The 72,089-nt window shown below is 35.8% G+C and overlaps 2 pseudogenes; one reads left to right on the plus strand and one right to left on the minus strand.

The window, feature by feature from the left end:
• Positions 1 to 15,050: 15,050 nt before the first annotated feature.
• On the minus strand, positions 15,051 to 15,149 carry LOC132297829 (small nucleolar RNA R71; annotated as a pseudogene).
• Positions 15,150 to 28,690: 13,541 nt separating this feature from the next.
• On the plus strand, positions 28,691 to 28,789 carry LOC132297955 (small nucleolar RNA R71; annotated as a pseudogene).
• The last annotated feature ends 43,300 nt before the right edge of the window (positions 28,790 to 72,089 follow it).

Below are 72,089 nucleotides of genomic sequence, written 5' to 3' on the forward strand. Positions count from 1 at the left end.
CTCACAAATGATAAAATAAATATTATTTTCTCTAAACTCTCTTTGCTCACTTGAATGCTCTTGGATGATTTTCGAATGAATGAACTATGAGATACAAGGTTTATTTATAGCCAACAAATCTCCCTAATGATGTAAGCAATGATGTAAGCAAAGCCTGATGTAAGCGATGACATATGCAAAGCCTGAGGTAATCGATGACATATGCAACTGCTGTTGTAAGCGATGACATATGCAACTGATGATGTAAGCGATGACATATTTTGAGCCAATTCCAAATTTGAAACTCCAAATTTGTCAACACTCCCTTTCTCCTAGCATTATCCTCAATGTGGACAATTATTTACGTGTTTGTGCATCTCTGAAAATGTATGAATGTATGTATACAAGTTTTCAATGACTATGATTGAGCCAATTTATATATGACTAGCAATTACCTTGTATACAGGACCAAACCTGCCTTCCCCAAGCTTGTGATTAGAGTGGAAATCTTTGGTTGCAGAAACTAGGGTTTCAAAATGGAATTACTTCTGTTCTTTTGCTGCGATCTTTTCCAAGTCTTCTTCATCTCGTTCTTCTGATTAATCAAGTGACAGAGCAAAGAAACAAGAGTGAATATTGTTTACACCCTTATTTTCCACTTTCCAGTAGGAGATTACCCTGGTCGATTTCAATGGAAAGGTACTACCATATTCCAGTGGAAAGTCTTGGGACACATGGTAGCCAAGGAAGCAAGCGGTTACAAGTGGTTACATGCAAAGTCATGGACACATGGCAGCCTAGGAAGTGAGTGGTTACAAGTGATTATATGCAAAGTCATGGGACACATGGCAGCCTAGAAAGTGAGCGGTTACATGCAAAGTCATGTGACACATGACAGCCTAGGAAGCTGGTCGATTCCAATGGAAAGTTATTACGACATTCCAGTGGAAAGTCTTGGGGCACATGGCAGCCAAGGAAGCAAGCGGTTACATACAAAGTCATAGGACACATGGCAGTCTAGCAAGTAAGTGGTTATAAGTGGTTACATGCAAAGTCATGGGACACATCCAAAGAAGTGGGCAGTTACAAGCAGTTGCATGCAAAGTCATGGGACACATGGCAGCCTAAGAAGCTGGTTGGTCCAATGGAAAGGTATTACGATGTTCCAGTGAAAAGTCTTAGGACACATGGCAAGTAAAGAAGCAAGCGGTTACAAGTAGTTATATGCAAAGTCATGGGACACATGGAAGCTTAGGAAGCGAGCGGTTGCATGCAAGCTACTATTACTAAACTCTATAAATAAGGCATGATATTGTAACTTAGAAATGGCTCAACGCCAAAAACGCATTTCAATACAACTTTACTTCTCATTGCAATACACTTTTAATATGATTAGTTTCAGTCTTGCACTACTTTTCACTAGATAATCTTACTTTTCAGTCAATTACTTTCTCAAGTAGCTCAGTTCTTCCTAGCCAGTTAACAATCCCGAAGTCCTTTATCAAAGGCAAAAAGAACCCAGAGGTGGTCATTCCAGACCTCTTCGCAATCGTCTAGTCCCGCAGTCTTCCTTCTAGAATATTGTTTGGATCTCTCTTTGGAACTACTGCAGTTCCTGGCACGCCCATCCAGTTCCGATCCCGCTTTTTTCAGGCCAAACAAATATAATAGTAATTGACCGAATAAATATGCACAAACACATCTATAAATATGCACAAACACGTCTATATAGATATATACCTTTCTTGGAGTTGAATTTGAAGGGTTTGATGAAATTTTGGACGAAATTACTATATTTGGGCATGGCTGCCCATGAAGAGCGTGGTAATGAATTAAATATGAGAGACTCTACCTGTCCCAAGTATTCATCCATGACCACGATTCTATTATCTTTAGCTTTACTTGTGGCAATGAATTAAGACTACCCCACAAGATAAAGTTTCCAATGTCTGCTTTCATAACAAGACTTTTCTTTAAGACCTAATAAAATTATTATCACCACTTGTTTCTCACATCGGACAAGACTTTTCTTCTGCTATACTGTTGCTTTGATGTTTCAAACCAACCTACATATGTACTGCATGTACACTTCTGGGTACTTACGCCCAAGTTAGAATAGAGAGTGTGCGCGCGCGCGCGCGTGCGTTTGTGGAGTCAAGTATTTGTAGTGCTGGCCAATGAGAGAAATGATTAGGAAACTTCTTCATTGGCCTAGCATTTCTAATGTAAGTCTTGGGTCTCCTCTGAGTCTGCTTCTGTAAGTCTTCCATATCATTTTCCAAGTCAACTGGGAGTGTTTATGCTAAACTGGGCGTGAATAAACCAAAAACAAGAAGGGACACAATTAACTTGTTTTAAACAATAATTGGATTCCTTCTTGTGGTTAATTTTTATTTTGGTAACTTCAAATGGCTATTGCTTCCGTTTTTTCTTTCCCATCTAGGGCTTATTTACTCAACTGAAGATGATATCAAAAGCCTACCCACTTGCCCCCAGTTCTTCCAATGTGGAAATCACAGCCCCATCGGCTTCCCTTTCACAAATTCCACGCATCGCCATTGCGGTATTGTGATAAATTGTGATCATCCAGTTCCAACGGTCCACATTTGGCAAGATTCTTGAAATTTATGATCCCTTGCTCAATGATAGTATATTTCACCGAAGATGCAATGAAACGTTCTAGAATTTCTCTCTTCCCGACTTTCCTTTCGTTTCCTTCACCATCTCAAAAAATCTCACCTTCTTCAAGTGCAACAATACTCATCAAACAGACTATACTAGTAACAAATGTGAAGGCTACTCAATTTACTACAAATATTCAGAAAAGGATGATCATGAACCTGCACCTCATAGTCTTCTCCGTGAATGTTCAGCTATTCGGCTGCCAATACCATTGTGGCCTAATTCTCCAAAGCCCGGAGACCCATTTTCAATATATCCCATGATTGTCATGAGTGTCGAAGTAGAGGAGCCCAATGCCTAAATATCCATCAAGAGTTTCAATGTCATGAGAAGGTGAAAGGTACGAGTGTTTCTATATATATATATATACTTCTGTTTCTGCATTAAGTAATCGGCACAAACTAGTTCAAGATCTTCAAACAATAGGACTCTCTTTTACACCCTTAATAATGTTAAAGAGTCTCGAGGCGTCTTTAACATGGTGTGTTTTGCATCCCTGATTAAAAATCTAGAAAATCATTCATGTACACCGAATAAGATCCTGATGGGTCTATATGAGACGTTTTTCCACCCTTGGTTCTTCAAACAAAATACTTAGATGTCAAGGTGGGTGGAAGTGTGTGGTGTTATACGTCAATTTGAATGGGTATGACTCTTACAGTCAATGCTTTGTTACAATCATTAGTTCTCTACCATATGCTATTCCTCTAAATAATCGACCAATTTGTCAGAGACTGTCTTCGGATAATCAAATAACGTTATTTAAATTGTGTCATCATACAAAAAGTTGACCAGTTGACCCTGGAATAATAAAAATGAAATGTCAAGTACTCTGTTCATGCCAAAGTAAAATAACTACTATTGTCCTCGTAAGCTAATTCGGCTGGGAATAGGAGACTGTCAGTGTCAGACAACTTTGCTTTTAGCTAATGCAAAATTTACACACACATACACATATATACATAGATATATAGAGAGAGAGTATTTTAAGCAATTTTCTAAGTTTTACAAAACTGAGTTTTGGTGCCCTAAAGTTTCATTTGTTGTTGGGAAAAGTTATCCTAATTTGCTGTGTTCCATTGTAGTCGTTGGTCCAGTCCAACTCACTGATTGAAATTATAGGCCCAAATACTTCATATGCATACCTCTCTTTGTCAGGCATTGGTAGTTTCAAGACTCCTAGAAAATCTAACAATCCACCTGGTCACATATGTACCGAATTATTATTGAAAAATTCTATAAGAGTCGTCTTTTTAAGAGATTTGAACTACTAATTTACAAGATGTGGGTTGAGTTGAGTGTGAAAATTCATTTTCTGTACATAAAAATCAAACAATTTTTAATTGACAAATAAGTCAATAATTCAAAATCATATGCATTAGAGTTAACGTGAGAGATTGAGCAACTTATGCAACAAAAATAATGTTGACAGTTAAAAGACTGTATTTTTCTTACCTTTAGCATATTGTATACAGAAAATTAATATTGTTTGTAAGTGTCAGTGTTGTACTAATGTTGTTCCATTGTTCAAGCCTTTCACCCTCTCTCCTCCTCTCTAATCACTAACCCTTAACAACCAAAAAAAATAAATATTTGGCAATGAAATTTGCATATAATATTGAACAAGTCCGACCTACCTTTAGACATATTGGTCCCCTGCTGTATTCTGCCACCATTAAACCCTAAGGACCTAAACATTGTTAAAAGGAACAAAAATAAAAATAACGACTCCATTTCAAAAGAATCCATTACAAACTTCACAAGATTCACAACTTGTCAAAACACCATGGCCCTTTCTCCCTTTACCCCACACATCCATTCCCACCTTGTAGTTTTCTAAGCCACACACACACACACACACACAGTCACACATACATAAGCACTTCATTTCAAGATATTTGAAGTGTTCTGTTTTCTCTTCCCCCACACCCCACCCCACCCCACCCACAAAATAAATAAATAAAGATGAAAAAGAAAGAGGAATGCCATACTTTGAAATAATAAGGCAGCTTTATGTTCGCCAAGTGTCAGCCGAGTCAAACAGGGTTTTTTTTTTTTTTTTCAAAAATAAAAAATAAAAATCAACCAGGCTTACAAAATTTAGTGCAGTAAGAGCATTTGCTTCTTGTGAGTTGAAATTGAAGACACTAGACTACAATGTCATGTGTCATCAAGAGCTCTTTGGAGTGTTAGACTTCAATTCCTCGTTAATATATTTTCTAACAATTCTTATCTTAATATATATATATATATATATTTGAAATTTTACTTCTATTTTATGTGCATTTGGTCATCTATATTACTATATGGAAATAAAGTTGTCATCGTACTGTTATACCTTTTCAGCTTCTTTTTTATTTTTTTACTCTCTAATTGTTTGCTCTTTTTCTTTATTCCAATACGTAAAAATATACCTACTTTTCAGTGTAATTGAATTAAGAATAAGACAAGGATGTAAAAGTATTGTATTTTCGATTTAATAGTGTTAAGAGTCTTGGGGGCGTCTTTAACGTAGTGTGTTTTGCATCCTTGATTAAAAAATGTACAAAATCATGAATCTATTTAGGAGTGTTGCCGCAGATTGTGGCTTATCCAGTTTTTTTTTTTTTTTTTAGTTAAAATTGTGGCCTATCCAGTTCTTTCGGCTAGTCCCATCTTTCTTGCTTGGCTGTGCGTTGATGAACCAGGAGTGACTTCACATGATTCACCCAAACAAATGGGTGTCTTTTGTGCAGTAAATGGACCAAAAATGCAACTATCTTTTTACTTTTTTTTTTCGTTTTTTTTTTCGAAAATTAAAGCCACTGACATATATAAAATAAATAAATATACAAAATGGGCCTTTGGCCAAACCAGCCCAAAATGGGAGAGCAGGACCAAGAAGGACAACCCATGCGATAGCCCAACAAGGTAACAAAACTAACTGCCCCAATTAACGGACTAAATGCCGTCGATTAGGGAAAGTTGTTGAAACATTCCAGTGACAAGAACGATGCTCTCCATTATAAGAGGGCAATAGGTAGCTCAATCCAGCGGACGCGGCGGGGGGCGACAACAAGAAGGAGAGAGGTTCCAGTCATTTAGAATACGATGAGAGGCTACACAATCCTTAAGGAGTTTGAGGATGGAGGTGATGGTATAGCTAATCTTGGCTAGGATTGCTTTCTGAGATGCCTTCTTCCTTTGAAAGATTCTGGTATTGCGTTCTTCCCAAGTGTGATAAACCACAGCTGATAGACCAATTTTGCGAAGCTGATTTGTTGGAGTGTTTGTCTTCCACAGTGAATTGGCTAGCTGAATCAACCCATCCCAGTTTTGAAATTAAGAGAAGAAGTGGATCTTGTCGTGGATGAACCTCTAAATTGGGGAGACGAAACAGCATCTAAAGAACAAGTGATCATGGGATTCTGCTTCGAGGCTACAAAGCACACATATATTGTGGTGTTGTGCCATAGATTTGCTATCAAGAGTAGGGAGTCTTGATTGAACAGTAAGCTATAGGTTAAACTTCATCCTTGGAATAGTTGGGGAGTGCTAGACTAAGTCTAACCATGGGACAACTGGTAATTGACCAACAAGATGGGCTGAGGTGTGATTGAAGTTATAGACACCTAAGGGGGAGACAGTCCAAACTTTTTTATCTCTCCTTGCTGCACATGGATGATTGAGGGTGTTTAATTCTGGAATTGCATGTAGTGGTGATGCTAATAGGAAAGGACCATGTAGAATTGGTAACGAAGGCACTCACTGTGATATTCTCAGTAAGACCAGCTTCAGAGAGAATTGAAATTGGGAATCTTAAGGATAATGGACCACCTGGAGCCCAATTCTGTGTTTAATGATGGATCTTGTATGATGTCTCAACGGCAGAATCTTCCTCCAACTCCATGAACAAGGCTGTGGAAAGGTAAGAGTCCAAAAGTTCCTTGATTTAACCAGGTGTGTAAGGCACCATTTAACCCATAGCTTGTTGGAATCATGAGATTGAAGGTCCTAAATGTATCTAAGAATACCAGCCTTGTTGCATACTTCCAAGTTTGGAATACCAAAACCCCCTCATTCTTTGGTTTACAAAGTTTACCCCAGGCAACTTTGGCACAAGAGGACTTCATTTCAGGTCCAGACCAAAGGAAGGCACTGAATATACTATTGAGCTGGTTAATGACTACTTTGGGGAGAATGAAGATACCTGACCAATAGAGCTGTGTAGAGACAAGGACTGCCTTGATTAACTGCAGTCTGCCAACATAGGAAAGGGACCTAGAGGTCCAATGTGTGATCCTGTGAGTTATCTTCTCAATAAGTAGGCTGCAATGGGTGGATTTAAGGTTGGTTGAGATTAAAGGGACCCCAAGATACCTAACTGGTGGGTTCCAACCCTAATGCCAAGTAATGAGGTAATGTAGCCTTCTGCAATTAGATCAGTGACTGAGAAGAAAATGGAGCTTTTGCTCAGGTTAATAGCAAGGCTAGACATTGTGCTAAAATAATCAAGAACTGATTTCAGAACTGAAACAGAAGTAATATCAGCATAGCAAAGTAGAATAAGATTATCAGCATATGAGAAAAATGTTGTTTTTAGATCTTTACACCTCCAATGGTACTTAAAAGCATTGACTCTACTCACATAGTAGTTGATAATGGAGGAGAGTACATCTATGACAATAACAAAGTGGAATGGAGAGATTGGATCCTCTTGCCTCAGACCTCTTTTCCCTTTGAAATATCCTTGGAATTCCCTATTTAGTGCAATTATGAAGGAGGGTAAGGAGATACAAGTATGAATAAGTGAGAAAAATTTCTATGGGAAGCTGAGCAAGGTTAAGCAGTTGATTATGAAGCCCCATTTTACAGAATCAAAGGCTTTCCTCAAGTCTATTTTAATTGCACATCTTGGTGGGGAGCTGTCCTTGTGGTAGCCTTTGAGTAGCTCATGAGCAAGGAGGATTGGATTATTGATTTTTCTACCAGTGTATGAATGTAGACTGGGAAGGGTCTATGATGAATAGAAGGGTGGATTGTAGCTTGTAGGCAATAAGCTTGGCAATGACCTTGTAGATTGTATTGCAACATGAGATTGGTCTATAGTCATGCAGGGAAGTACGATTTTGGCGTTTTGGGACTAAGGAGATGTAGGTGTTGTAACGACCCGAACCCGAGGGCCCGAATCGCTAACCGGGTCCTTATCCGAATCCGAGGTCAACTAAGGGTACTACCACCCTTTCCTATGTCGATACATAATAATAATAATAATAATAATAATAATAATGATAATAATAATAGCAATAATAATGATGGGATCATAGCTATAAATATGTCAAAACAGTCCACTAACCCGTCAAAACCCGTAGAGGAGCGTCATCCGCCACTTCCCTTCCGTATCCTGAAAAAAATGTTAATTAATGGAGTGAGCTAAACGCTCAGTAGGAGGTGCCTAAGACACACCTCTTATGACCCCGTGAATCCACATAGAGAATAGAAAGCATGAGAACGGGATCATATCTCGGGAGTCGAATAAAACCACTGTATCATCAGCAAACATACATATATCAACCAACTACCAAATGCACCACGTATGCCAATGATGTGCCATGCCATGCAATGTCACTCCCCATTTCCGAAACAACACCGTTTCAACTTTCAAACCATTAGTGTAATCCGACCCAAGGCACCTCCAAGGCATCACGAAAAGGGGATTGGCTAACTATCCATGACCACGAGGCACCTCCAAGGCGTCGCATCCGGCCTAGTTAACTAAATCCCTAATCCTTTATAGACTACACTAACACCACGGACCACTAGGTGCCTCCTAGGCATCCGGTTTTCACAAACACTTTCCAAAACAATTTTCCCAAAATTATTTCATTTCATTTCAAAACAAATTTTCCCTTTCTTACCCAATGCAATGCATGAATGCTTCATGCTTTGATCACCATACCATGTCAAGTTCACAATTCCATACAATTCATCTATATCTCATTTGCATGCTTTTGGGAAAATTAAATTAATAAACTCTCAATTAACAATTTTGATAACATAGTATTTGACATTCAAGCATTCAAGTGCATATAATCAAAATCAATAAATAATACAAGCAATTTATATCACTTTCAACACATTATACACCTTATCATGCTCATTATACATAAAATGTCTATAACCATAAACAATACTCATAATTTAGTCAACAACTTAACAACTTTTATAAGAAAACTCACAAAAGTCAAAGAAAATTGTGAATTAGAAACCCCTACCTCCAAAAATTGCAAAATCCCCTAATTTGCCAAATCCAAACCCTAGAATTTGAAATTCTTAGGGTGCACTAAAACCACCTTTGCTCCGATCAAATCGAAGATCTCAACGCGCTCTCCGTTTCGCCGCAAACGGCTCCCAAAAATATCAAAAATTGAAGGAGAAATCTAAGTTTATATTGGAGAAAGAAAAAAATGAAAAAGAAAATGATACAGAGAGGAAAAAAGAAATTACGCAAGAAAAGGAAGAAGCAAAATGACCAAAAGCATATGTGGGTCCCATGGAAAAAAATAAATATAAAAAAATCATCTTTGTCATTTTATATATATATGTGTGTGTGTGTGTGTGCATACACTAAATCCACCACAACACATGTTTAAACACAGTCATATAAAATACATTAAATAATAATGCACGATATGCAATGGACCTGAAAAAAAATAATCCTTGTACTCAACAACTCCGGTAGCGGGTCCCACCAGGGACCTCCCAGCCCGAAAAATAGAAAAATGCCGAAATGGCAACTAGTGTATTTTCTAGTCCTGAATACAAGGAAATGCCCCAACCAACTCTCAAACACACGCGGCATAAACCACGATGTCCAGCACGTAAAACAAGAAAAAAAAGGAAAGAAAATCTCACAAAATAAAAAAATGAAAATATTACAATCTACCCTCCTTACAAAGATTTCATCCTCGAAATCTACCCTCCTTGAGGGAGGAGGCCCACAGCCATACATCTTCCCGAGAAACACCTCACCAAACCATAGGATTATGAGCTCACCAACCTTATTGCCTTGACACCGGAAGTCAAAAGACAATCACACACCACTACCACTAAAACACAATGTTCACCACCTTATGAGGGTACGCATCACTCATAACATAAAAACACAAAACACGGACATCGATCTACTCTACACTGCAACGTAAGACTTCAAAGCCCGAAAGAAGAATGGTCATAAGACCACTAAACATAACAACATCCAACCTCAACTCATCCTTTAGATGACACACAAAACCTCAGATAAGGAACACCGTCCATCTCACAATCAAGATCAACTCTAATATACATATCTCTGTCAGACCAAACACTCACCATCTAAAACCCAGCTACACCACCTCATATCAGTATAAGCAACCACCAACCGCACCATCCGGCAATCATTACACTTAACAACCTCAAGATGACTAAACAACAAATCTCCCAACGACTACATAATCATGAGTCACCAGAACAATAAAACGTACTATCATGAACCCAGGACACAAATCCTCAAAACAAGATCCTTAATAATCAATGGTCGTACCATAAACCTCTATCGAACACTTGATCCTACCTAATACACCTCGTTACCCGAGACAACCACCTGAATTCGCACTGTCACACTGACACAACCCGCAACTTTGTGCTCTCACTATTCCTAACAAGTCGAAACAATCATTGACCTTTGACCTGATATCATGCTAAAGAAGGATTGATTCAAGAGAAATGGTTGGCCAAGCCAGTCTCATCCTCGATCCAATCTCAGCATAGACGTCGTTCTTGTCCTCAAGTCTAAACCTCAAATATGATTCCACACTGTCCACAAAACAACCATAAGATTCATTCTCTATCAATCCATCATTTTACATAACCTTAACGACTATACAGTCACATATCTGCTCTAAAATCCCAACCATGCCTTGAACACACAACCCATAACAAATGAAAAGCAACACAGCACCAAATACCACAATCATCGACCAGCATAAGAGCTCTCCAATCTCCTCATAATACCCATACTAGGTAGACAACTCCATAACATATTCAATTCAGTTCTGACCTCGTCAAAACACACAATTCGACTATCTCATGCCTGAGATCTCAAAACCAAAGTCAATCTTTCCCATTTTTCCTAAATAGAATCCCACATTCACCTTCTCTAATCGCGTAATTCTAAGGCGACATCGACATTTATCCTCAAGACATTGCTCGTATTAAATGCCTATAAAAACATTCAAGTGTGTAACTCACATCACATCATCTAATCATCCTCAAACTTACAGTTCACAACACATCCCCTACCCATCACCGATAGTACCAGACATTGGAAACACACAATCCCTATTAGACAACTCTTGCCTCACACACCACTAATCAAGACCATTCTCAGAACAAGTACAACTAAAAACCAATGACTCTCCCTCTGTGGGAGTGAGTCGACCCTTCAACCAAACCTTTACCGGTGAACCCTAACAACACAATAACTCACATACAGGTCTATCCATCCGCAAACGCACACTACTCCTAGATGAAGAACAAGGCTCACGGCAACTAACATCCTTGCCAAGACTAGAACAAATGAAAAGGGTAATGAACCCCACTCTCACGAGAGACTGAAAACTCGTACTCGAATGCACCCGCACCCTATCACACGCTCCTCACCAGTTGTCCAACCATGGACACCCAATCTCACCTGAGATGGAATGAACTCCCTACACACAAGGAGAAGAACCAACTAGAAACACATACGTGACTACGATCTCGATTCCAAGCAACCTTGCCACTAACAGATCGTCACACACCATCAACACTAGGACCTCACAAACGCTACTCCGCAACACCTACGCTGATAAAAACTAACTAGATCCCTACCACCTATTCATCGAGTACTAAGATATAACTTACAACACAACCATCAGACAAGAGCATCAATGCTCACAACATACTAACACTAGAAACGATCACAACCCTTCGAACACCACGGCCCGTTCTACCTAGAACCAGTCACTCCCAACCGACAACCTCTACGTTATAAAATGACACTTTACCATCCAGTTCATCTCTACCTACCCAGGCGACACTACTCAATCACCGTGTGCACGAGACTCGTGACCTCAGTCACAACAACCCACTGACTCTTCAAAAGAAAAAGATGCCTACATGTCAACACCTCTTTCTATGGTTCTAAAGACTAAACTGACCACAATTGCCTCAATTAGCACATAACCCCATCATGATGAGCGCTGAAAAGTGCATATTTACACCACTTAAGCTTACGCATTCTAGCACCTTTATCTATCATACTTTACCTTTTTTGATTGATTTCGTATTATTTTCATTTTCAGGCACTTATCCCGAAAATAAGCTAACTCAGCCAAATAAGAGCTTAATTGAAGCAATTCTGGGATTAAACAAAGAAAAGAGCAAAGTGGAGAAAGAAGGAAGTAAATGAAGCCAAAGGTGACAAGCAGCAAAGTTCGATCGATCCAAGTTCAAGGTTCGATCGATCAAACAATGATCGATCTCAGCACTTCAAGATAGATCCAAGCCTAAACCCAAAAGCATAAAGTCCCAAAAGTTCGATCGATCTCATCCTTCGACCGATCGAACACTTTTGTCCTTATTCAAATGATTGATCCTATCCACAGCTGTACCACCCACTAACCACTTTTGTCCTTTTCCCATAAATATCTCCCAAAATATCTCGGATTTCTCTTTTTCCAAAAAGCTCAGCCAGTTGGATCGATCCAACCTAAGTTCGATAGATCTCAGCCAGTTTGATCGATCCAAGACCAAGGTTCGATCAATCGAATTCCTCCAGTGCGAAAAAGTTAAATTTCCATCTCATTGAAAGTTGTCCTTTATCCAATCATTATAGAATATTGTGTGCACGACCCCAGCTCATTTTGGGTGTCATTTTGACCTACCTATATAAGGATAAGGATTGCATTTTATAAAATGAGCCAATATTATTTTCATATCATCTCTTGGAGAGGAAGTATAGGAGAGGAGGCTAGAGACACCATTGGAGTTCTTCATCAACAAGGAGCAAATTTTCACCATGGAGTTAGCCCTTGAGGGTTAGAGCAACATCACCATGAGTGGCTAGACATCCTCTTGGGGCTAGAGTTAGCCCGAAGCATGCTTTCTATATCTTAATCTTGTGTATTTTTGAGGGATTAATGTTGTAGTTGATGTTTTGACACTTTGATATATATAGATCTTGTTTATTCAATGATTTATGTGGTTTAATGCTTCCAATTGATCATTTCATTCTATCCATATGTCTATGTATGCTAGAATAGATGTTTATGTGCTTGCCTCTAGATTTAGTATTATTGATGCATGTCTATGTGTATTGATGCTATAGATTTAGAGATTGTCAAAACATAGTGCTTAAAGGAATGCTCTTGTGATTTTCTTGATGATTCATACTTATTCCTTGATGGATTATGCCTCTCCCCTAGTTTATTTTCATGCTAATAGTGTAGATGTAGTGTAGTTGTAGTGTAGTGTTAAATGGGAGGACAATCTATGCTTATTGTTTGATGATCCAAGCTTTTGAATGAAAGTAACATATGTCTCTATCCTTGTATTGTATTTAGATTATGAGCTTAATGAAAGGATTAATGACTTGTTTTGATCTATTGTGTCTTTTACATGTTATTTAGACAATATATGCTTCATTGCTTAGATATATTGTGCCTTTCACACGATGTTTAGACAATACATGCTTAACTAGTCATCCTTGCTTATTGAATCAACCAAACACATACAGACCAATATTGCAATACACCATTTGCCCTCATTAATCACTTGTCAGTGATTTAGAAATGCATTGCTTGGTGGTGATCTCTAAACCCCAAGATCTCTCTCTCTCTTACTTACTCTTAATTACATTCTTTTGTTATCACTTAGTTTAATTTAGTTGCTCTCTAATCAACCAACCAACCAATTATTTGATCACTTGACCTACTAGCCCTAATAACGATTCCACGACATTGCTCGATCCTCACAAATCCCTTGGGACGATCCCTACTCGCCCTAGCTATATTTATAGTGAAAGGTAGTAGTGGCTTCTATAAATGTAAAACTCTTGGCCCTCGCCTTAAAATCCACACACTCTTCAAGCTTGATGTGGTAGGGCGGCACGAAACCGCATCAGTTTTTGGCGCCATTACCGGGGATTTGATTGATTAGATTTGGCAACATCGGAATTGTGGAATCAATTAGGATTAGTACTCTTTTGATTGTGTCTTTACTTTATTTTTATTTTTCATTTTGGTTACTTATTGTGTTATTCTTATTTGACAAGGTGTATTGTTGGAGAGGAAACAAGCAAAAGAGTCATCAAGCATTCAAGCAAGCAAAAAAAGTAAAAAGCTAAAAATTCTAAAAATTTGCTAAGCTAAGCTATAAATTTGGAGTTGAAGTGCTAAAGAACCTTTGTGAGACTTTCTTTACTCAATACCTTAGTTAAATCGTCGGCCCGCGTAGAGGCTTATTTTTAATTGTTTTGCATCATTGTTGTTAAAGCATAGGAGTATGAATTAAGTGTTTGTGGAAGAAGTCTAATTGCATTGTTGTGAAGGCATAGTGTTTGTCATTCTTTGTATTTCTTTGTGTTTTGCATTGTGCATGCATGGACGTCGTTCATTGAGACCAACTCTTGTCCCTCTTGATTTGCATCTTGAATCTATCATTAGAAATCCTAGGGGAAGAGGAACTTCAAATACAGCCAATCTATCAATGGATGACCATAATGACAATCATGTTGAGGACCTTGGTCACATAGACCAACAAGGTATCCTTCATCCCAATGTGCACAATGAGAACATACAAGTACCATTAGGCATGCCTAGGCCATTCATTCACCAACTATCACAACAACAAGGCCAAGTTCCATATGGAATGCCAAGGCCAATGTATGCTCCACAACCTCCCATCAAAAATCAAGGAATTCAAAACCAAGGTGTTCATGTTGCACCTCAAGTAGCTAATCCACCTCTTGCTTTAAGAGACCATTATATGCCTGATGAGTATAATGCACCTACATGCATCCAATTGCCTCCATTTAGAGCACATCATTATGAAATTAAGCCACAAACCATTCAAATGCTTCCTAAGTATCATGGACTTCCAAGTGAAGAACCTTACAAGAATTTGGATGAGTTTCTTAAAGTATGTTCCATCGTAAAATATACGGACATGCCGGAAGAGATTTTAAGACTCAAACTTTTTCCATTCACCTTAAAAGACAAGGCAAAGTATTGGTTTAACAATCTTAGGCCTTTTTCAATCACTTCTTGGGCAGAAATGCAACAAGAGTTCTTGAAGAAGTACTATCCGGTTTCTAAGACCAATGCCATGAGAACCTCAATTCGAGAATTTACACATGGGGATGGAGAAACGTTTTATGAGGCATGGGAACGCTTCAATGAATTGCTTAGGAAGTGTCCACATCATGACATGCCCAAATGGCAATTAGTTCAATATTTCTTTGAAAGCTTATCGGACAACTATAAGGGCATGGTTGATGCTTCCATGGGTGGCTCATACATTGATAGGCATGAGGATGACGTGTGGTGTCTCTATGAGAGCATGAGTAAAAATTATTTACATAGAACACTATCATCCAAGAATGGTAGAAATTCACAAGGTAGGAAGAGTGTTAGCTTACATCAAGTCGACTATTCAAATGAAATAGCCGCCAAAATGAAGTCTTTATCTCAAAGGTTTGATCAATTTTTTATTAACCAGAACTCGGCGAACCAAGTATCTTCCTTCCCTAACCATTCTCATCGTGCATTAAAATGAAACATGTATAACTTGTTCTAGTATTCTTCATTCTACTTCTCATTGTCCTCACGGATAAGTACAAAATGAACCTAATGAACAAGTCAATGCAGCTTTTGTGAACCAAGGGAACAATCCTTACGGTACTCATTATAATCCAAGTTGGAGAAATCATCTGAATTTCTCTTGGAAAAACCAAGGAGAGGGCTTAAACCCTTCCCAAGGCGGTTTTCAAGGGAAGTACATTCCACCTCTACTTCAAAACCAAGGATCCCAAGGTTATAGACCTTATCAATCACAAGGGAATCAATTTGCTAATTCTCATTTTCCCAACCAATCTTATTCCCAAGGTAATACTAGAAGTCTCGCCTTTGAAGAAAAAGTTTTGAGTGCTTTGGGCACTTTAGAGGCTAACACTCAATTGTTTCATTCTCACTCTCATCCTAAAATAAAAAAAATATAAAATATAAAATCTAGTGAAAAAAATAAGCGCACCTAGATGAATAAAGCTTTAATAAAATGTCCACTTTTTGTCTTGAGGATCGGTACTAGATTTGTGTGCTAGTTTGAGGGTAAGGATGTGATTAATTCTTTAGTTGGCTAAGATAACAACACATTTGATGCCGGTCCACTCAAAAGGATTCTAGAGTTGTTTGATTTGCATGATCATTTTCTTGATGTGTGGAGGATCATACTTGTTTGCTTGATGTTGTAATTTTGGGAGATTGCTTGGAAATGTTTGAAAAATTGCATACTTGAGGTAGTTTTCTCCCAATGCTTGTTTGCAATATTGGTGCCTCTTTAGAAATAATGAGCTTAATGTTTGTGGGTATCATTTCTAAAAACCCTCACGAGACTTCACTCATCCACTAGGGGTAACCTAGGGGTTTAAAAGGCTTGTTACATATGCTAAGTGCAATCGTGTTTCCTACGAAAGTGGCGTTATCCATTTATTGTTTTCTAGGTTCATACTTGTATACTTGTTCATTTCATTCCTTTACTTTCTAGTTCATTGCTAGGGACTAGCAATATTTAAGTTTGGGGGTGTGATGAGCACTGAAAAGTGCATATTTAAACACCTTAAGCTTAGGCATTCTAGCACCTTTATCTATCTTACTTTACCGTTTTAGATTGATTTCGTATTATTTCTATTTTCAGACACTTATCCCGAAAATAAGCTAACTCGGCCAAATAAGAGCTTAATTGAAGCAATTCTGTGATTAAACAAAGAAAAGAGCAAAGTGGAGAAAGAAGGAAGTAAATGAAGCCAAAGGTGACAAGCAGCAAAGTTCGATCAATCCAAGTTCAAGGTTCGATCGATCGAACAATGATCGATCTCAGCACTTTAAGATAGATCCAAGCCTAGACCCAAAAGCATAAAGTCCCAAAAGTTCAATCGATTCAACACCATTCTTTGATCAATTAAACACTTTTGTCCTTATTCAAATGATTGATCATATCCATAACTGTACCACCCACTAACCACTTTTGTCCTTTTCCCATAAATATCTCGGATTTGTCTTTTTCCAAAAAGCTCAGCCAGTTGGATCGATCCAGCCTAAGTTCGATAGATCTCAGCCAATTCGATCGATCCAAGACCAAGGTTCGATCGATCGAACTTCCTCCGGTACGAAAAAGTTAAATTTCCATCTCATTGAAAGTTATCCTTTATCTAATCATTAGGGAATATTGTGTGCACGACCCTAGCTCATTTTGGGTGTCATTTTGACCTACCTATATAAGGATAAGGATTGTTTTTTACAAAGGGAGCCAATATTATTTTCATATCATCTCTTGGAGAGGAAGTATAAGAGAGGATGCTAGAGACACCATTGGAGTTCTTCATCAACAAGGAGTAGATTTCCACCATGGAGTTAGCCCTTGAGGGTTAGAGCAACATCATCATGAGTGGCTAGACATCCTCTTGGGGCTAGAGTTAGCCCCAAACATGCTTTCTATATCTTAATCTTATGTATTATTGAGGGATTAGTGTTGTAGTTAATGTTTTGACACTTTGATATATATATATCTTGTTTATTCAATTATTTACTGAGATTAAGGTTTGAGAAAGAAAAGTTCAGGTTTTTTTTTTTTTTTTTTTTTTTTTTTTTTTCTTTTTCCGGTCTGGAGATCTTACCTGCTATCCTCAAATGCAACTTTTTAATAGATTAGGGGCACTTTTTAAATCAGGGGGTTTTGTGCAAATGTTTGAAAATTCAGGATTTTTTTTGCACTTTACCCTAAAAAAATATGCACGGTATAAACTCTTTTTTTTCTTTTTATTTTTATTTAATTTTTTTTTTTTTCGAAAGCATCATATAATCCCTTCTTAACAAATAAACCCCAAACGAACAAAAATATGAACTGTAAAGTGACGTGAGATGACAAATTTAACCTCCATGTATAATATTAATTTAAAAGTTTTTTTATATATATTTTAATTTAATAGTTATATATTTATATATAGGTATATTTCTTCTCTCTCCCCCCTTTTGTCTTTGTCGCAATTCTGATGAGACTTCGATCACAGCTACCCCTAAGCTAAGCTACACAAAACCCATATTTCTTTATCCCCTAATTCTTCTTCAACATGGTATCGCTACTCTCTCAACCCACCTCCATTCACACCTTAACCCACTCTCTCTTCTTCAACCCAAACCAACCCCACCATGCTCCCCTTTTTCAGTTCAAGCTCCGACTATGCCGACAACATGTCTATGTGATTCAATCGGAAATGACAAGTCTTTCTACCTGGTGTGGATGTCATCCTCAAGACCAAATTGCATGCAATGAAGTGTGTAGTGTAGCCAAGTTTAAATTTAGAAAATGTCACTACCACTTCCAACTAAAAATATAGCTAGAGTGAGTAAGGATTGTCCCAAGGGAAAGGAGGTGTATTTGTGATAGAAATTAATGCCGGATTAGTAGGTCGAGTGATCAAAGATTGTTGGTGATTGATTAATTAAGTTGCAATGCAATTAATGATTAATGCAAGTAAAAATAGAGCAATCTAGAAAGTAGGGAAAAGATATAGAAACGAGGTCTTAGGGCTTAGAGTCACCACTAAGCTTCACTTCATCAAACACTAGCAATTGGATATTAATGGAGAAATGTAAATTGTAACTTGTATGTGCGTGACATCAATTGAACTTAAGCATGAATGGCAAATAAGTATAGATTGTCTAACCAATTTTAATGAAACATATCAAATGAGACCTAAATTTCATTCAATTAAACCACAATTGATACACACACAAATATCTAGAGATATGCACTCTTTGCATTCACAAGTATGGAACATCAAGAAACAAGAACGGATTGTTCACCTACCTAAGAAATTAAAATAACTACATTACAACTAGGCTAGAGACATGAAATTAAACTAATTACACTAGAGATGTGATACAATCTATCAAGAAACAAGTGTGAACCGTCAAATAAATCACAAGAGTGTTCCATTAAGCACCATGCCTTGACCATCACTAGATCATTCATCAACACACATAGACATACATCAATTTCATTAAATCTAGAGATAAAAACATGAACATCAATTCTAGTATACATATACATATGACTATAGCCAAATGATCAATTGAAAGCATTAATCCATATAAATCAAGTAGAAATCACAAGATCTATATATATCCATGGTCAAAACATCTATTACAATTAAAATCCCCAAAAACACACAAAAGCTAAGTTTGAGAAGCAAGCCTAGGGGCTATCTCTAGCCCCAAGAGAAGGATTTAGCCACTTATTGTAGTGGACATGGAACATTCAAGGGCTAGCTTGGAGGTTGGCATCATCATTTTCATCCTTACTTTCTTCCCAAAACCCTAGTTTTAGGGAGAAAATTTATTTTTTTCTATTTTTTCTTATGTCTAATGTCTATCTCTATTGATGATACAATAAAAATTGTTCAATAAATTAATTACACATTCCTTTGAGTAAGGACCAAGTCAGAATTATAGCCTTTGATTGGAGAAAATTCGCAACTACACTGGGCGCGCTTGGGAATTAGACAGCTCACTGCCAGCAGGCATTTTGATTGATCGATGATTTTCGATCGATCAAACATTTAGCTTCGATCAATCGAAGCTGTCGTGGCATCAAAAATATCTTCTGGCCTTATCTACTTTGCTGAGCTGGCACTGCCTTCATCTCGATCGATTGTAATCTTCTTCAATCGATCGGGACTCCCCTTCGATCGATCGAAGTTCCTCTAGTATATTTTTCTTGGCTTCTTTCCAACTTTGCTCCTTAGCTCTAAAATTGAGCTAAATGGTTCTTGTTAGCCTGTTTAAGCTTTATTAACCTGAAATAGGCAAAAACACAAATAAGTATTCAAGACACGAAAGTAAGACAGATGAATGGACTAAAATACCCTAACTTAAGTGCTAAAATGCGTCACATTTGAGCACTCCTCACACCCCCAAACTTAGACATTGCTAGTCCCTAGCAATGAACTACAAGGAAAATAAAGAAATAAGCAACTAAGTAATTATGAACTAGAAAGCAATTAAAGGATAACGCCACTTTCGTAGGGAACACGATTGCATTTAGCGCATGCAACAAGCCTTTTAAATCCCTAGGTTACCCTAGTAGACGACTGAAGTCTCGTGAGGGTTTACAGAAATGATACCCACAAACATTAAGCTCTCTCTCACAAGAAAGGCACCAATATACAAAACAAGCATTGGGAGAAAATTATGCAATTTTTCAACCCTTTCCAAGCAATTCTCCAAAATCTCAACATCAAACAAGCAAATATGGTCCTCCACACATCAAGACAATGATCATGCAAATCAAAACATCTCTAGAATCCTTTTAATTAAACCGGCATCAAATATGTTGCTATCTAAGCCAATTAAAGAAATAATCACATCCTTACCCTTAAACTAGCACACAAATCTAGTATCGGTCATCAAAATAAAGAGTGAACCTTTTATGAAAGCTTTATTCATCTAGGTGCGCTTATTCTTTTCACTCGATTTTTTTTTTTTTTTTTAAAACTATCCTAGAGAATCAAAGATGGAAGCATAGTGCAATGTGTTAACCTATTAAGCTTTCTAGCGATCCATGAGGTTGAGCATTAGGTCAATGACTCCCAAACCAGAGGGTTTTAGGGCAATAGGTATTTAAACACCCCAAGAACTTACAAGCTCAAATCAACTAGATTAAAAATCAAAACAATCTCCATCTAATCATTTTCCACTTCTTACCTTTTGGGAGAAGTCCTCACTTTTTTATTACTTTTACAACTTCTTCTTCTTTTTTTTTTTTTTCTTTTTCTTTTAACCTAGAGTTTGGACCTTCCACCTTTCAGCGCGAGAAATTCAGTACTTGATGAGGCTAGAATCCCGGCTACTCAATGAAAATGGATTGTTATCCACTTTTGTCAAGATGAAAGCTTTCAATGCACTACTAGCTCAATTGAGATATAACCAATTCAATAATCAACAAAGCATGTACCCCACAAATGAATGCTAGTGTGCGCCTGTGCTAGTGTAGAATCCTAGAGTGAATCTCAAAATAATCACAATATCAGGATGATGTGGACCACAAATGCAAGCAAGATATCAATCTTTCAAAAAATTTACTCCTAAATGGTATCCACAAGGCATACAAGAAGTATTGGACTCTCAAGTCAAGTCATTTTTAAATTCTAAGTAACATGGTCCTAAAAAGATCAAAATCATAGTCCAAGACTCTCAAATCAAATCACATGCATAGAAAGTAAGTGTGACATGTAAAGTATGAAAATTCACCCCAAAAATTAATTTGTGCATTATCCTCAATGTGCAAAGAAGTAACAGATAATGGAAAGATAAAACCAAATGGGTGAAGCACAAAGGACCCGGCAACGGAAGCTCAACTTAAGAAGGCATACCCCCAAACTTAGACTCCAAAAACCTGTCTGAAAAGGTCACACTAACAACTGTCAAAACATATGCTGCAATGATATAATCTGAGAAGTAAAACTGAGAACTGGGCAAAAATCATGGCATCTAGCAATGTAAATCTCATAACATCCAATACTAATATAAAAAATCCAAAAATCGATAGACAGAGTATAAATGTAATATCAGATATCCAAAAAACAATAATATCCATAAATATCCAAAATATCCGAAATATCCAACACAAATATCGTAGTAATATCCAAAACCAGTGCAAATGTCAAGATGGTGCAGAAAATCACAGTCATAATAGTGCAGATATGAGATAGGTAATAAGTAGAAGAGAGAGAAAATGGAATCAAATGGTAGAATTTGGAGTAATCATGTCCGCAATATGCTGCAGCATAGCAGACATCTCAGTACTGTGGCAAGTAAGAGAATTGGTAAGGTCAGTGCGCATTGCGCCTAACTCACGTCTCACCTCAGCTACATCTGCGCCTAGCTCATCTGATCGTCGAACTAAATCATAGTGCCTCCCCACCAAGTCGTCATGTCTCCTCACCAAGTCATCATGCCACCTCGTGACATCGTCAGGCCACCCAGTCATATCAACTCTGAAAGATATGAAATCTATGTGCAGTTAAGCTACCTCTGATCTGTAACTAGAATTAGTGCTGATATGGGCTGTCGGCTCAGTAGAAGGGGCATGTGAAGGGCCAGTCTGCTGAGATGCACCAGGTACAACTGGCTGGGAGGTAGAACCTGAAGTGGTAATGCGATGTCTCTGCCTGGGGGGAGATCTATCTGCTATATCATCCTCTGGAATATCACCTGCTGCGGCTACCTCAGCAGCTGCTCACTACTGCTATGCCTTTAGTCTCTTGAAATCTCTATTTGTTCTATTTTTGCGGCATGAATTGAAAGTCTTATTCCATCAGGCCAGGTCATAAGCTCTTCTGGCTCGCTCTATATCAGGCTCTGGAATCTCTTTAGGGTCAAACTGATACCCCTGGTCTATAAGCAGCTATATAATCAAATGGCCAAAAGGTAAAGGCCAGGTCTCTGCTCTAGAACTGTGTGAATGATGCAAGTTCTTCCAGAACTTATGCATGAGCTTCCATACAAGCGCAGGAATAGAGATCCAATACCCCTGATCTAAATAATATAAAGCCTGAAATATCCCCTCTTGTCTTTGGGTGCCATGACCTGTAGGGAAGGCATTGAGGTGCAACACTGAATCGAAGAACCAATATCGAGGATTAATCTCGACCCGTTCTGCAAAGGTGTGCCCCTCATATGCTACCTGTGATGATAGTGTAGCTACCATGGTCAACTCAGTGGGAAATGGTGGATGTGTAAGGTACAGAGGCTCCTGAGTATCATCAGGCAATTGAGAAGTGTGGGGGCGTAGACTGGCAGCAGCTATGGCCGGGAGAGAAATATCGATCTCCTGACCGTCAATAGTAGTGTGTAGAAGAAGTCTGTCATCCTCATCCATCCGGAGGCACTAATAGAACAAAGCAACCAACTGAGGGTAGACGACTATGTCTGTTGGAATCATGATGGCATCAATGCCCCGCCTCACAAGCTCAGCATATGACCACTGGTTTGATCCAAGGTAGAGAATAGGTCTCTATTAAATCTGTACTCAATCTCCCGTGTCTTACTAGCGTAAGACTCAGTGGGGACTTCTCGGATAATAGTATGCTCAGCATCCATGGCAGAAGGCTCAAACTGAATTGATGCTGTAGATGAAGAAGATAAAGGCTCTATAACCAGAGATGGAGGCTGTGGAACTCTATGGACTTGCTTCCTAGCAAGAGTCTTTCTTTGATGCCGCATCTACAAAACAGAAGTATAAATCAGTGCACAGGTACAGGATAAGGTAAACAACTGATAAGAAAACCCAAAGCATGCCTGCATTAGGTAAAAATAACAAATAGACAAATAGGATCATACTTATATAAGAAATGATTAAGAAAGCTTCAGAATCTACATCCTACATGCCTCAGCTAAATGAAACAGATCAGATATGCAATAATGGCATAGAGGGCAGAAAAATCATATATGGAACTTTTAGAGCAGAAATATGATCAACAGGACAAGTATAGGCTGTAATGTGCATAAATGATGCAACATGCATTCACGAACCTACTACTCAAGTGGATGCTGCAAAGATATGACAAGTAGACCCTAGGATGACATCGTATCAATTCCTAGCAAGAATGTTTACAGGTGCAATAGTGAAGATCAAATACAGTAAGTAGGATAACATGGAGCATATAGGTATGGCAAATGTCAACCTAAGACTCAAGAAACAAGCATGTCATGTAATAAAGACTAAGCGAAATGCACGTGTTATGACAAGCAAGTTCAAGAATGAATCCTGGACATGGTATGCAACTAGATAGCATATATCAGAATGATCATATAGAACAATAACTCCAGACAAAGAAATATCCTGTACTACAATGCAACAAAATCAACATCCGATGATTATTCATGGCTCGTGACCTCCTCTAATGCTTAAATGAAGCAGAGAGTGGGTAAATATGAGAATACAAGAAGCTTACCATTGGAAAGTCAGAATCTGGACCGGAAAGAACCCCGGTCATCAATAATAGATCACAAGTGTAAGATATCAAGATAATGGCATGGAAACAGATATTTTGCAAAATAAAGCAAGCATAGCCTCAAAATCTACTCAAATGCATGTTAAAATCTTATTGAAGCTCGAGAAGAGAGACTAAGGCCAAAGAATAGATACAACATCCAAATCATGCAGTTGAAATTCCAGAAATCCATAACACACCCCCAAACTTAGTCAGAAATGACATTTGGTAGGTCTCAAAGTCATTAAGCATAAGAAGATCAAATCATGATAAAGAATGTCAAAAGACATCAAACTGTTGCCCTAGCATGGCAAGAATCAAGAATTATATCACAAACAAGTTCAAAGGCACTTAGTATTTTCAAATGGATGTAAAAGAATCAAATGGAACAAGCTTCAATTTAAAGAAGGGCATTTTGGTTAACTTTGGAATTTTTCAACACTTTTGGGGCAAAATTGGAATTTTTAAAAACTTTGGGTCAAGACATTCAATTGCATTGTAGAAAAGCTTCATGATAAGAATCATGTAATAAATGAACTATAATAGAAGGAATCATGCAACTCAACTTCACATTTTTTAAACAAAGTTCAAAATTTTCCCTTTTTCAATATGTGGAACCCAACAAGTGTGAGCACAAAACATTTTTAACAATGAAAGCTCATTTTACCAAAATAATGCACTCAATCCAATCAAAACTTTTCAAAGAGGTCCATTTGAAACATTTTTTTTTTATATATATTGAAGACAAGACTTATCATTTTCAATTCAAAAGCACAAAATCAAATCAAATCATGCTTACAATCAACTTAGGCAATGTAAATCACATCCATGCGTTTCACATTTAAGTCAAGTAAACGAGACAAGACAGAACCATGATCATAACAATTAAAACTTTGTAATGCCATTTCAAAATCAGCATCAACATTTCATCTTTGAAAACAAGTCAAACATTTCTTTTTCTTTTTTTTAACCCAAAATCAATTTTAAAATTCTTTTCAAATTCCATCTCAAAGTCTAAGAATCAAACCACATGCCATTTTGAATTTTAAAATCAAAGTTCAAATTTTTTTCAAAAATCCGGCATAGTTTCCCTTTAAAACTGAACATCCCAAAATTTTTCATACACAACAAACATCCATATATATATATATCATGTAACATAGTCAAGAATCAATCTCAACATCCAACAAGGGACACTGCCCACAATAAATCCACAAAACCAATTCAATTTGTCCGTCCTCCTTTTAAAAAGTACTCAACAGCAAACCACATTTCATTCCAACTCCAATTTCAATTTCCATGTCACAATTTAACATAACAAGATCAAAAATCTAGTGTTAAACAAAGTTCCACAATCAAAGGAATTCAATTCTCAATGTAATTCCATCACCCTTTATGCAAAATTCAGGGCAAAATCCAATTCAAATGTTTCAATTTTTTTTTAGCAACAATTTTCAATAGAAATTTTTATTTTTTTATTTTTTTTATATATTTGTTTTTGTTGTTTTCAATTTGTATATTGCTTTCAATTTTTTATATATACAAAATGATAAGAAAAATTTAAACTAAGATGCTAAAATAAAAAGAAAGCAAGCAACAATATAAAAATAAAAAAATAAAATGATGCAAAAATGAAAATGTAAAAATTTGGAACTCACCCGACAACTTAGAGAGAAGAGAAGAGTAGAGGAAGAGATTGGGATGAAAACGGAGGTTTTTCAACCTCACAGGAATCAGAGAAGATGACTGGAGTCTCGCCGGATTCTGCAGATGCTTGTCGGAGCTTGAAATTAGATCTCCTTGGCCTAAATCAGCCAGAGACGATGGCTATGATGTAAAATGAGAGAGAAATAGAGAGATTGAAGAGAAAAAGCTTAGCCGAATGGTTACAAGCTTCGCTAGCGACTATGGAGGTTCGGCAATGGTGGCTTTGACCTTTTGGGTTCTCACCGGTTGAAGAGAGGAGAGGAGGTGAGGTGGTTACGGCTTTAAGAATGAGGGAGAATGAGATAAAGATGGATGGAAAGAATAGGGTGAGAGAGAGATGGAAGAGGGTTAGGGTTAGGGTTTTGTGAGGGAGAAGATGAATAGAAAAAGAAAAATACAGAAAGGAAAGGAAAAAGAAAAAGAAAAGAAAAATAAGGAAAAAAGGAAAAAAAAAAAAAAAAAAAAAAAAAGCGAGGAAGCTGAACGGCCAAAGGGATTTTCGAAAAATTCAAATGACGCATTTTCGATTAATCGAAGAACTTCGATCAATCGAACCCTTAACTTCGATCGATCCAAAATGGATTTCGATCGATTGAACTTGACTTTGATTGATCGAAATGAAATTTCAAAGGTCTTCAACCCAGGTGATTCGATCGATCGAAGTGGGACTTCGATCGATCGAAACCTCACTGGCAGTACTCAAAATGCAGAAAATGGCTCTCAAGCCGGATTTTTCAATGCAACTCATACCTAAACGACGCAGAAACATGTAAAAACATAAATAAGGGAGGAATAGAGTTGTTAAACCCTACAAAATGCACTAGTCTTTAACTTCTCTAGCAAGACGTTGGGCTCTTTTAGCCCGGATCAAAAATCTTGTTGGGCATCCCCTCCTTGATGGGGTGAATGACCTTTTGAATCCCACCCAACAAATTGTTCCCTAAAGAACTCATTGGATTTGATTCAAAGGAGATTGATGGTCCTTTGTCAATGCAACTCTTGGGCTTCCATGCCCTTTTAACACTTTGTTTTAAAACTTTCTTTCTTGAAATCATTTTGGAAGGTAAACCTTTGGAAATTTTACTTCCAAGCAAAGACTCAACTTTATCAAATTCATTTTCTAGACACTTTTCCAGAACACACACTTCTTCATGCTTGTCTATTGAACTCGGGGTTGGATTAAATATGTTCAATTTCACCTTCATGTGCCCAAATAAAATTTTCATTATCCCTGTCCTACAATTGATGTTGGCATTTGCGGTTACCAAAAAGGGACGGCTAAGGATAACGGGAATTTGGCTCTTGGGATTTGGGATCTGTTCCATGTCAATGACAATGAAATCGATCGGGAAAAAGAATTTATCAATTTTAATCAACACATCCTTAATAACACCTGGGGCTTTTTGATGGATCGGTTGGCAAGTTGCAAAACTACCGACGTTAGTTTTAAATCTCTTAAACCCAATTGAACATACACCGAATATGGAAGAAGGTTAACACTTGCTCCTAAATCTAAAAGATCCCGGTTAAAGATATGGTCACCAATGATGCAAGAAGTAGTAGGTGAACCAGGGTCTTTAAATTTTGGAAGAGTGTTATGTTGCAAAATGGAGTTTACTTGCTCGGTCAAGACCACTTTCTTTGGTGATTGGCTTTTGTTCTTTCTCTTTTGGGTGCAAAGATCTTTCAAAAATTTAGCATAAGCCGGAATTTATTTAATTGCATCTAAGAGCGAAAGATTTATCTTCACTTGCCTAAACATTTCTATTATTTTATTGGCCTTAGTCTTTTGTTTTTCAAGAAAAATGGATCATTTTAAAGTATCCGGAAATGGAGCTTTTGGCTTAAAATCTTTTTCAAAAACTTTCTTTGAATCACTTCCAAAACAAGAATTTTTCAAATCATCTTTCAAAACTTTTTTAACAAATGGTTCATGCACATGCAATGAAGGAGGAATAGGATGTGAAATGGAACGGGTGTTAACTTTTGGTTGCACCAGTTCATTCTCTTCATTGTGAACTCCAACTTGATTGTCAATATTTTTTCCACTTCTCAAGGTCATCACCGCATTGACATGCTCAATTGTGGAACTTTTCGATGAGGAATTTGTCTTCACAACAAATTGTTACTTTGGTGGATTCAAAGGCATTTTCCTTTTTTCCCTTGCATTTAATGTGCTAGCTATTTGCCTGACTTGGGTTTCTAGCTTTGCAATGGATTGGGAATGAGAATGAAGTAATTGGGTATTTGCCTCCAAAGTACCCAAAGTGGTCAACATTTTTTCCTCAAAAAGGGACTCCTAGAATTTCCTTGAGAATAAGATGATTGATTGGGAAAATGAGAGTTAGAAAATTGATTTCATGTGATGATTGAAAAGATGATCTATAACCTTGGGAACCTTGGCTTTGCATTTGGGGTGGAACATACTTGCCTTGAAAACTACCTTGGGGAAGATTTGAACCTTCCCCTTGGCTTTTCCAAGAGAAGTTTGGATGGTTCCTCCACCCGGGATTGTAATGTGTGCCATAGGGATTATTCCCTTGGTTGACAAATGTGGCATTAACTTGCTCATAGTTCTCACTTTGCACATGTCCATGGGGACAATTAGAAGTAGAATGTAAGACACTAGAACAAGTCATGCATGATTCATTAGAATTATGATGATGAACATGATTAGGAGAGGAAGACACTTGATTCACTGAATTTTGGTTGATCAAAAATTGATCAAACATTTGAGATAAAGACTTGACTTTGGCGGCTATGTGATTGGAATTGTCAACTTGATACAAGCCGACATTCTTCCTTTCACCTAAATTTCTACCATTTTTAGAAGACAAGAATCGATGCATTGAATTCTCACTCATGCTCTCATAAAGTCACTAGACATCATCCTCATATCTATCAAGATATGAACCACCTATAGATGCATCAACCATACCCTTGAAATTATCAGACAAACTTTCAAAGAAAAATTACACCAATTGCCATTTAGGAATGTCATGATGTGGACACTTCCTAAGCAAGTCATTAAGGCGCTCCCATGCCTCATGAAACAATTCTCCTTCCCCTTGAGAAAATTCTTTAATTGAAGTTCTCATTACATTGGTCTTTGAAACCGGATAATACTTCTTCAAGAACTCTTGTTGCATTTCTGCCCAAGAAGTTATCGAAAAAGGCCTAAGATTGTTAAACCAATATTTTGCTTTATCTTTGAGGGTAAAAGGAAAAAGTTTTAATCTCAAAACCTCTTCCGGCATGTCCATGTATTTCACGGTGAAACTTCAAGAAACTCATCCAAATACTTGTAAGGTTCTTCACTTAGAAGTCCATGATAGTTAGGAATCATTTGAATAGTTTGCGGTTTAATTTCATAGTGATGTGCCCTAAATGGGGGCAATTAAATGCATATGGGTGTATTATATTTATTTGGCACATAATAATCACGCAAAGCAAGAGGAGGATTCACAACCGGTGGTGCTACATAAGCACCTTCATTGCCTTGAATAATGGGAGGTTGTGGAGCAAAAATTGGCCGAGGCATTACCAATGTGTAATACCCCTAATTTTAAAAGGATAGTCTCGGTATTTGTTTATTTGTTTTAATTGTATTTTTAATTATTTAATTAATTATTTGTATTATTTGTTTATGTGTTAATTGAATTATTTGTGTAGATTAATTTGTATGTATGATTTGTATTTGTTTATATTTTTATTTGTTAGATTAAATGAATTTATTGTTTTATTTTATTTTTATTGTTTAAAAAGGATGGATATGATTAGTAGTAATGGGCTAACCAATTGGGTCCCATGGACCACTTGAATAGGAGGTTTAATGGGTATGGATAATTAACCATGGATAATTGTGTATATATAAGATATATGTATATACATATAAAAGGGGAAAATAATTAATAAATTACTTTTATGGTAACTTGGGTATTAATATTTAATCTGATGTATATGTTTTATATTAAAATAATAAAAATATACATAGATTTGATATGTGTTATGTTTTAAGTTACTTTATAATATTATGGTAACTTAAGTATTATTGGATAATCCATTAATAAATAATGGGATGTATATAATTTATTTATTTAATAAAGATATACATAAATTATATATATAACATATTTTACTTACCTTTTTAATATTTTAATTTTTTATTTTGTTTTAAGTTGACTTGGATTGGGAAAAGGGTTAGGGTTATTTTATTTAACTTATAAATATATAGCTATAGGTTGTAAAAGGAGGCTTCAAAATAGATATCACGTAATATTTTATCTAGAGAAAGAGAGAGTTAGAGAGAGAATGAGGAAGGGGAAGGAAGGAGGAGAAAACCCTGTAGAGAGAAGATCAAGGAAGAAGAAGTTTAACTTTCGATCCAAAAGTTTAAGGCAAGTTTTTTTACTATCTTTCTCCCTTTGATTCATGTTTCTGTACATGCCTAGGAGATTCCAGGATAATTAAACACATAAAATTTAGTAACTATGCATGTTTAATTGGATTAGAACATAGGTTTATGAATTTGGTTTATATATGTTCTTGTAGTATGAATAGTTAAATTCCTGGATTTTGATTTGGGTTCTTTTATGAATTTTTACATGTTTACATTATGTATTTGTTCATATATGTGGATGGATGGAACGTAGAAACATGCCTAGGATTCCTGAAACAAATAAAGAATGATTGCACAGTGAATTTCTGGGTTGATTCACGTAATAGTGTCTGGACCGCTGTTACAGTGCTCGAGCCTTGGGGGCAAAGCTTGAGCCTTGGGATGAAAAGCTCGAGCACTTGGTTTTGAAGTTCGACCATTTGGTTGTGAAGCTTGAGCAATTGGTTGTAAAGCTCAAGCATTTGGGATGTAAAGCTCAAGCATTTAGGATGTAAAGCTCAAGCTTGAGAAGGAAAGCTCGAGCAACTAGGATAAAAAGCTCCAGCCTGAAGTAGGATGCTCGAGCCTTGGACAGGGTGCTCGAGCATTTGGGACAAAAACTCGAGCATTACCTGGAGAAGTCTTGGAAGCAGTGTTGTAGGGATTTTATGTTTAACTTGCAGAGTCTTAAATATCAAATAAGGACTAGGAATGATTTAAATGAATTTTCGACAAAGTATGGAGAATGCTTAAGTAATTGTATAGCAAAATATATTAATCTGTTTAAGATTCAGTATATAGGAAGCTTAAATAAATTATAAGTTGTCCTATTTTGTGTTAGCATAATATAATATTATTATGTTTAACTTTGGATTATTTGATGCACTCCTGAAATTGTTACATCAATTGTTAGATTGTGTGGATGTAGTGCACCAGTATGAGATGGTGGCACTTTAGAGACGAATTAACTTATCAGTTAAGTCCTAACTATTTTGTATAAGGGAATGGATTTACTAAGATGTTAAATCTTACTTATATTTTCTATTTTATAAATTATATAGATTTTGTGGATTGTATGCACCGATATGAGACAGTGGCATACTAGGGATGAATTAGCTCAAAACACTAAGTCCTACCAACTTTGGAGTAAAGGAATAGATTAACTACAAAGTTAAATCCTACTTATATATATCGTGTCAAGGCAACCAACAGTTGAGCGGCACTACTTTGGTTTTGGATTGATTTTATATATGGTTATGGTACCATGATATGAGCTTGAGTCTCAGAGTCGATGGTTAGGGATCGCATATGCATTAGGATGCATAGCTGGCTATGATGGTTAGAGGTGTACCTTGTTAGGTCTAGGCACACATGCCCACTTCAGGTGCATTTTGTATATTGCCTATTAGTCAGGTTGAGACCGGCCTATAACCCAGTGAGAGTCCTTTAATGTGTATTTATATATATATATACGGACTATTAGTTATTATTGGATTGACTAAGATGTATACATGTATCGAATCTCTGCTTGGACTGTAGTAGAGTAGAACTTGTTTATGGGCTTGACCCACCCTTATTTTTCAGGTATGCGTCAGGAGTAGGGATTGTTCATGCTGAGCAGGGAGCATCTACTTCCCTCTTCCGGTTTATCTACATAGGAGTTCCTTTATGATTCAGTTTCTTGATTTAAACAGTTATTACTGTCATTTGTTTAGTTTGGATTTTCTATGGGTCCACACAGGTTGGATTCCCAAGTTGTATTTTGGATGATCAGTTGTATCAAAAGAGTTTATTAATTAATGAAAATATATTCTGAGGTTTATTATTGGATTATCATTTTAGTTTCTTGTCAGCATTTTATTTATTTTTCTTTATTCTTTTGTACTCTGTGTTCGTTTATTATCGATTTATTTTTTATATCCCCGAGGATTCGGTCGTGGGCCTGGCTAACCCGCATTCGGAAATCGGGGGGTATCACAGTTAGTATTAGAGCACTCCAGGTTCAAGTGTCTTTAGGAGTGTCTTTCGTTATGTGACTTCCACGATGCGTCTCTTAAAAGTTAGAGCCCATATTAGGATTTGTTGTACTCTATTTACGGTTCGTTAGGAGGAGTTGATGTCAATTAGATCCTGTAGTTATAGAATGGTGGGCACTAGGAGGAGGATTGGGTTCATGACGAAAGCAATAAAAACCCAAATGAGTAAAGGAGTACGTTATCGATTTCTTTGCCAGAAAGCAGAATTAGGGATCAAAGGTTTAGGTTCGTTTGGCGCTACTTTAAACGTATAAGTCAAGGAAGGATTTAGGTGTACGTGATAGGTCACCGTATATTGGGGCCAACACGACTTTAGTTGATCTAAATGAAGAGGATCCTAATAGAGGAGATTTCTGTGTATCAAATAAAGAGGGTACTAAGTCTAGAAGATGGATGATCGCGTGAGGTGATCTTAATTGCTAGTAGTATTGCGAAGGTTATTTGTAGAATTGGTATTGATCAATCTACATATAATTAAACTTTCTTATCATCTCTAAAAGAGATATATAAAAAGTATTCTTCAGGAGTTTGGGGATTTGATGGAGTTCTTATCAGAACGAAATGTATGATTTTGTATCACATTCAGGAGAGTGTGTGGATTATGTTGTGACGTTCTAATTCGCTTTATTAAGCCAAGTTAGACAGTTTACATTTCACGTATAAGGAGGATAAGGGTTAAGCCCTTGGTATTTGCTTGAGCAAACATCGGTTGCTTTTAAGCTATGTTTAAAGGATATGTTTCGAGGTTGGATGATTATCTACGAAACTATAAAAGGAAAATTGTGAAACAATCTGGTAAGGTTGATTTCAATGGAACATTTCTTTTCTAGAAAGAACGAAGTCTTAAGTAGGAGTATATTTGTGCTATTGTGTTTGTCATACGTGTTTTGTTTCGTTGATTATTCTGGGTAATGGTATGAGGTTTAGTTGGGGACACAAGTATGTGATCAGCTAACTATTGTTTTTAATAACATAGAGTAATAGCATTATTTACGCTAGATTTATGAGCATGCGATCGTAGGATTTGGTAGATACACATAAATCTAGCCAATCTATTGGACCTAGACATGTGTCATTATGGTATGTTATTTGGGATGAGATGTTAAACCATCACTATGAGTCAAACAATCTAGAACGATTAGTTTGATATACTTTAACCTAGGTTTGGATTCATATCATATTACAATGCCCTGATAAGAGGGTTGATAATATTTTGGTATGCGTGAGATAGTGGTAAATAAAGATCACTGTCACGACACGATGATTTATCAGAGGTGCCGGATTTGCTGAACATCTTTTTGGGAATTCCAGAAGCTGTTACCAAGTCGGAAGGAGGTTTTAGTACTGGTTTAGGTACTGATTGGAATGACGCCAAGCGAGGAGAGTAGATTGAATAAATCTTCATTAGGCTATACTTAATCGAGAATTTATTCACGAGGGTGTGTCATTAGGAGGAGTTGCCGGTGTTGTATATAGAGGAGGAAAACCAAGTCTCTTTATTTACACAAATAATATGGAGTCTTGTAGGTCACAACTTGCAGTTGCTAGGAAATTGATGACTTATTTGGAGAATGGAGGGATTCCATATTCTTTTGAAATTCGACAAAGATGTCAGATTGACACTAACTTGTCTTAAAGAAGCAGGGTGTGTCACGGACAAGATGATGAGACCAAACACCTATATAAAGATGAGGTGCACGGTATGTATGGAAAAGTCATAGTTAGTTGAATTTTGCGGTGTGGATTTTCTTTATCGATACGTCTATTATAGATCAATGATGCATGGTTTCAGTTGCAGAATTCACTTTTAAAGATGCTCCAACTTAAACATTGGGTACAGACGAAAGCTGGTGGTACCGGACTAACGGTACTTTCTGCAGACAAATTGAATGCAGGATGTAAGGACTGATATTCACAACTCTTAGTTCTTTATTCATCTTGGTAAAAATATGATGCTTCACGATATAAAGCAGATGTTGGGAGGACAGGTAGGAAGAGGGACATAGTGATTTTTCTCCAAATCTAATATTTATTAGATAGTAGAAATTGACTATCAGAGATCACTAGATCCTTACAGCTATTTTTTATACTGAAGTGGAAATGGCAGAGCATTTTCACTGATTTAGTTGAGGGATTGCTGATTTGATACAAGGGTCAGGATTCTGGATGGGGAATTGGTTAACTGATAAAATTAAATTAGTTTCATTTTGTCTATTTTGATCGAGCTGGTAAGATATCAATTCATACAAATAGAATGGATCACGAGATAGTTTAGATGGATAGCACTGGTGATTCACACTTTGTATTAAGTTCCGTCTGTTAGAATCGAAGGTGGAAATGGATGCTTTCAACAACCGATAAGATATTTAAATCTTTCGGTTAGTTGATGAGTTATCAGTTGAATCTATAGCAGGTGTAATCATAACACTTGTTATTACTACGATAGTTGAGAAGGTCAATTTTGAATATCGGAGCTGACCCTGGAGACGGAGTTACCTTACTCAGATGGAGTTTAAGGTACTAGAAGAGGATTTAGTAGTTTCTGTAAATAGTGCTATGATGGTCGGGTGACTGAGATAGAAAGTTTACGATTTTTCTCGGTGCACTTAAACAGTTTGACGGTACATCATGACATCAAATGTCGGTTTTGGTGAACAGATACAGATAGGGACGTGTATATAATTGCCTAAGTGTAACATCTACTTGAAGGTGGAAAGTTGATCATTGAATATCATAGGATTCTTTAGCCACTTTCTATAACAAATATGGAATTAAGACTAAACAGGAGTGGACGGTTGGTGGGAATTATCGACATTGATTTGGAATTTCAATTTTCCATACGGAATAAAAGTGGTGGATTGAGAAAGTTCACTTGAGGACATTCATTTGAGTGATGTTCATTTTAGAGCTTCAGAGTAGTTCTATAGTACAGTGATAGTGGTGTTATAGCATGTAGATGTCCATTATAGTGGATGCAAAGTGCTATTTCGAAGGAACTTTATAAAGATTTTGGAGTAGCAGCTCTACTTCATATCTATTTCAGAGGAATTAATTGAGAGATTAAATTAAACCATAAAGGATCTGCTTGAGGCGTATATCTTAGGTTTTCATGGACAGTTCGAAGTGTTTACTTCACTTATCAGAATTTTGTCTATGATATTATTGGCATAAGGAGGTTAGTGTGATAACTTTGGAGGTTTTGTATCTTTTACAATGTAGACCTCTCATTTGTTGGTTTGAAATGGAAGTAAAGGTTATACAATCAGACCTTGACTTCATTTAAAATATATCGGAGGGGAATACTCCCCTTTATAATGGATTGCGCGCGGTTTGGAGGTGGCAATGGGATGTTGTAAATAGTTGAACTCGTGTACTCGAGTTTTCTATCAGGGAGTATTTTGCTCGTTCTGTTTTTCATGTAGGAAGCTAGGCAATTTTTGGGAAAAAAGTCAATTTTACTTATTACATTGACTTTTAGAGGATTGTGTTTATCAATTGAGGCAATTGCCTCTGGATTAGCGTTAACAAATTATTAACGCTGGGTGCGAAGGAGTTTGTGCATATATTCTATGTCACTTGGAGGTATATAGCCCATTACCTTGTCAAACTGAAAGGATGACGTTGTTGTTCGGTATAACCTATGAGTTGTACGATTATTGTGTTTCTTAAATATAGGAACCCTGTATACTAATTGGTATATTGGAGTTCTACTTAGGAATAGGAGGATGTGTTTCGCTCTTAGTTTCCAAGCATAATGGAAGAAAGTTAGGGCGAATTCCGAGGATGAAATTCCTTTTGTTAGGGGGGAAAAATGTAATACCCCTAATTTTAAAAGGATAGTCTCGGTATTTGTTTATTTGTTTTAATTGTATTTTTAGTTATTTAATTGATTATTTGTATTATTTGTTTATGTATTAATTGAATTATTTGTGTAGATTAATTTGTATGTATGATTTGTATTTGTTTATATTTTTATTTGTTAGATTAAATGAATTTATTGTTTTATTTTATTTTTATTATTTAAAAATGATGGATATGGTTAGTAGTAATGGGCTAACCAATTGGGTCTTATAGACTACTTGGATAGGAGGTATAATGGGTATGAATAATTACCCATAGATAGTTGTGTATATATAAGATATATGTATATACATATAAAAGGGGAAAGTAATTTATAAATTACTTTTATGGTAACTTGGGTATTAATATTTAATCTAATGTATATGTTTTATATTTAAATAATAAAAATATACATAGATTTGATACGTGTTATGTTTTAAGTTACTTTATAATATTATGGTAACTTAAGTATTATTGGATAATCCATTAATAAATAATTGGATGTATATAATTTATTTATTTAATAAAGATATACATAAATTATATATGTAACATATTTTACTTACTTTTTTAATATTTTAATTCTTTATTTTGTTTTAAGTTGACTTAGATTGAGAAAAGGGTTAGGGTTATTTTATTTAACCTATAAATATATAGCTATAGGTTGTAAAAGGAGGCTTCAAAATAAATATCACGTAATATTTTTTTCTAGAGAGAGAAGGTTAGAGAGAGAAGGAGGAAGAGGAAGGAAAGAGGAGAAAACCCTGTAGAGAGAAGATCAAGGAAGAAGAAGTTTAACTTTTGATCCGAAAGTTTAAGGCAAGTTTTTCTTCTATCTTTCTCCCTTTGATTCGTGTTTCTGTACATGCCTAGGAGATTTCAGGATAATTAAATACATAAAATTTAATAACTATGCATGTTTAATTGGATTAGAACATAGGTTTATGAATTTGGTTCATATATGTTCTTGTAGTATGAATAGTTAAATTCTTGGATTTTGATCTAGGTTCTTTTATAAATTTTTACATGTTTAAATTATGTATTTGTTCATATATGTGGATGGATGGAATGTAGAAACATGCCTAGGATTCTTGAAACAAATAAAGAATGATTGCACAGTAAATTTCTGGGTTGATTCACATAACAGTGTTCAGACCGTTGTTACAGTGCTCGAGACTTGGGGGAAAGCTCGAGCCTTGGAATGAAAAGCTCAAGCACTTAGTTGTGAAGCTCGAGCATTTGGTTATGAAGCTCGAGCATTGGATTGTGAAGCTCGAGCAATTGGTTGTAAAGCTCGAGCATTTGGGATGTAAAGCTCGAGCCTGAGAAGGAAAGCTCGAGCAACTGGGATAAAAAGCTCCAGCCTGAAGTAGGATGCTCAAGCCTTGGTCAGGGTGCTCGAGCATTACCTGGAGAAGTCTTGGAAACATCGTTGTAAGGATTTTATGTTTAACTTGCGGAATCCTAAATATCAAATAAGGACTAGGAATGATTTAAATAAATTTTAGACAAAGTATGGAGAATGTTTAAGTAATTGTATAGCAAAATATAGCAATCTATTTAAGATTTAGTATATAGGAAGCTTATTTAAATTATAAATTGTCCTATTTTGTGTTAGCATGATATAATATTATTATGTTTAACTTTGGATTATTTGATGTACTCCTGAAATTGTTACATTAATTGTTAGATTGTGTGGATATAGTGCACCAGTATGGGATGGTGGCACTTTAGGGACAGATTAACTTATCAGTTTAGTCCTACCTATTTTGTATAAGGGAATGGATTTACTAAGATGTTAAATCTTACTTATATTATCTATTTTATAAGTTATATAGATTTTGTAGATTGTATGTACCAGTATAGGACGGTGGCATATTAGGGATGGATTAGCTCAAAATGCTAAGTCCTACCTACTCTGGAGTAAGGGAATGTTAAATCCTACTTATATATGTCGTGTCAAGGCAACGAACAGTTGAGTGGCATTACTTTGGTTTTGGATGAATTTTATATATATGGTTATGGTACCACGAAATGAGCTTGAGTCTCAAAGTCAATGGTTAGGGAGCGTATATCCAGTGGGATGCATAGCTGGCTATGATGGTTAGAGGTGTACCCTGTTAGGTCTAGGCATACATACCCACTTCAGATGCGTTTTGTATGTTGCCTACTGGTCAGGTTGAAACCGGCCTGTAGTCCAGTGAGAGTCCTTTAGTGTGTATATATATATATATATATATATACGGACTATTAGTTATTGTTGGATTGACTAGGATGTATTTGGTATCAAATCTCTGCTTGGAGTGTAGTAGAGTAGAACTTATTTGTGGGCCTGACCCACCCTTATTTTTCAGGTATGCGTCAGGAGTAGAGATTGTTTGTGCTGAGCAGGGAGCATCTACTTCACTCTTCCGGTTTATCTACATAGGAGTTCCTTTATGATTTAGTTTCCTGATTTTGACAGTTATTGCTGTCATTTGTTTAGTTTGGATTTTCTAAGGGTCCACACAAGATGGATCCCAAGTTGTATTTTGGAAGATTGGTTGTATCAGAAGAGTTTATTAATTAATGAAAATATATTCTGAGGTTTATTATTGGATTATCATTTTAGTTTTTTGTCAGCATTTTATTTATTCTTCTTTATTCTTTTGTACTCTGTGTTCATTTATTATCGATTTGCTTTTGATATCCCCAGGGATTCAGGCGTGGGCCTGGTCAACCCACATTCGAAAATCGGGGGGAATCACACAATGGAACTTGACCTTGTTGTTGTGGTGGAATGAAAGGCCTTGGCATGCCTAATGGTACTTGAATATTATTATGATGCACATTGGGGCGGAGGATACCTTGTTGGTCTATGTGACCAAGGTCCTCCACACGGTCCTCATTGATGTCTTCCATTGATGAAATGGAGTGACTAGAATTACCCATTCCCTTAGAATTACGAACAATGGATTCAAGATTCAAATTAAGTGGGACAAGAGTAGGATTTAATGACCTACGATCATGCATGCACAAACAAAACAAAAACAAGCAATGAACAAGTAGCAATCACTTCTCCTTCGCAACAAATCAATAATCAACAATCCTCCATATACAATGATCCCATACTCCCATGCTTTGAACAATATGCAAGAAAAATTAAATTGTCTCCACGCGAGCTCACGATCTATCTAAGAAAATAAAAACTTGCCTCCACGTAGGCTCATGATTTAACTAGAGAAAGAGTTTAGAAAAGCTCATAAAGGGTCCTTAAGCAACTTTAATTTATTTTTTTATCTTTATTTTTTTTTATTTTTTTTTATTTTTTTTGAGCTTTTTATGCTCTTGCTTTGCTTTGCTTCTTGCTTCTCAATTTCCCTTTGTTTCACCCTCTTGGCTTAATTCACCCAGCCAATCAAGAACAAACACCATAAGTAACCAAAATAAAATAAAAATAAAAAAAGATCAAAATAGTAAGTATTCCTAATTAATTTCCAAATACGACGGTGCCAATCCCCGGCAACGACTCCAAAACTTGGTGTTGATGTCGTCTTCAAGACCAAATTGCATGCAATGAAATGTGTAGTGTGGCCAAGTTTAAATTTAAAAAATGTCATTACCACTTCCAACTAAAAATATAGCTAGAGTGAGTAGGGATCGTCCCAAGGGAAAGGAGGTGTATTTGTGATGGAAATTAATGTCGGATTAGTAGGTCTAGTGATCAAAGATTGTTGGTGATTGATTAATTAAGTTATAATGCAATTAATGATTAATGAAAGTAAAAAGGGAGCAATCTAAAAAGTAGGGAAAATATATAGAAAAGAGGTCTTGGGGCTTAGAGTCACCGCTAAGCTTCACTTCATCAAACACTAGCAATTGTACATTAATGAGAAAATTTAAATTGTAACTTGTGTGTGTGTGACATCAATTGAAACAAAGCTTGGATGGCAAATAAGTATAAATTGTCTAACCAATTTTAATGAATAACACAACCTATCAAATGAGACCAAAATTGCATTCAATTAAACCACAATTGATATACACACAAATATCTAGAGATATGCACTCTTTGCATTCACAAGCATGTAATACCCCGATAATTTAAATGATTTATTAAATTAGGATTAATTATTTTTATTTTATTTTTAATGATTTATTTGATTTAATTTGAATTAATTGTGTTTATTTTAATTTTTAATTGATTTTTTTAATTGAGTGCTTAGATTAATTATTATTATTTTTAATTAAATTATATTTTGTGTTTATATATGATGATTGTTGTGTGTGTGCTTGATTATTGATTAAATTACTGGGTGTTGTTTTTCTTGGTATGGTGTGACTTAGTTGTAAATTCATGTTTGTTAAGGTGCTTCGTGTAATTAGTTATTTTAAATTTAAGTGTTTGTTTAATTATTTGTTTTATTTAAATTAATTGGATGTGGGCTTAAGGGAAGTTGGACCAAAAGATGTGGTCTTGAACTTGTATGAAGCCTTATTGGGTTAATTAATAAAGGCCTATGGTATTTGATTATTTAAACGATCATTTTTGTATTAATTATAAATGTATATATTTAATTATATATAAATATAATTAATTAATATGTGTTATGGAAGAAAATATATATATAATATGTTTATATATATTTTATATTATTTAGAGATTATTATTCTATTTCATAGTCGTAGTAGAAATAGGATTTGGATTCTAATATGTATAAATATACCCATAAGGCTTTAGGGTTAAAAGTTTTACACGTTAGGAAAATAAGAGAGACAAAGAGAGAGGAAGAAGAAGAGCTGACAAGGAGGATGTCAGATCTGAAAATGAAGACGTTGGGATTGGAGGAGACAGTTAAGCTTGAACCGTCGGTTTCGTTTCGAAACCCACAGACGAGTTTTCTCTATCTTTCCTCTTAGAACTCAAAAATATTTCACCTTAAGTATTAATACTTTAATTAAATTATTAATTTAAATCTTTAATAGAACGGATTAATCAAAGTTAGGACGGATTAATAGGAAAATATTAAGTTAATTGTATTTGATTAAATTAGGATTAAATTGAAGTATGAAAAGCATGTTTTATTATTATTTTATTTTATTTTTGGAATGGTTGGATTTTAATTATATACATAGGTTGTATATATTTAAAATAATTTTTATACTTGATCTGTGACCTAAGATGATTAATTAGGGTTTATGGAATTTCTGGTAATTTTCTAAAATTTTCTGGTATTTTTATATATTTTTTGGAATTAATTAGATTAATTTTCCTATTATTTGTTTAGATATATATATATATATATCTATATATACGGCATATATATATGCTAGGGCAGGAATCGACGCCTCCAATAAGGGGTGCGCTACAATGCGTCGCGGCACATAGCATTTAGGTACGCCTCAAATCAGGACCACATGATGGTCCTGATGATTAATAGATGATCCGGTGTGGGCAGGTGTATATGAAGATGGTACATAAACTGATATAGTCCATTAGACTACCTTAAATATTAAGTAGATTGATTTGGTGCAGTGTGGACACATGGGAATTCGGTGTACCACGGATTAGAGCCATTAATGTGGCTTGATCAAAGAGAGATTGATAAAGTGTAGCACAGGTGCATGGATTCGCGGTGAGATGATTCAATGCTTCGCGTCTCACAAAAAGAGAGAGGAACAACCAACCATAAGAAGCCACGTCATCGAAAAAGAAAGAGCAGCGTATGGGAGTGCGTGAACCGCGCGTGGGAGCCCGTGTGACCATCTACCAGCTAGGAGTGGCGCGTGGAAGCGCGTGAGAGGTGTTTGGCGACATGTGGCGGCGGGTAGGGGCGCATGCATAGGGGTTTGATGCCCCGGGAGGTTGCTGTAGCGTTCGTTGATGTCCCAGAGTTGATTTCAAGCTTATTAATATTGACATCAATTAGAAGAGGAGGTGTTTTAGGTGTTTGAGAGCTGTAGTATGTTGTTACGATATTTTTAGTTGTATTTTTCGGTAATATACTTAATTAATATTACGTGACGGGAGAAAGTGAATATATATATATATATATATATATATATATATATGTGTATATATGGTTTAATTATTTAGGATAAGTATGGAAAGAGGGGTACATATATATATATTGATATATATGTATATATATATAGAAGGTGTTATACACATGTATATATTAAATGATAGATGTGTATATGTTGTATATATTATTTAAGATGGTTAGTATCATTAGCCTTATTTGGTTTAAATGGATTGGCTGATTATTAAATTAGTTATATGCATTTGATATGCATGCAATGCCTAAGTTGTTTTGTTGATAAGTTAATTTGCTTATGTATGAATTGTTTGGTTAATAAATTTACTTTTAAGGTTTGGTACATAATTGAATTGTAAGCATGGATAAGTTGCTAAAGGCGTAATTATATTGCCTAAGTATATGTATGAATAAAGTATAAATAGGACGCATGGATGAGTTGCTAAGTTTACAAGTATAAATATATATACTTAAGGAGGCATGGTTGAGTTGCCAATATATAAATAAATATATTTTTAATGGCATGGTTGATTTGCGAATGTATAATTAAATATACTTAAGGAGGTATGGCTAAGTTACCAATATATAAATAATTATATTTATAAGGGCATAGTTGATTTGCCAAAGCGTAATTAAGTTGCGATGTGTCAGATAATTAAAACTTCATCTATAGTTATTGTATGAATAGGTTGGATAAGGACTAGATATTCTTAAATTAGAATAATCTAGTCATTATAGGTTAGTATATTATTTTATGTGTATAAATAAAATAATATTGGTGGAGACATGGATGAATTGTCAAAACCTAGATATTGGTTTTGGGAATTAATTAAATAATTAAATCATTATTGAGTTTGGATTAAATATAATATTATTTAATTATATTGTTTAAATGTTTAAATTAACTGTTTAGGACGAGATTGAGGTTAATGAACTTTTCTTTAAAAGAAATTGTGGAATGGTCTAGGTATGATTAGTATTTAATCATTGTTTTATTGGATTTGAGAATTTAATAAACCTATTTATGTATTTATTAAATTCTATTAGTGGAGGTGATTAGTGTAGTGTATATATATATATATATATATATATATATATATATAATTATTTGTTTATATATATATATATATATGTATCATTGTATAATAAAGATAAAAGCTTTATTAGGTTTAGATTTGATCAGAGATGATTTACTTATTGGTTTTCAGAGATCTAGTAGAGAGAACTTGTTCGTAGGGTTTAACTGCGATTTGTTTTTCAGGTTATTAGAAGTTCAAGTCTCAAGGTTGATGATCCGTAGCTGGAGAACTTATCTATTCTTTCTATGTTACTTCAAAGTAGGATATAATACTTCAGTAATTATTAATGAATTTATGGATAGTGGATTTTGGTTAAGGGGTCCTTGAGTTACGGGATTCCCGAGTTGTAATCATTGGAGAGTTATTAATATAAACTTTTACTTATTAGTTTTTCTTCAGCGAGTTATTTATTCTTTTTATTTCTTCTTGTATTTTGTGTTCGTTTAAATGCTAAATTGTTTTTGATATTCCCGTGTTTTTAGGTGTGGGCTTGGGCAACCTACACGTGGAAATTGTGGGGTATCACAATCAAGAAACAAGAATGGATTGTTCACCTACCTAAGAAATTAAAGCAACTACACTACAACTAGGCTAGAGACATGAAATTAAACTAATTAAACTAGAAATGTGATACAATCCATTAAGAAACAAGTGTGAACCATCAAAATCATCGCAAGAGTGTTCCATTAAGTACCATGCCTTGACCATCACTAGATTAACATTCATCAACACACATAGACATGCATCAATTTCATTAAATCTAGAGATAAAAACATAAACATCAATTCTAGCATACATAGACATATGATTAGAGCCAAATGATCAATTGAAAACATTAATTTATACAAATCAAATAGAAATCAAAAGATCTATATTTATCCATGGTCAAAACATCTATTACAATTAAAATCCCCAAAAATAAACAAAAGCTAAGTTTGAGAAGCAAGCCTAGGGGCTATCTCTAGTCCCAAGAAAAGGATTTAGCCACTCGTTGTAGTGGACATAGAACCCTCAAGGGCTAGCTTGGAGGTTGGCATCATCATCTTCATCCTTACTTTCTTCCCAAAACCCTAGTTCTAGAGAGGAAAATTATTATTTTTTTTCCATTTTTTCTTATGTCTAATGTCTATCTCTATTAATGATACAATAAAAATTGTTCAATAAATCAATTACACACTCCTTTGAGTAAGGACCAAGTCAGAATTACAGCCTCTGATCGAAGAAAATTCGCAACTACACAAGTTAGGTAGAAATCGGCGCGCTCAGGAATTAGACAGCTTACTACCAGCAGGCATTTCGATCGATCGAAGATTTTCGATCGATCAAACACTTAGCTTCGATCGATCGAAGCTGACATGGTATTAAAAATATCTTCTGGCCTTATCCACTTTGCTGAGCTGGCACTGCTTTCATCTCGATCAATTGTAATCTTCTTCGATCGATCGAGACTCCTTTTCGATCGATCGAAGTTCCTTTTGTGTATTTTTGTTTGCTTCTTTCCAACTTTGCTCCTTAGCTCCAAAATTGAGCTAAATGGCTCTTATTAGCCTGTTTGAACTTTATTAACCTGAAATAGGCAAAAACACAAATAAGTATCTAAGATATGAAAGTAAGATAGATGAATGGACTAAAATACCCTAACTTAGGTGCTAAAATGCGTCACATTTGAGCACTCATCACAACCATATACTGGTTTGAATCATCTTTATATGTAATTTGGGGGTTTGGATTCTTTTTTGATCGTTTTTAAGTGGTGATTGATTTGGGTTTTTAATTATTGTGATTGATTTTGGTTTAATTGGTGATTGTATTTGAGAACGTATGAGAGAAGAAATTCAAGAGATTCTTATTTTTTCTAGGTTGTCAAGTGATTGTATTTGAGAACGTATGAGAGAAGAAATTCAAGAGATTTTAATTTTTTCTGGGTTGTCAAATGATATGTTCGTGTGTTATATATGTAGAACACCCATTTGGTTATATATATATATATAGTCCCGTTCAGTTGCTCCCTACTAGTTCTATTTCAGTCGTTGGATTTCATACAATGATTGATATTGAAATCAACTATATTATTTGTTTCTAGTTTTTAAAAACTTCAAAACCACTTAATTTGAGTGTTTTAAATAAAATAAAACACGTATTAATAATGAAAAAAATAAATAAATACTTCCACTAAAATCATTTGGATATAAAAGACTTAGGCCTCGTTTGGCATATCTTTTACTTTTGCTTTTATACATAAGAAAAAAAGAAACGAAAGAGGTCACTTCTACTTAACTTAAGCGTACTGTTTGGTAATTATGTTTTAGAAGAGCTTTCTACGACAAATAATTTTTTCGTGTGCGTTTGGCAAAACATTTGTCAAAACTTTTTTACTAATGAATTTACACTTTTGCCCTTAAATTTAATTAACTATTGTCCAGGAACTACCTATCTTTTTCTTACATTGTCCCAATGAATCAATTTTTAATTCCTGATACTTGAGAGGGAGAACAAGCCCTCCAAACCAAAAGTATAGGATAACAAGGCCAAAAAAATCCCATAATAGCAGTATTTAACATATCTATCAAACAGCAGTATACTTCATTTTCTAATCATGCAAATTCACACACACTTATAATATATATATGTATATATATACACACACACACACTTCTTCATTCTTTGGAGTTATGCATTTGATCTCACCAAAGGAATAAATTGACATAATTACAATAATCAATTGCATAGCCCACCAAAATATCAAAAGAATTAATTTTACCAAATAAAATAAAGCAACTGATTATATACATATATATATATATATATATATATATATCTTAATCAAGCAATCAAGCAATAAGCAATAGAATAGCAATTTTATATGAAAATGGAGCTTGATTTCTTAAATCAAAGCATTTTAAAATGCATTTCAGATTAGAAATTTAGAAACAATGGACCGTGAGAGAACGATTTTTATTGTTAAATTCACTAAACGAATGAACCCATCATAGATGTTGAGATTTATAAAGGTCATAGAAGAATCAACCAAAAGTTTTAGGGAATTAGAATTTTTTTGAAAAATAAAACCAACAACCTAGAAAGAGAGCAAATAATAGAGATGAGAACTTTGCAACTCAAGATAATGCGCCATAGACATTTACAATGAGCCGATAAATTAGATTCACCCACAACAGTGACTGCTCCATCCGGAGAATATCAAATGCATACCTATACGATTTTTTAATGAAAAGTACACTTCTATGCGTGTATACATATGTACATCAAGATATATATATAGCTACAAATATATGCATGCCCATACAATGATAAGATGTTCCACTGTTAATTTTTGGAGCAGACCAAGAAAGAAGCAGTGAGGATGAAAAACTTTATTTGAGCCAGAGAGGCGTATTTGCAGCGAGAGGGTTAGAAGAAGAACGATGACATTGTGGGATACAACTGGAAATTTATTTTTTTCCTTTGAATCACGAGGGGCACGCTTGGTAATATGAAAAGTTCATTAAAACCCCAAAACAGCTTCCCGCATCTCGTCTTACAAAAGCTCGTCCACCCCAGCTTCGTCTAAACGCTCTTCTAGAGGCCCAAAGCTCTTCTACAAAATCATCCAAACACAACAAAAATCAGTTTTTTGACTCTGAAAGCCGAAAGCAACTTTTCAAAAGCCAATGTAAACAGGGCCTTAGAGTAATGAAGCCTTCTATTAAGGAAAAATAAAAAAAAAAAAAAAAAAAATCTCTTTGAAACAAAATTTTAGACAGACATTTATTTTTTTTCCCAGCTCTTTTCTATCTATTTATAATTATTAAGTCCTTCCATATTGTTAAAAAAAAAAAACCTTCCTTAACGAAATTGGAAGGATACAAATTTTTGCTAAGTCTCATTTCTTATTCTATTGGGTAGAGTCCTTTTATTAAAGTTAATATTAACCACAGTACAATTTGTTACTTTACAATTGTTGATGCCAAAAATCTACATGCTCCGGAGCCCGTGACGATTCCTGCAAGACAAAAGAAGTGATGACCGGCGTGGTGCCGGCCGGGTGCACTCCGATGGTCAAGTTAGTACTTGACGATTTAATATCCGATAAGAATTACATATAAAATTTATAGCGTACCTATTTAGGTTGACCCATCATCTCTTTTATAGAAGCTTTAATGGTAGTAGTTGTTGAAACGAGATTCTCCCTGATCCAAGATGATATCGTTTCCTTCTTATAGGAATGGTAACTCTGGTTACATGTGGTAACCAGATATTTTTTATGATTCCATAGAGATTTTGGGTAAGATAAATACCTTACCCTTATCTTATTTCTCTTTTGACTTTGAGTTGTCTATTATTTTTATCCTTATCAGTTGCCCCCCATTCTCGTGCTTGCTTGTCAAGCATCGAGAATGTCAAAGTGTTTTTTTGAGTGACGTCTTTATAGCAGAAATCAATCTCTTTTTAGGTTAACCCTTGTTGGGCGACCCCTTTTTTTTTTTGTTGATCTCTTAAGATTTGCCCGAACTTCATGAGCTGAGAGAGTAGGCTTTCTTAAGTTGAATGAGCTTACCTTTTAAAAAAAGGGAAGTATATTTACGAGCTTTACTCAGCTTGCCCCTTAAAAAGGAAAATATATTTTACGAGTTTCACCCAGCTCACCCTTTAAAAAGGGAAGTATATTTTACAAGTTGATTTTTGATTTCGACCCCTTTTAATACGGAAGACAACAATCACGAGCTTCTTTCAGCTTGGGCCCTTATAATACGGGGTACTTTTATATCAATCCCTTATAATACAGGGATGGCAATTACGAGATTCATTCGACTCGCCCTTTAAAAAGGAAAATATATTTTACGAGCTTCACTGAGCTCGCCCTTTAAAAAGGGAGGTATATTTTTACAAGTTGATTTCGATCCCTTTTAATACAGAAGACAACAATTACGAGCTTCATTCAGCTCGGACCCTTATAGTACGAGGCACTTTTATATCAATCCCTTATAATACGGGGATGGCAATTACGAGCTTCATCCAACTCGCCCTTTAAAAAGGGAGTAGGTTCTCCAAGCTTCATGAACTTATCCTGTTAATATGGGAGGTTCATCCGTCATCTCATCTTTTTAATAAAAGAGACTAATTTTCAATAGTTACGTGAGCTCATCTATTTGATAAGGAAGACTGATTTTCCAGAGTTTCGTGAGCTCGTTTCTTTAATAAGAGAAGTTAATTTTCTGCCCCCATTCCCAAGCTTGCCTCTCATGCGCAAGGAACACTAATGTGTACAGTATCATTGAGCATCATAGGACCAAAATCATCTATGGAGCTAGCGATTAATAAGAAATTTTTTATTTATTTTTATTTTTTTTAAACCCTGTGAACAGTTCTCGCGGGTACTTGTGAATAGTACTCACAAAATAATTTTTTTTTTTTTTTAAACCCTGTGAACAGTACCCGAGGGTACTATTCATGTGAATAATACTCACAATTTTATTTTTTTATTATTATTATTTTTTTTGGGAACAGTACCAGTGAAGCGTAGTATTCTATCGAGGGTCCCCAGGTGAATTACATCATTATGTAAGTGAACAATATTTTGCAAACAATTGGAAACACATAAAAAATTGTTTCTCTTTAAATCATGTGAGGAAGTGTAGATATATATTTTGATATACGCGTAATGCATAAAACTTACCCTGTTAACAGCGATGATGAAGCGGACGGGTGGGGCTTTCCAGCAATTTTACCGGATTGAGCAACTGTACGCTTGCTTTTGGCCACGCAATCCATGAACTGTTCTCTTTCTTTTAGAGAAAGGCAGATTGTAAAGGGACTGAATTACTTTTAAATTTTGTCGTAGATTTCCCTTGTACGAACCATGATTTGTTGGGACTAATATACGTTCCCACAGACGGCGCCAACTGTTGATGCCAAAAATCTACATGCTCCGGAGCCCGTGACGATTCCTGCAAGACAAAAGAAGTGATGACCGGCGTGGTGCCGGCCAGGTGCACTCCGATGGTCAAGTTTGTACTTGACGATTTAATATCCGATAAGAATTACATATAAAATTTATAACGTACCTTTTTAGGTTGACCCATCATCTCTTTTATAGAAGCTTTAATGGTAGTAGTTGTTGAAACGAGATTCTCCCTGATCCAAGATGATATCGTTTCCTTCTTATAGGAATGGTAACTCTGGTTACATGTGGTAACCAGATATTTTTTATGATTCCATAGAGATTTTGGGTAAGATAAATCCCTTACCCTTATCTTATTTCTCTTTTGACTTTGAGTTGTCTATTATTTTTATCCTTATCAGTTGCCCCCCATTCTCGTGCTTGCTTGTCAAGCATAGAGAATGTCAAAGTGTTTTTTTGAGTGACGTCTTTATAGCAGAAATCAATCTCTTTTTAGGTTAACCCTTGTTGGGCGACCCTTTTTTTTTTTTGTTGATCTCTTAAGATTTGCCCGAACTTCATGAGCTGAGAGAGTAGGCTTTCTTAAGTTGAATGAGCTTACCTTTTAAAAAAAGGGAAGTATATTTACGAGCTTTACTCAGCTTGCCCCTTAAAAAGGAAAATATATTTTACGAGTTTCACCCAGCTCACCCTTTAAAAAGGGAAGTATATTTTACAAGTTGATTTTTGATTTCGACCCCTTTTAATACGGAAGACAACAATCACGAGCTTCTTTCAGCTCGGGCCCTTATAATACGGGGTACTTTTATATCAATCCCTTATAATACGGGGATGGCAATTACGAGATTCATTCAACTCGCCCTTTAAAAAGGAAAATATATTTTACGAGCTTCACTGAGCTCGCCCTTTAAAAAGGGAGGTATATTTTTACAAGTTGATTTCGATCCCTTTTAATACGGAGGACAACAATTACGAGCTTCATTCAGCTCGGACCCTTATAGTATGAGGCACTTTTATATCAATCCCTTATAATACGGGGATGGCAATTACGAGCTTCATTCAACTCGCCCTTTAAAAAGGGAGTAGGTTCTCCAAGCTTCATGAACTTATCCTGTTAATATGGGAGGTTCATCCGTCATCTCATCTTTTTAATAAAAGAGACTAATTTTCAATAGTTACGTGAGCTCATCTATTTGATAAGGAAGACTGATTTTCCAGAGTTTCGTGAGCTCGTTTCTTTAATAAGAGAAGTTAATTTTCTGCCCCCATTCCCAAGCTTGCCTCTCATGCGCAAGGAGCACTAATGTGTACAGTATCATTGAGCATCATAAGACCAAAATCATCTATGGAGCTAGCGATTAATAAGAAATTTTTTATTTATTTTTATTTTTTTTAAACCCTGTGAATAGTTCTCGCGGGTACTTGTGAATAGTACTCACAAAATAAATTTTTTTTTTTTAAACCCTGTGAACAGTACCCGAGGGTACTATTCATGTGAACAATACTCACAATTTTATTTTTTTATTATTATTATTTTTTTTGGGAACAGCACCCGTGAAGCATAGTATTCTATCGAGGGTCCCCAGGTGAACTACATCATTATGTAAGTGAACAATATTTTGCAAACAATTGGAAACACATAAAAAATTGTTTCTCTTTAAATCATGTGAGGAAGTGTAGATATATATTTTGATATACGCGTAATGCATGAAACTTACCCTGTTAACAGCGATGATGAAGCGGACGGGTGGGGCTTTCCAGCAATTTTACCGGATTGAGCAACTGTACCCTTGCTTTTGGCCACGCAATCCATGAACTATTCTCTTTCTTTTAGAGAAAGGCAGATTGTAAAGGGACTGAATTACTTTTAAATTTTGTCGTAGATTTCCCTTGTACGAACTATGATTTGTTGGGACTAATATACGTTCCCACAGACGGCGCCAACTATTGATGCCAAAAATCTACATGCTCCGGAGCCCGTGACGATTCCTACAAGACAAAAGAAGTGATGACTGGCGTGGTGCCGGCCGGGTGCACTCCGATGGTCAAGTTAGTACTTGACGATTTAATATCCGATAAGAATTACATATAAAATTTATAACGTACCTTTTTAGGTTGACCCATCATCTCTTTTATAGAAGCTTTAATGGTAGTAGTTGTTGAAACGATATCGTTTCAACAATATCGTTTCTCTTTTGACTTTGAGTAGATGGTAGTAGTTCTTTTATAGTAGATGATATCGTTTCCTTCTTACAGAAATGGTAACTCTGGTTACATGTGGTAACCAGATATTTTTTATGATTCCATAGAGATTTTGGGTAAGATAAATCCCTTACCCTTATCTTATTTCTCTTTTGACTTTGAGTTGTCTATTATTTTTATCCTTATCAACAATTAAACAACAAAGTTCTGAATTACACAAAAATAATAGTGTGTCATTTTAAAGATTTGATTAAAATTTTTATGAAACCTAATTTGAATAGGCTACTTTAATTGATTGATGAATGCCATTCTATTTATTTATAAATGTTCCTCTATATGTACAGAATAAAACACGAAATTTGTTTTTTAATTTTTTATAAGGTGTTTTGTTTTATTTAAAACACTCAAATTGAGTGGTTTTGAAGTCTTAAAGAACCAGAAACAAATAATATAGTTGTTTTCAATTTCATTAGTAATTGGATGAAATCCAACGAATGAAATAGAAATCGCGTATATTGTTCCCTACACATTGGAGAGCAACTGAATGAGACTGTGTATATATATAACCCAATCAAATCCAGAATATACAGATATATTAACAACCCATTCGGTTAACTTTAAAAAAAAACACTCATTTGATTATACAACCCAATCAAACCCAGGACATCTGTTTAGTTTATCTGTATATGTACGTTTGTTTCCATGTATGTAGAGAGGGAAAATGGGTGCTCTTCTATATTGGAATGGGTTGAATTATAAATTTTTTTTTTTTTGCCCCTTTTTGTATGATGAATGGATGGATTGGAGATGATGGATAGTTGAATTAACCAGATGCAGAAAACAATTTAAGGTATGCTGCCATCGATGGATCCATGCTTGGTTCTTAGGCTTGTTCCGGTCAATCCTTTTGACAATTTCATCAGAGCATCTAGGTGTTGGAAGAAGAGATTGCAGGAAAAGATGGAGCTTAGCCGGAGTCAGGGACGGAGCCAATGAAGGCCTAGGGGGGCATGTGCCCCCCTGAGTTGGCCCACAACCTATAATATATGTGGTAATTTTTAAAAAAAATTTCCCTAAGTTCCTAAATAGAAAAAGTCAAATTTTCCTTTCTCAATTGAAACCTTTTTTTTTTTAAGAGTTCTCTAATTTTTTTTTTTTCTTTTTCTTTTTCTACTTTTACTTTTAAAATTCTTTTTAACGTGCATATTTGAATAATTTTCTTTCTTTCTGTCTTTTGAATTTTATAATTGTTATATTATATATATATATATATATATATATATATATATTCTTTATTGTAATTTTGGGCAGCGTGCCCTCCTCACTTGAAATCCTGACTTCGTTTATCAGAGCTGGCGAAGCACTGCAATGATTATGAGCTTAAGGCTTCAAGGTCTTGTAACTAATTTTAGTTTAATTCAATTTAAATTCGTTAATAATATCAGATTTCGATAGCAATGCAATGATTTTGAGCTTCAATTTGGGAAGATGAAGACTCTGTGTTTGGCTACAATGGAGGACGTGTTTGTGAAGAAGACTTTGCACAGTGGTCATTAAGTGATTCCAATAGCAGTTTGATAATAAGGTCGTGCGAGACCGGCACATGCTCGCCGGTCGTCAAACGTGAAATAGATTTTTGAAAACTAGGAGGGGGGTGATATGACAGTTTATTTTAGTAAAACAAAAAATGGGTTTTACGAAAACTATAAACCTGTCAACAAAATCACAAAGCTTGGGCTCCTAAATAACGTAATATAGTCCATTAAAATTTTTAAACACACGGAAGTGGAAGTATGTACAGGTGCGGATTACTCAATGCACCTAAATATTACACCCAATGAATAATATAAGAAAGATAAATACTTGATCAATAATCTTTCTATTCAGTTATAGGTCTTTTTATTCCGAAAGTAATATATGAAATTATACAATTTAAATAAGAAGAAGAGAAATAAAAAAGATAAGAAGAGAATAGAAAGTTACAGACTACATACGTGCAAATTTTAAGAAGAAAAAATAAAAATGAGAGACTACCTGTCCCAAGTATTCATCAATGACCATTGATTCTATTATCTTTAGCATTACTTTGTGGCAATGAATTAAGACGACCCCACAAGATAAAGTTTCCAATGGTCTGCTTTCATAACAATACCTTTGTTTCTTTAAGACAAAATCCCCTAATAAAATTTGTATCACCACTTGTTTTTTCACATCGGACAAGACTTTTCTTCTGCTGTACTGTTGCTTTGATGTTTCAAACAAACCTAAATATCCACTGTACACTTCTTGGCACTTTCGCTCGAGTTAGAATAGAGAAAGAGAGAGAGAGAGAGAGTGGGAAAAATACTAGTACTCCAATATTATTACAAAAAAGCTTTTCACACTACCGTCATACACAAATCCTGCTGCGTGATTCCACACGAGAAAGTCTTCCTTATTCCGACAAAATCCTCCTCCACACCCTGAAGACCCATTTTCAATATTGACTGCCACTGTCCCTCTTGAATTGCATATATCCCATCATTGTTATATGTGTCGAAGTAGAGGAGGCCAATGCCTAAATATCGATCAAGAGTTTCAATGTGATGGGAAGGCGAAAGGTATGAGTGTTTCTATATATATATATATATATATATGCTACTGTTTCTGCATTAAGTAATCCTCACAAACTAGTTCAAGATCTTCAATATTTAAATAGGACTCTCTTTTACACCCTTAATTGGTTCTTTACACCCAATTCCGTGTGCATAGCCTAAACCCATTACAAAGATGAACTCCCATACAATTGTCAAAAAGTTGTAATTGAATGACTTTGGATAGATATTGAAATCCACCTGAAATACCGCAAAAACTTTTAACACTGCTCGTCACAGAATAAAAAATTGTGCCATCAACACCTTCCGTAGCACCACTAACCACATGTTGTAAACATCATCTTCACTGCAACCTCGTGCTCACAATTGGTCACCAGAGTAGTATGTGAATTTTCAACCTTTATAGTAGCTGGCCTAGTGCATAAAACTGAACGAAATTGACCCATTCACAAATTCCAAATTTCTCTAATGGGCCTGCATTTCACATGGCCCGTCAAAAATTATAATCAATCTTTTCTTGCTATGTGGTTACATATTTTGTAGGTAAAAAATTAATATTTCAGTTTGTTGTGCTTGTGCTTGCATTGGTACATTGGACTCTTTTTTTTCATAGGCTTTATGGGATGTGGTGTAACAAAATCTTTTCTCTTTCTGTCACTCTTTTTAGAGCATCTCCAGTGCTCTTTCAAAGGTCTTTTAAAGTCAAAAATATAGCAGATAGATAAAAATAATAGACTTCAATAGACTCTCAAAAGAATTCTCATATTTTAAGATTGTCAAAACTAGTATCATTAGCAGATTGGAGATTTGAAGCTCTCTTTTAAAATGGGTCATGACCGACCAACCTGCCCATATTCGCCCGCTTTAAAATGGATATGGATTAATCATTTAAAATATGAGTCAAAATAGGTGACCCATATTCAACCCATTTTTATAGAGGGTTAAATGGGTTGAATATTTTTGACCCATATTTCACCCATTATATAAGAGACCCAGTTTCACAACCTCTATTTGACTCAAATTCACCTCTTGCTTTCTAAAATTCTCTTACATGATTCCAATTAATTCTCTCTCTCTCCCACTATCTCTCTCTAAAATTCTCTCTACATCATAGATTCGTATATAATACTACTGTTCGAAAGAAACCTATGTTTACATATATATTTCAAAGTAGAACGACCTAATTTATTCATTTAATTATTTATTTTATAAAAAGCTTAACCGATCGATGATTTCATATAATATATATATATATATATATATATATATCTTACCTTCGTGCATGTCAGTCACAAAATAAAATAACATAAATTTTAAAAAATTTCAAAATAAATTAGAGGATTTACAATTATCCATACATATTTTTACAAGCTTTTAACCATCTAAAATTAAAAACTATAATAATTGTTATATTTATATATATATATATATATATGGTGTGGGGTGCACTATTTGTGAAAATTTGGAAGAAATGAAATTAGTAGTGTGGCCCATTATTGAGAGAATTTGGTACGAAGGTTTGAATTATGTATTCATTGTATATATAATGTTGTAAGTGTGAACACATTAAATACATATAAGCAAATTGTTTCCTTAACTTGCTTTGTAAGCTTAACTTATGGTTAAGTATTGTTCACACACTCACACACACACACACACACACACACACATATATATATATGGGTATTGGTGTGCATCTGAGATGCATAGAAAAAGTAAAAGAAAATAAAGAAAACTCTCTCTACATTCTCTTCTCTCTCTCAAAGTTCTTTGTCTTGATATTTTTGTTTATGTTAATTAATATTTATATAACAATAATGAGATTATTCAAAATAATAATAAATTTTTTTTTTTTTTTTTTTTTAAATGGGTTGACAGGTCATGACGATTAACCTAGTCCATTTTTATTAACCCATATTTAATCCATTACAAGCGGTATTAATAATACAATGTGATGAGTACTGAAAAGTGCGTATTTAAACCCCTTAAGCTTATGCATTCTAGTACCTTTATCTATCTTACTTTGCCGTTTTAGATTGATTTCGTATTATTTCCATTTTCAGGCACTTATTCCGAAAATAAGCTAACTCAGCCAAATAAGAGCTTAATTGAAGCAATTCTGGGATTAAACAAAGAAAGGAGCAAAATGGAGAAAGAAGGAAGCAAATGAAGCCAAAAGTGGGAAGCAGCAAAGTTCAATCAATCCAAGTTCAAGGTTCGATCGATCGAACAATTCTCGATCTCAGCACTTCAAGATAGATCCAAGCCTTGACCTAAAAGCATAAAGTTCTAAAAGTTCGATCAATCCAACACCATCCTTCGATCGATCGAACACTTTTATCCTTACTCAAATGATTGATCCTATCCACAGCAGTACCACCCACTAACCACTTTTGTCCTTTTCCCATAAATATCTCTCAAAATATCTCAGATTTGTCTTTTTCCAAAAAGCTCAGCCAGTTGGATCAATCCAACCTAAGTTCGATAGATCTCAGCCAGTTCGATCGATCCATGACCAAGGTTCGATAGATCGAACTTCCTCCAGTGCGAAAAAAGTTAAAATTCCACCTCATTGAAAGTTGTCCTTTATCCAATCATTAGGGAATATTGTGTGCACGACCCCAGCTCATTTTGGGTGTCATTTTGGCCTACCTATATAAGGATAAGGATTGCTTTTACAAGGGGAGCCAACATTATTTTCACATCTCAAGAACCCATCTCTAGACCCACTCTCTCTCCATCTCTAGAGTTTCAAAGAAGAAGAAGAAGAATAGGAAGAAGAAGATGGAGCCATATTTAGAGCTTGATTCCATGACCACATCCACCTCCTCCGCTAGACCTACACTTAGGGCTTGGATGAGCCCTAAGTAGTGTGTAATCTAAACCCTTGTATTTATATTTTTGGGAATTTATATATATTGTTGTGATTAGTGCTCTAACCTTGTGAATTTAATGAATCTTGGTATATTTCTATGATTTCTATGGTTTAATTCTTCCTATTAATTCTCTAATTTATTTACATGTCTATGTGTGATTAAATTAGGAATTATTTCTTACATGATTCATATGGATTAATTCTTCCTATTAATTCTCTATGTGATTACATGTTGTCTTATGTGTGATTATTTGGGAATTGATCTCTACACTAGTTTTTCTATATTAATTGCATGTCTATGTGTGGTTGATTGAGAATCTAGTGATGGCTAAGCATGGGTTTTCATTGAATGGGTTTGTCAATTAATTTGATGGTTTATACTTATACTTGATGGGTTGTTCTACAATTTAATTCATGCTTGTAGGTAGGTAGACAATCTATGCTTGCTTAGATATTCTATGGCTTATTATTGCAAATTCCATGATTCTCTAGATTGATGTATGCTAAAATTGTTGCTACTTAGATGGGTCATGCTTAAAATTGATGGGTTGTGCTACACTTAGTTTAGGTAGACAATTCATACATAAATTAGATGGTCCATGCTTAATATTGTAAATTCTATGATTCTCTAGATTGATGTGTACTACAATTGTTGCTACTTAGATGGGTCATGCTTAAAATTGATGGGTTGTGCTACACATAGTTTAGGTAGACAATTCATACATAAATTAGATGGTCCATGCTTAATATTGCAATTGGTAGTCGCATTTTGTTCACAACAATGTATTCACCATTAATGGAAAGCAAGTGGTTAATTACATGAGCTTAGTGGTGATTCCAACACCCTAAGACCTCTCTTCATATCTCTTAAATCCCTATCTCTAACTAGTTTACTTTACTTGCATTTTAATTTCATTGCACCTTAGTTTAATCAAACCAATCTCTCTCTTTGCAATCTTGTGATACATTAGAGTTGAAGTTAAATTCCAACACGTATAATCCTTGGGACGATCCCTACTCACTCTTGCTACTTTAATAGTAGTATTGGTAGTAGTTTTTATAAATTTAAACTTGACCCAAAAGGCTTTTCTTGAACTGCACATTCACTACATCAAATTTGGCGTGTAGGAACGGCCATCGTCAAATTTTGACGCCGTTGCCGGGGATTGATTGATTAGATTAGGCAATGTCGGATTTATGGAATTGATTAGGATTAGTACTCTTTTGATCGTGTCTTTACTTTATTTTTATTTTTCTTTTTGGTTACTTATTGTGTTGTTCTTACTTAACTAGGTGCATTGTTGGAGAGGGAGCAATCAAAGAAGCAATCAAGCATTCAATTCAAGCAAGCAAAGAAAGTAAAAAGCTAAAAATTTTAAAAATTGCTAAGCTAAGCTTTAAATTTGGAGTTGAAGTGTTAAAGGACCTTTGTGAGATTTTCTTTACTCAATCCCTTAGTTAAATCATCGGCCCGCGTGGAGGCTTATTTTTAATTGTCTTGCATCATTGTTGTTAAAGTATGGGAGTATGAATTAAATGTTTGTGGAAGAAGTCTAATTGCATTGTTGTGAAGGCACAGTGTTTGTTATTCTTTGTGTTTGTTGTGTTTTGCATTGTGCATACATGGACGTCGTTCATTGAGACCAACTCTCGTCTTTCTTGATTTGCATCTTAAATCTATCGTTAGAAATCCTAGGGGAAGAGGAAGTTCAAATAGAGCCAATCTTTCAATGGATGACCATAATGATAATCATGTTGAGGACCTTGGTTACATAGACCAACAAGGTATTCTTCATCCCAATGTGCACAATGAGAACATACAAGTACCTTTAGGCATGCCTAAGCCATTCATTCACCAACCACCATAACAACAAGGCCAAGTTCTATATGGAATGCTAAGGCCAATATATACTCCACAACCTCCCATCAATAATCAAGGGATTCAAAACCAAGGTGTTCATGTTACACCTCAAGTAGCTAATCCACTTCTTGCTTTAAGAGACCATTATGTGCCTAATGAGTATAATACACCTACATGCATCCAATTACCTCCATTTAGAGCACATCATTATGAAACTAAGCCACAAACCATTCAAATGCTTCCTAACTATCATGGACTTCCAAGTGAAGAACCTTACAAGCATTTGGATGAGTTTCTTGAAGTATGTTCCACCGTAAAATATACGGACATGCCGGAAGAGGTTTTAAGACTCAAATTTTTTCCATTCACCTTAAAAGACAAGGCAAAGTATTGGTTTAACAATCTTAGGCCTTTTTCAATCACTTCTTGGGCAGAAATGCAACAAGAGTTCTTGAAGAAGTACTATCCGGTTTCTAAGACCAATGCCATGAGGACCTCAATTCGAGAATTTTCACATGGGGATGGAGAAACGTTTCATAAGGCATGGGAACGCTTCAATGAATTTCTTAGGAAGTGTCCACATCATGATATACCCAAATGACAATTAGTTCAATACTTTTTTGAGAGCTTATCGGACAACTATAAGGGCATGGTTGATGCTTCCATGGGTGGCTCATACATTGATAGGCATGAGGATGACGTGTGGCATCTCTATGAGAGCATGAGTGAAAATTCTTTGCATAGAACACTATCATTCAAGAATGGTAGAAATTCACAAGGTAGGAAGAATGTTGGCTTACATCAAGTCGACCATTCAAATGAAATAGCCGCCGAAATGAAGTCTTTATCTCAAAAGTTTGATTAATTCTTGATTAACCAAAACTCGGCGAACCAAGTATCTTCCTTTCCTAACCATTCTCATCGTGCATCAAATGAAACATGTATGACTTGTTCTAGTGTTCTTCATTCTACTTTTCATTGTCCTCATGGACAAGTGCAAAGTGAACCTAATGAACAAGTCAATGCGGCTTTTGTGAACCAAGGGAACAATCCTTATGGCACTCATTATAATCCAAGTTAGAGGAATCATCCGAATTTCTCTTGGAAAAACCAAGAAGAGGGCTCAAACCCTTCCCAAGGCGGTTTTCAAAAGAAGTACATTCCACCTCCACTTCAAAACCAAGGATCCCAAGGTTATAGACCTTATCAATCACAAGGGAATAATTTGCTAATTCTCATTTTCCCAGCCAATCTTATTCCCAAGGTCATACTAGAAGTCCCGCATTTGAAGAGAAAGTTTTGAATGCCTTGGGTACTTTAGAGGCTAACACTCAATTGCTTCATTCTCACTCTCAATCTATTGCGAAGCTAGAAACCCAAGTAGGGCAAATAGCAAGCACTCTCAATGCAAGAGAGAAGTGAAAGATGCCTATAAATGCCCCACCTAAGCAACAATGTGTTGTGGAAACCCATTCCTCATCGAAAGGCCACATCATTGAACATGTTAATGCGGTGACTACCTTGCGGAGTGGTAGGATTGTGGACAATCAAGTTGGAATGTCCAATGAAGAGAGTGAACCGATACAACCTCAAGTTGTCACCCGTCCCGTTTCACATCCCATTCCTCCTTCATTGCATATACATGATCTTGTAAATGAGAAAGTTTTAAAAGATGTGTTTAAAAAAGAAGTTTTAAAAAATGATGTTGAAAAGGTTTTATTGAAAAATGATTTGAAAACTTCTTGTGTTGAAGAGAGTTCAAAAGAAAATTTTGAAAAATGTTTGAACTAAAAGTTTGATTTCCAAATGCCTTAAAAGGATCCATTTCAAAAGACAAGCAAAAGGCAAAAACCAATGAAATTATGGAAATGTTTAGGCAAGTGAAAGTTAATCTTCCACTATTGGATGCAATCAAGCAAATTCCGGCTTATGCCAAATTCTTGAAGGACTTGTGCACCCAAAAGCCGAAGAACAAGAGCCAAGTACCAAGAAAAGTGGTTTTGATTGAGCAAGTAAGCTCAATTTTGCAACATAACACTCTTCCAAAGTTTAAGGACCCCGGTTCACCCACTACATCATGCATTATTGGTGATCATATCATTAATCGGGCGCTTCTTGACTTAGGAGCAAGTGTTAACCTTTTTCCATACTCGGTTTATGTCAAATTGTTAGGTGAATTGAAACCGACGTCGGTAGTTTTGCAACTTGCCGACAGATCCATTAAGAAGCCTAGGGGTATAATTGAGGATGTTTTGATAAAGATTGACAGATTCTTCTTTCCGGTTGATTTTGTTGTCATAGACATGGAACCGGTTCCCAATCCTAAAAGCCAAATTCCCGTTATCCTTGGCCGTCCTTTCTTGGCAACCGCTAATGCCAACATCAATTGTAGGACGGGGATAATGAAGATCTCATTTGGCCACATGAAGGTGAAGTTGAATATTTTTAATCCCACATTCAATTCATTTGACAAATATGAAGGAGAAGTTAATGTTGTTGATGAATGCCATGATCTTCAATGCCAAGAAAATGAGCTTTTGTGTAAAACCACAACTTCCAAAGGATCATCTTCAACCTTACATTCTCAAAATCTTGTTTCAAATTCTTGCTTTGAAAGGGCATAGAAGCCCAAGGGTTGTGTTTGCATAAACAAGGGACCAAAGATTTCTTTTGAGCTTAATCCAACAACTTCTTCAAAGAACCATTTGTTGGGAGGAGTTCAAAGCATCTATCACCCCAACAAAGAGGGGATACATTATAAGATTTTTGATCTGGGCTAAAAGAGCCTAATGTCTTGCTAGAGACGTCAAAGACTAGCAAAAGCATTCGTAGGGTGTCAAAACCCTATTCCTCCCCCATTTCTATCTTTCATTTCATTTCTTGCGAAGTATAGATACTTGTTTTTGGTTCATATGCATTTCAGAACTTTAGTGAGGATTGCATAAACTTTCATGTCATTATTGAGCATTCTGCACAGTTCAATCATCTCAAACTTGAGTTCGATCGATCGAACTCCTCTCTACATCCAACACTTAGAAAATTTTTTGACCTGCAGAAACCTGCATCCAAATCACTTCTTTGTCCCATCGTTCGAACTACTCTTGGATCGATCAAGAGATCTTCGATCGATCCAACTTCCAAGTTCGATCGATCACATGACTCCACACTCAGAAAAATTTTGAGCCTGCATCAACCTGCATATTTCAGCTCTCTGTCTGATCGATCGAACTCTTGTTTCGATCGATCTCAGTCTTCATTTTATTATTTTGACTTTATTTTGACTTTTCAAATTTCCAAAAATCCAAAAATATTCACATTTGTATTTCATTTTATTTTTATTTTTTTTATTTTATTTTTCAAAAATTCAAAAATATTCTATTTTAATTAATTTTTAATTATTAGTGTTTATTCAATTAAATTTGATTAAAAAAAAAAATTTATTTTCCAATTTTTTTAATTTTAACCCAAATTTTTATTTTTCATTTTACAATTTTCAAAAAAATTTCAAAATTCAAAAAAGTACTTTGAAGAGAGTTCATCAAAGTTCGATCGATCATAGTTGAGTTCGATCGATCGGACCCTGTCGGGAATGTTTTTAAAATAGAACCGAGGGTTTTGCAAGATCGATTACAAAGATCGATCTAACTCACCCTCATCCCCAAAACCCTAACCTCTCTTCGTCGCCGTCACTATCCAACCACTTCACCATCTCCGGCGAAGCTTTCTAGCAAGTTTCTAAGTTTCACATCTCTCTTTCATCTCAGATTCCATCTTCCCCTTTTTGCATCCACTTCTCTCACTCGTTCAATGTAAGAACCGAAATCCACCATGAGATTTGATCTTCGATTTAATGATTCAATGATTTACATACTCGATTTAGGTTGGTTGAATCTCCATTTTTAAAGCTTTGAAGCCTTGAGTTTTTATATATATGTATATGTATACGCTTCGATGTATATATATGTGTGTTTTTTATCTATCTTTGGGAGTTTGGGCCTCGATTTGTGATGGATACTTGTTGATTTGATGTGTTGTTGGGCCCACGAACATGTTCGGGTAGGCCCCATGCTTCCAAAGTCACAGATCTATGAACTTTGAGTTTTCAACGTCGCACAGTTCGATCGATCGAACTAGTATCTCCGATCGATCTTGAGAGATCGATCGAACTCATGTCTTCGATCGATCGAAGTAGTGGGATCCATCTCACTTACTTTCGATCGATTCAACTTTTGTGATCGATCTCACTTCTTTTTATGATCGATCGAACGTCACAGATCTCACACACACACTTCATTCATCATATCTTATGTTCATGCTATTATATTTATGCCCAATGCCTGTGATATTCCACATTGGATGCATTTCATACTTACATTGTTTAGCATGTTTCATATTCTACCACCTGTATAGATTCATGTCATATTTGTTTTGTCTATTTTATTTGACATACATGTTTCTACTTCGTGCTTCTAAATTTCTTATTCTGGCACTAACTCCCATTGCAAGTTTTTTTTTTTTTTTTTTTGTAGGCCATGGTAAAAAGGAAGACCGTTGCCAACAGGCAACACGGGCCCACCCGACATACCAGGCCACGGACAGAGGAGCCAGCAGAGCCCTCTTATGCACAATTGGAGCCAGCACAGGCTACCCTGCCTCGATCACCATCTTATGAGCCTGAGGATGACCACATACCATCCACTTCTGCGGCTCATCCTGTTTTCACTCCATCACCATCTCCACCGTATTGTGGAGCTGAGCATCCACATATACCAGCTCAGCCTGCTCAGCCAGCCCATCTGGGGCGTGATAGGCCCACGCCTCGATATGCGCACATGATGCTAGACCATGAGTCCGAGTTTGACACGACCTTCTTCTCTCGATTGGTGCTGACCCGATCCGCCTACCAGTATATTATTCGAAGGGGCCTAGCTGCTATTCTTGCCCCTGTTACAGAGCTAGTCTACCCACGGCTGGTTCGGTTGTTCTACCAGAACCTCCGACCATCGCCGCGTACCACAGCCGAGATGGTTACTTCTATCGATGGCCATCCGATCACCATTACAGTGGACACTTTAGCCTGCTCTTGCCGCTGTCCACACAGATGTCCCCTAGAGCTTCAGGACACAAATCCGAGGCTATTCAGGCCTTCCTATGCCGACATGGCAGTTTTCCTCACAGGTCACCATGCCACTGGCGAGACCTTCGCCACCCGGACATTCCTTCCAGACAACTTATGGTTTATTGATTCCGTTCTCTTTCGGAATATATACATGGCGAGGCACAAGATTCAGAGGAGGGGCAATTATCTGACATCCCTTTACTTTTTCTACACCGGGCATTAGGTGTCCATTCCTGCGCTTATCTGGAGCGTAATGAGGAAGCTGTATGACGAGTACATCAGTAAGGAGACGCCCGGATGGACTAAGTCTCTTCCTTTTAGCCACCTCATCACCCAGATCCTCATTGACCAGCGCTACCCCATCCATCCTCGGGAGCACCCCGAGAGAGGTTCCTGTCACTACCTCAAGAAGGACTGGAACAAAACCTACCGCTCCATTATTACCAGGCTTCAGGACCACGCGGTATTGGCTGCAGTGGAGTTGGAGCTGGAGGAGGCACAGGTACAGGCCTAGGCCCAGGCAAAAGAACTGGCAGAGGCAGCAGCAGCACATCCCGTAGCGGATGACGCACCAGTCGATCTAGCTGTCGAGTATTTAGACATAGACTTAGAGCACCCTGCAGACGATGCAGAGCAGGACTCTCCAACCAGGTCGCCTATTCATGAGCAGGAGCAGACTCAGGAGCTTTCTTCTGATTCATCTATGCCTGAGACTCCAGATATGACCCCCGGCTTTGGAGTACGCCTGCAGATGCTTGAGGATGCTGTTGTTACCATCCGAGCTGACCTCACAGCCCACAAAGCTGAGTTTGCTGCCTTACGCACAAATGTCGCGACCATGTTCAGAGATTTATCCAGAGACATCCGTGGAGCCAGGCCTGCTCGTCCTACCTCATCCTCCTGAGCTCCCAGTCTTTTCTATCTTATGATCCCTCTCTCCTTTTGATACTTTACTATTGTCACTGTACATAATTATTTTTACAGCCGGTCTGTCGGCTTTGATATATTTGTTGTACCTGCACTTTATCCGTTTTATATATATATCTATTTTTGCTATGGATATCATATGATTGTATTCTCATATCTGTATGTTTGACTCCATCAGGTGCATCACAGTGACTTCAGTGAGAGAGTGCTACCCAATTTCCAAGACCACCCTTATACCTCTCTCATTTCTTTATCAGTTTATCTCATTTACACTTGCATGACCACTATGCACTGATTATCCCATTTTTGTTATCTGATGAATTTATCCAAGTGCTAATTTTCAGGACCACAGTTCATCCCAAGTTTGGGGAGGCCATGCCACCCACTTCGGATACTTCAGTCCCGATCATTCTTGCTTAGTTACACTGGTATACTCTTTCCTTTGTTCTCTTTGCACATTGAGGACATTGTGTAATTTAAGTTTGGGGGGAATGGTGCTTTACAGTGTTAGTTTTAAATTCAAATTTTGAGCATGATTTGTGTATTTGAGAGATATTTCTATGATTGGTCCATATCTAGCTATGATTTTGATCTTTTGAGAACTATATTGCTTAAAATTTAAAAATTGCTTGACTTGAGAGTCTAATACTCCTTGTATGCCTTATGAATGCCATTTAGGAGTAAATTTTTCGAAAAATTGATATCATGCTTGCACTTGTGGTCCACACCATCTTGATTTTGTGATTGTTTTGAGATTCACTCTAGTCTTCTACACTAGCACCGACACACACTAGCATTCATTTGTGGGGTACATGCTTTGTTAATTATTGAATTGGTTATATCCCAATTGAGCTAGTTGTGCATTGAAAGCTTTCATTCTTGATAAAGGTGGATAATAACCCCTTTTCACTAAGTAGCCAGAATTCTAGCCTCATCAAGCATTGAACTTCTCGCGCTGAAAGGTAGAGAGCCCAAACTCTAGGTTAATAATTGAACTTGTTTATTCAAAAAAAAAAAAAAAAGTGAGGACTTCTCCCAAAAAGGTGAGAAGTGGGAAATGATTAGATGGTTATTGTCTTGATTTGTAGCCTAGTTGATTTGATCTTGTAAGTACGTAGGGGTGTTTGAACACCTAGTGCCCTAAAGCCGTCTGGTTTGGGAGTCATTGACCTAACGCTCGACCTCATGAATCGCTAGAAAGCTTAATAGATCAACACATTACACCATACTTCCATCTTTGATCCTATAAAAAAAAAAAATTCGAGTGAAAGGAATAAGCGCATCTAGAACAATAAAGCTTTAATAAAAGGTCCACTTTTTGTCTTGATGATCGGTACTAGATTTGTGTGCTAGTTTGAGGGTAAGGATGTGATTAATTCTTTAGTTGGCTAAAATAATAACACATTTGATGCCGGTTCACTCAAAAGGATTCTAGAGCTATTTTGATTTGCATGATCATTTTCTTGATGCGTGGAGGACCATACTTGTTTGCTTGATGTTGAGATTTTGGGAGATTGCTTGGAAATGGTTGAAAAATTGCATACTTGAGGTAGTTTTCTCCCAATACTTGTTTGCAATATTGGTACCTCCTTTAAAAGAATGAGCTTAATGTTTGTGGATACCATTTCTGGAAAACCTCACGAGACTCCACTCGTCTACTAGGGGTAACCTAGGGGTTTAAAAGGCTTGTTGCATATGCTAAGTACAAGCGTGTTCCCTACGAAAGTAGTGTTATCCATTTATTGTTTTCTAGTTCATACTTGTATAGTTGTTCATTTCATTCCTTTACTTTCTAGTTCATTGCTAGGGACTAGCAATATTTAAGTTGGGGCGTGTGATGAGTACTGAAAAGTGCGTATTTAAACCCCTTAAGCTTAGGCATTCTAGTACCTTTATCTATCTTACTTTACCGTTTTAGATTGATTTCGTATCATTTCTATTTTCAGGCACTTATCCCGAAAATAAGCTAACTCAGCTAAATAAGAGCTTAATTGAAGCAATTCTGGGATTAAACAAAGAAATGAGCAAAATGGAGAAAGAAGGAAACAAATGAAGCCAAAGGTGGGAAACAGCAAAGTTCGATCGATCCAAGTTCAAGGTTCGATCGATCGAACAATGATCGATCTCAGCACTTCAAGATAGATCCAAGCCTTAACCTAAAAGCATAAAGTTCCAAAAGTTCGATTGATCCAACATCATCCTTCGATCGATCGAACAATTTTGTCCTCATTCAAATGATTGATCCTATCCACAGCTGTACCACCCATTAACCACTTTTGTCCTTTTCCCATAAATATCTCCCAAAATATCTCGGATTTGTCTTTTTCCAAAAAGCTCAGCCAGTTGGATCGATCCAGCCTAAGTTTGATAGATCTCAGCCAGTTTGATCGATCCAAGACCAAGGTTCGATCGATCGAACTTCCTCTAGTGCGAAAAAAGTTAAAATTCCACCTCATTGAAAGTTGTCCTTTATCCAATCATTAGGGAATATTGTGTGCACGACCCCAGCTCATTTTGGGTGTCATTTTGACCTACCTATATAAGGATAAGGATTGCTTTTACAAGGGGAGCCAACATTATTTTCATATCATCTCTTGGAGAAGAAAAGAGGGAAGTGGAGGCACATCTCAAGAACCCATCTCTAGACCCACTCTCTCTCCATCTCTAGAGCTTCAAAGAAGAAGAAGAAGAATAGGAAGAAGAAGATGGAGCCATATTTGGAGCTTGATTCCATGACCACATCCACCTCCTCCATGATTGGCTAGATCTGCACTTAGGGCTTGGATGAGCCCTAAGTCTTGTGTAATCTAAACCCTTGTATTTCTATTTTTGGGAATTTATATATATTGTTGTGATTACTGCTCTAGCCTTGTGAATTTAATGAATCTTGGTATATTTTTATGATTTCTGTGGTTTAATTCTTCGTATTAATTCTCTAATTTATTTACATGTCTATATGTGATTAAATTAGGAATTATTTCTTACATGATTCATATGGATTAATTCTTCCTATTAATTCTCTATGTGATTACATGTTGTCTTATGTGTGATTATTTGGGAATTGATCTCTACACTTGTTTTTCTATATTAATTGCATGTCTATGTGTGGTTGATTGAGAATCTAGCGATGGCTAAGCATGGGATTTCATTGAATGGGTTTGTCAATTAATTTAATGGTTTATACTTATACTTGATGGGCTATTCTACAATTTAATTCATGCTTGTAGGTAGGTAGACAATCTATGCTTGCTTAGATATTCCATGGCTTATTATTGCAAATTCCATGATTCTCTAGATTGATGTGTGCTAAAATTGTTGCTACTTAGATGGGTCATACTTAAAATTGATGGGTTGTGCTATACTTAGTTTAGGTAGACAATTCATACATAAATTAGATGGTCCATGCTTAATATTACAAATTCCATGATTCTCTAGATTGATGTGTGCTACAACTGTTGCTACTTAGATGGGTCATGCTTAAAATTGATGGGTTGTGCTACACTTAGTTTAGGTAGACAATTCATACATAAATTAGATGGTTCATGTTTAATATTGCAATTGGTAGTCACATTTTGTTCACAACAATGTATTCCTCATTAATGGAAAGCAAGTGGTTAATTACATGAGCTTAGTGGTGATTCCAACACTCTAAGACCTCTCTTTATATCTCTTAAATCCCTATCTCTAACTAGTTTACTTTACTTGCATTTTAATTTCATTGTACCTTAGTTTAATCAAATCAATCTCTCTCTTTGCAATCTTGTGATACATTAGAGTTGAAGTTAAATTCCAACACGTATAATCCCTTGAGACGATCCCTACTCACTCTTGCTACTTTAGTAGTAGTGTTGGTAGTGGTTTTTATAAATTTAAACTTAACCCAAAAGGCTTTTCTTGAACCGCACATTCACTACATCAAATTTGGCGTGTAGGAACGGCCGTCGTCACAATGCAATGCCTTGTGAGCAATGTCAAATTGTGGGGAGGGCAGTATAATCAAACACAGTCCAAACTACTTTCTTTGAAATTGAGGAAGAAACATGACCTACGTATACCCAAAGTATTCATCCATGACCATGACTCTATTATCTTTAGCTTTCTTATTATTATTATTTTTTTTACTTTGGCCCCGTCTCGTAAACTAACGAATAAAGACTACCACACAATATAAAGTTTCCATGCCCATTTTCATTATAAAGACTTTTTTGTGTTGTTTTAAGACAAAGACCCCTAATAAAATTATCACCACCACTTGTTTTCTCACTGTGATAGATAAAACTTTTCTTCACCATCTCACAATCTCACCTTGCAAGTCATGACCCACCAATCCGTCCATATTGGAGAGGGCAGTATAATCAAACACAGTCCAGACTACTCTCTTTGAAATTGTGGAAGAAACATGACCTACTCAAACTATTCATCAATGACCATGACTAATAATCTTTATAAAAGAAAATCAAATATATATATATATATATATATATATATATATATTTGCTGATCTCTGTTTAGTCTCTCTCTTTAGTTTCTTTGTCATTTTAGAATCCTTATAGCATAAAATAAGAGAAGAAATCAGACTTACCCAACCGAAAAAGGGAAATAGAAGCACCTGAGTTGAGAAAGAGAGTAGAAATGTTCCATGAAACTAATACTTAGCTATAACTAACATTGACAGGCATAGATTGTTTAAATCAAGAGGTAAATAAGAAACACATCATTGTAAAATAATATGCTAATCAATGAATAGTATAAGAAATATAAATACTTGACAAACATAAGAACCTAAATATTGGTCGGTAATCTTTCTATTCGGTTGTAGGTCTTTTTAATTTATTTTGAAAGTGATGTATGAAATTATATCTATTGAGTTCATAAAATTACAATAATAAATTTAAATAAGAAGAAGAGAAATAAAAAGGATAAGAAGTGAATAGAAAGTTACACACTACATAATGTGCAAAAGAGAAGAATTTTAAGAAAATTAAAAAAAAAAAAAAAAATTAAAATGAGAGACTTTACCTGTCCCTAGTAATCCATGACTATGATCTGATTATCTTTAGCTTTACTTGTGGCAATGAATTAAGACTACCCCCACAAGATAAAGTTTCCAATGTCTGTTTTCATAACAAGGCCTTTGTTTCTTTGAGATCTAATAAAATTATTGTGGGCAAACTATAATGATTTTCTCTGAGGTTTGGACTTATTATAACTAAACTTGAGGTTTGTTATTTTGTTACAGTGTGACCCCCCTGAGTTTTTTTCCATTTTGAAATGACCTCACCTCCGTACAAAATATAATATATATATATATATTTTTATCAAAAAATTAGTTTGAAGTGACTAAAATGGCCATCAACAACGTAAAAAGACTCTATTACCCTTATAATATAAACAAATGACAACAAAATTCATGTTAAGTGGACCAAACTACCCTTAAACCATTGTCTCTTTCTCCGTCCGAACCCACCTATAACGACCTAAAAAGATACCAAAATAATAATAATAATAAAATATATTAAATTTCGGCATGACTTCCGTAGAAAAAGTCCCTCTACAACCTGTTGAAATATAGAAAAATGCAATGGCCTCACTGGCCTTAAAATTAATCTATCCTGTCCTAATGCAAGATGCAAATAATATACCACAATCCCAAAATGATTACACATACATATAAAAAGTCATGTTTCTCCATCTCATCCAAACATGGAACACACCTTAGTTACATCAAGTTACAGTCAATAACTTACAACATTATACGAATTAAACTAAAATTTCACAAAATAGTTAAAATTACATTTACAAAATATTAGAGTTCTAATACAAAAGATAGCAAAATAAAATAGGTCTCCAATCTCGCCTAAACTTGTGGTGGATCGTCGTCCGCCATCTCTTTTCCGTGTCCTAAAAAATGTTAAAAATGATGAGGTGAGTATAAGCTCAATAGAAAGTGTCTAAGACACACTTCTTATGACCCCATGAATCCATGCAAAGAATAGGTAAAAAGTAGGCGGGGTCATACCATAGGGAATGCACATCAGTAATCACAACAATAAGTATATAAATAAATGTCATCCAATCACAAATACACCAAATATACTAATGAAATGCAATGTCATGCCAATGTCGCTCCCTATTTTTCAAAACAATTTATTTTTACCGTTCCAAACCGTTAATGCAATCCGACCCATAGTACCTCTATGGTGCCACGGGGAAGGACTGGTTAGCTTTCCCTGACCAGATGGCACCTCCATGGCGTCATCTGGGCCTAGGTAGCTCAACCCCACTAGAGTCTCTCTCTAGTTCCCTTTAGAACACACTAACAACACGGACCACTAGGTGTCTCCTAGGTGTCAAGTTTTCACAAACACATTTCAAAATCATTTCCCCAAAATAGTTTTATTTGCTTTCAAAACATTTTCTCATTTTTCTTTCCCAATGGATGGATGAATGCTTCATGCTTTTAAATGCCAATTCAATACTAAAATTTCCACACATTCCATCTACATCATCATCACAATTTAATAAGAATTTCTAAACATTCATTTATTTTATTTTTTTAACCATAGCATCAAATTTTTTTTCAAAGCAATTAAAAAAAAAAAATCATAGGACATACAATATGTCAACATTAAGCATGCTCATTCACCGTAATGAAAATAGTCATGTATATAAACTCAAATAACACATGGAATACAATTATCATTTTGATTACATATAATTACAACAACCACAAATTAGGTAATAAAAAATTAGCATGCTTATGATTAAATTTAAGGGGAAAAATTCACAAAGGACCAAAGAAATTATAGATTTGAACACCTCTACCACAAATTAAAGAAAAACCCCCAAATCCCCAATTTCAAACCCTAATTTCGAAATCCCTAGGCTTGTCCAAATGGTGATTGGGTCCTATCAAATTGACGGCTTCTACGAGCTCTCCGACTTTGCTTCAAAGGGTTCTACCAAATTCCCAACAACACAACCTAGATTTAAGCTTGCGAGTGTGAGAAAAAGAAAAAATATAAATTAGAGAGGGAGTGAGTATATAAACTGACGGGGAGAAGAAAGAAAAATGTGGGTATGTGATGGCCCTTAGCCTATTTGATAGAGTGTAATATTCATGCAGGTCCCACAACTTCTTTGTTTTTATGTAAAAATCATTATTAACTTAACTTATATATATATATATATATAAGTTATGAACATTACACCACCTCCACTTATTCACTGCCACTATCACTTCTGCTAAATCCATATGGATCACCTAAATCAAATAATGTGTTTTGTGTGCAAAATTTACACACACACACACACACACACACACACATATATATATATATATATATATATATATAAAGATCAGACCAGTCCGATCCGAACCAGTCACGGTAGTCCGTCATCGCCGCTGAGCTTCCGAACCACTCACGGCAGTCCGTCATCGCCGCTGAGCTTCCGAACCACTCACGGTAGCCATCATCACGCTCAGATCCTTACTCGCCGTGAATTTGTCACCATCGCCCGCCGTCCATTACGGCCGAAACATCTGAGCCGCCGCAGCTGAGCCAT

This window comes from Cornus florida, unplaced genomic scaffold (assembly GCF_030987335.1).
Source record: "Cornus florida cultivar Cherokee Brave unplaced genomic scaffold, ASM3098733v1 CherokeeBrave_3.0.0_Hap2_Chr02, whole genome shotgun sequence".
Classification (NCBI taxonomy): domain Eukaryota; kingdom Viridiplantae; phylum Streptophyta; class Magnoliopsida; order Cornales; family Cornaceae; genus Cornus; species Cornus florida.